The sequence below is a fragment of the Mustela lutreola genome, chromosome 4 (genome assembly GCF_030435805.1).
Source record: "Mustela lutreola isolate mMusLut2 chromosome 4, mMusLut2.pri, whole genome shotgun sequence".
In the NCBI taxonomy this organism is placed as follows: domain Eukaryota; kingdom Metazoa; phylum Chordata; class Mammalia; order Carnivora; family Mustelidae; genus Mustela; species Mustela lutreola.
Window position 1 is genome coordinate 47,739,128 of NC_081293.1, and position 65,568 is coordinate 47,804,695.

General features: G+C 51.2%; 1 protein-coding gene across 3 annotated transcripts; it reads right to left on the reverse strand.

Moving 5' to 3' along the window:
* Positions 1-222: 222 nt before the first annotated feature.
* On the reverse strand, positions 223-36,978 carry ANXA11 (annexin A11). Of its 3 annotated transcripts, none has more exons than XM_059169768.1 (15): positions 36,839-36,978; positions 16,787-16,849; positions 14,834-14,946; positions 13,501-13,893; positions 12,115-12,202; positions 11,778-11,872; positions 10,931-11,044; positions 8,891-8,981; positions 8,421-8,500; positions 8,245-8,301; positions 5,852-5,945; positions 3,990-4,085; positions 2,968-3,026; positions 2,644-2,766; positions 223-1,059 (listed from the first exon to the last, which is right to left on the reverse strand). In XM_059169768.1, exons 2-15 carry the CDS (start codon positions 16,839-16,841, stop codon positions 1,000-1,002), a joined length of 1,518 nt encoding a protein of 505 aa, XP_059025751.1. In that variant the 5' UTR covers positions 16,842-16,849; positions 36,839-36,978; the 3' UTR covers positions 223-999. The 3 variants fall into 3 exon arrangements, with proteins under 3 accessions (XP_059025751.1, XP_059025752.1, XP_059025753.1); XM_059169769.1 differs by lacking the exon at positions 36,839-36,978 and adding an exon at positions 36,571-36,687; XM_059169770.1 differs by lacking the exon at positions 36,839-36,978 and adding an exon at positions 36,366-36,430.
* Between the last annotated feature and the right edge of the window lie 28,590 nt (positions 36,979-65,568).

A 65,568-nucleotide genomic window follows, 5' to 3' on the forward strand; every position in this document is an offset into this window, starting at 1 on the left:
GGATTACACCACACCCACGTCTGATCACCACACACCTCTGGGCCCCGAGCAGGGATTTCAGGAACCTCCCTTCTCATTACTTACAACCCGGGCCTCCGTAAATTACCTATGCTCACAGTTTCCTGAGCATAAGTTTCTACTTAAAGTTGTATAAATTTTCACTGGCTATTAAGGCCAGAACCCTGAGCTACAGGCAGAATCATGAGGCAGAAGACGACAAGCTGGCACCAGGGAAACATTTCCAAAATGTTCCAGAGCTGGCTGACTTTAATTTAGAAAGTTTTTGGCTATTAACATTCAGGTTTAAGGCACATTCCAAATTACAAGAAACCCTGTCACTGGCCGGGAACTGGCTTTGTTCTCCTGGTTTTGCATGGAAGGATGAACAGATGACTTTCTGGCCTTTTTCTTCTTTTTTTCTCTTTCCTAAGAAAACTCTACGGAGTGAGTTTGGCAATAACAAAGCTGGTGACACATTCTCACCAGATGCTAAGATTACTGTTAAAGGTCTTCCCTTTTACTCCTTGCTGCGGACACAGCGCTCCCCGCAGCCTTTCACTCAAAATGTGTATGCAGCAGAGACTTGTATGCATCTGCCTGGCAAGGACTAATAAAAAAAAAAAAAAAGGTGTCTCCAAATAAAAATATAAAATTACATGACTAATAGGAAGCCAAGAGTCTCAGCCACAAGCTAAAGGGACTGACTGCATGGGTCAAGAAATAAAACGTCTACTTTCGCAGCAAGCGGCCGTGAAGGCTGGGGACGAAAAGGCGCCCTGAGAGAGGGACCCAGGTCCTACAGCACGAGCATGATACACGGAGCAGGAGAGGAGGGCGGAGGTGGAGGACGGGCCAAGGATCTAACGATGGACGGGCTGCCCTGGTACACCTGGGGGGCTCCTTTGTGGATTTGTTAGAAACAGATGGACATTCTTTTGACCTTTTCCTAGCATTGCTATCACTGGCAGGTGGACAGAAGTGGGAGCCACTGGTTACAGCTCAGTCATTGCCTCCACAGATCTTCAGCAGAATCTTCTGGTAATCCCCCGAAGTGTCTCCCTGGTCACAGAAACAAGGACAACATTAGCGAGCTGTGGCCAGTTCTGGCCTCCTAGCTCCTGATTTTCTTCTGCCCAAAGTGCTGCTGCAGGGACTCCCCCCATATCCCACTCCGTAGCCCGTGCTGGTCCCGGGGTGGGAGAGGCTCACGCACGCAGCCTTGCGGCGGCCTAAAGCTAATGCAGAGCATGGGGTTTGGCCTCCCCAAGCCCCTGCTGAGAAAAGACAGGTGCACTCACCCGATGATCAAAGTCAGAATTTGAAAAATAAACATGCAAAATTTAAAACAGCCCACCCAAACCCCTCACTTGGGGCTAACTCTTGGTGACCTTTCCCCAGCATCTTCACTGCACTGGACTGAGGCTCTAGGTGACATGGTACTTACTACACGTGCCCTGGAGCATGACATAGGGCACACCACTGTCACCTGGGCGTCCCAGCACCCACCGACCTCTCTTCCACCTCACACTGCTGCACTCCCATTAGAAGAAGCGCAGAACGCACTTAGCTAACTTCTTTTTAAAAAATTATTTTAAATATTAATTTTATTTTTTACTTACTTATTTTTAAAGTAAGCTCCGTGCCCAACATGGGCTTAAACTCATGACCCCAAGATCAAGAGTCGCACACTCTATCGACTCGGCCAACCAGGCACCCTGCATCTGGCTAACGTCTGACCATTTCCTTCCACCATGTCCCTCCCCAAAGGTGAGGCCTATGGCTCCTTCCAGGAGCCCATGGGCACACGGTAGCCACTTTGTGCATAATTAAGGATCCTCTACTTTCCAAAGCAGCAGGTTATAGCCAGAAAAATGGAGATGGGCTGTTCTTGGTGACAGGCCCAACATCAGATCTGAGGGAGCCTGAAGTCACAAGCTGGTTGTGGTGGCTCTGGATTCAAGAACTTAATGGTCAGAAGGAATTTACTGTCAGGCTGGCTCCGGCGCATGGTTACAAAAGCATAACACATGTCACACCAGGTGCCTGACAGGACCCTCTCCTCCTTCAGACTTCCTGAACTGCTATCCCTATCTTGGGGATGATGGAACTGGGGTTCGGGAAGGATGGTCAGGCCACACAGCAAGTAAGAAGAGCCAGACTGGACCCCAGGCCGCATGACCCCAGAGCCCTAGTGCTCTCATGCTCCCAGGGCTGTCTCTGCCGTGTGACCAGGTGACAGAAGACTTGTCACCTCAGGATGGGAGTCCTCACCAGTGGGTCACAGACTCACAGGGTGACTGAGTACCAATGTGGGGAGGCCCGGCATTTTCTCCAAGGCTGGTGTAGGGACTCCCCCCCCAGTTCTGTTTACTGAGCAGCAGGAGTGGGGGTGCTGGAGAGGTAGGGCAGGGGCACCAGCGGGGTTAACACCCAGCCTGCTCTCAGGAGCTTCTAAGAATCTGGGGGCAACTGGACAAACCAGGAGTTTGGAGAGAGCAAGCGCAAAGCCCACAGGCAGGATGCCTGCGCACACCAGGGGCCAAGGCGGGTGGCCAGGGTTCCGAGCAGGCAGGTACGAGGGGACAAAGGGGAGGCCAGGGAGGTCCACAGGAGGCAGCCCGCTCGTCCCCGTGAGGGCCATACCGAGATGTCGTGATACAGCGACTTGCCGTACAGCCGCTTATACTCCATTCTGATGTCCAGGAGGTCGATCTCACTGCGAGACACCATGATGCGAATCAGGGTCCGGTCCTTCGTTCCCATTCCCTGAAGAGAGTCCACCAAGGGCGTAAGCCATGAGCTTCCTTACTGTGCCACCTTCCTGCCTGGGGGACCTCTCTGTCCTCTTGGCTGAGGGCTGGCTCTCCTCGTGCCTTCTGCCCTAAGCAAGGTCCCGGTCATGGGGAGGAAGGTGAGACACCCCCCTCCCTTCCTCCGCCCAGACCCCTGCATGTGGGAGACACGTACCCTCATGGCCTTGTTGAGCCTTTCAGCAAAGAAGGCTGGAGTATTCTTGAGACATTTCACTAGAACAGAGAAACAGAGCGTCACTCCATCTGCAGAAACTCTCCGTCCAAGGTGCCAGGGAGAGAACAGGTGTCCTTGTGCGAGGCCGCGGGGGACACCTTCACCTTCCGCTTCTCATTCTCCTCCAGGCTCAGTTGTCTGTGCTCCTGGTTCTGGCTCTTTGGAATAGAAACATAGAGCCCAGACCCGAACCTCTACCTCCTTCCAGGCAACAGTGTGGTGAAGAGAGCCGAGTAGGGATACTGACACGTGAGGCAACCTAGGGGCTGGGACCCTCACGGAGGAAGGATGGGCAAGTGGCACGAATGTCCCCGGCCACAATCCCGGTGTCATGGTGGACACACAAGGAAATGGGGAGGGCTCGCCATCTGCCCCGGCCAGAAGGCTCCAAGGAAAGCACAGCTAAAGACAGGCAGATTGTGACAGCCCCCCAGGGCATGGAGAGGCTGCGAGGCCTGGGCAGGTGGGTGGCCATGGAATGGGTTGGACCCCGCTGCACTGGGCGCGGGCACGGCAAGGGGCACTCTGCGGTTCTGGGAGCCAAGCCAGCTTTCCTGAGCAAGGGCCTGTTCTGCTGTTGCAAGTAAAAATCTTTCCACGTGTTTCCATCACAAACATCTGACAAATGCCTGCAGGGATGTATTTTTAGAGGAAACTTGGCAGGATGTGAGTCATCTTCCTCCGGGAGAGCAGCTGGCTGCTGTCCCACTGGTGCCCACATAGCAGCTCCCTTCCCCAGAGCTGCGCCTGAAATATAAACAGGACTGTCCCGGGCTGTGGGAGGTATGGCCATGCTGTGAGCCGGGAAGCAGGCTGCTTTCCCACCGCTTCAGCCCAGAGTTTAGCAATCGTGGATCATGTGTTCGCTCACCTTGCAGTCAGAGAAGGGGGAGCGCCCTGCAAACAGACAACGCACAACAGCCCTGGGGGGGCCAGCGGCAAGGCGGGCCTGGGACACCTACCCACAGCCAGCATGCCCTGCTCCAGGTCCCCAGACATCTCCCGGCAGATGCTCTTCTCGATGTCTCGGCCGGTCATCCGCTGATACTCGTTGAAGACTAGTGGAAAGAGAGAAGGGACAAGTGACAGACTGAATTCTGTCCCCCCAGAGTCATGGGGCGACGTCCTAACCCCCACACTACACCTCAGAATGTACCTACACCCTTTAAAGAGGTGGTTAAGTTACAATGAGGCCCTTTGCATGGGCCCTAATCCAATCCGACCAGTGTCCTTAGAAGAAGAGACCTGGACACACAAGGAAACATCAAGGATGCAAACACGGGGGAGAGAGCGTTTCAGAACACAGCAAGACGCCAGCCGTCTGCAGGCCAAGGAGAGGCCTCAGAAGAAACCCCCCTCTGCCCCCCGACACCTTGGTCTTGGAATTCCAGCCCCCAGGACAGTGAGAAAATGAGCATCTATTGCGTAAGTCACTCGGTCTGTGCTACTTTGTTTTGGCTACCCGAGAACACACACACAGGCATGCGGTGAGGAGCCTCCTGGCCTTACGAGACCCACTTCTCCCCTCAGCTTGCAGTACCCTAGGTGGCCCCACTGACCAGCACCCCCCCGCCAGCTCTCAAGTCAGGCAGGCTCTTCATCCCATGACACGCACGCACCCCACTCCTGTCAGCTCCCGGCTCACCTGAGTCGTCCCTTACCACCCCACGAGCACCCCTCCACACACACCGACAGAAATCTCACTCTCTTCTCAAATCCCTTCACTTCCCGTCCATGCCCACGTTCCTTCCCCGTCATTCCATGTATCTGTCTTAGCTCTCAGTCAGACTATGAGCTAACACCCGTCTGGCCCCCAGAGCCTACCCAAGGACAAGTTAAGCACCCCTGTCAGTGGGACTCCAGGCTCCTAGAGAGGCAGATATAGCCCAGTGGAGACCCGTGTGCTAACTCTAGCTCTGGCCTTAGTCTGTGCACAGAACAGGGGGCTGGGTGTTCACTCAGGCCCCCACCAGGCTGCTATGTGTGGCTGTAAATCTCAGTCCCACCACCCCTGCCCCAGGGCCTTTGCACATGTTTTTAACTCAAATGTTATGACCTCAGCAAGAACCACCCCAAGCACCATCCCTGACCCCCGCACCACCCCGACCCCCACACCATTCCCTATCTCTGTTAAGAACAATGTCAACCTGAGGAGAGCAGCGATTCCAGAATGCAGTGCCCTGCTGCTTTCCCACACCCACTCCAGGACCTGGCCTGTGGCAAGAGCTTGGCTTAAAGGTTCCAAATGAATGAGTAAACAATGTACTTTTGTACAATGCACAATCAATTGTTATGCTGATTTTTGTATACCACGCTTGCATTGCATCAGGTGCCCTATAAGACTCTCTCAACTCTAATTTCCACACTGTGGTGTATAAAGACACCAGCCAGCAGGAGACTGCACTTCTCTCACCTCTTCCTCTGCTTCCCTCCAGAACCATAAGTGCACAGAAGTCTGGAAACCCACTGGTAAGACCCTTCATGTCACCACCAGGGGGCTCTTTTTTTCCTAAGATTTTTTATTTACTTTATGACAGACAGACAGAGAGAAAGAGGGAACACAAGCAGGGAAAATGGGGAAGGGAGAAACAGGCCTTCCGCCAAGCAGAGAACCCAATGCAGGACTCGATCCCAGGACCCTGGGGTCATGACCTGAGCCAAAGGCAGCAGCTTAACGACTGAGCCACCCAGTCCCACCAGGGGGCTCTTTTAGGGAGAAGTAAGCCCCATGCAGTGGGCTTGCCAAGTGTTCCCGCTAGCTGTCTCCCCTTTATACCTTGTTTGCCCTCATCTATCGGGCCCTTGGGACCTGGGACCGCCTTACCTGCCACCAGGTGGGCCCGGCTCCGAGAGCACAGAATTGCATTGAACTTGGACTCATCTGTTCCCAGGCGGTTCTCCCCAGCTGCATACAGCTCCTGCACAGAGGGAAAGGCAGATATGCAATGCAGGCCTCACCCCAGAGACCAGGCCCAGGTTACCTAGGGCAGCCATGCAGGCCCACCGGGGAAGGAAATGGATGCCAGGCTCTGGCTGTGCTCCATGCACAGTACAGAACAAGACACCATCCACACATCATCTCGCCAGGCAACACAGGCTTCTGAGGCGGGAGTGGGGGGGGAGGACATTCAGGTCCAGGAGAACTGAGATCGGCTGAGGCCGGGACAGACAAGGGACAGCTTTAACCCCCAGCAAGGGAGCAGCAGCACAAGAGGGACAACAGAACGAGGGCTGGGCTGGAGTCCCAGCTCTGCTGCCAACTTGCTGGGGGGCTCTGGTATTCCAGCAATCCTCCTGGAGCCTCACTTTCTCACCTCTGAAATGCAAAGTTCAGATTAGATTCAGGATCACGAACTTGAAAGCCCAAAGGTTGTCTGGGTAACTTAAATGAGGGAAGCAGGCCAGTTGTAAGGCTGGTGGGTGGGGTGGGGACGAAGGCTAAGCACGCAGAAGGCCGACTGCTTCTTAGCACCTGCTGGAGACTTTTTTTTTAAAGAATTAATTAATTAATTAATTAATTAATTTATCTGACAGACAAAGATCACAAGTAGGCAGAGAGGCAGGCAGAGAGGGAGGAGGAAGCAGGCTCCCCACTGAGCAGAGAGCCCGATGTGGGACTCAATCCCAGGACCCTGCAATCATGACCTGAGCCGAAGGCAGAGGCTTTAACCCGCTGAGCCACCGAGGCGCTTCTGCTGGAGACTTTATTATAATAGAGGAGCACAGACCCACAGTTGCCAGAAATCCAGATTTCTATATAAAATTCCCAATCTTTATAAGAAGCTTCCCTATCTATAAGAGGAACAATGAATAATAGGACAATGAGTAGAATGCAACTGTGGGTGTGGGTATGCTTGTGGCAGCCACTTTCCCTGTGTGTCCCTAGGTGTCCCTGCACATACCATAATAATGTTTGCAAACGGGCAGAATCTGCACTTGCCTGTTACATTTTTGCAAGTTTGCATCCAAATATTTGTCGATTCACAACCCCTCATGCCAGATGGCCCAGAAGTGCTCTAGAGGCCTCAGGTAGAGGCTCTGGGAACTCAAGGCACCAATGTCCAGGGGAGGAGGGGCTCAGAGATCCCACAAGTCAAGGTGAGGCAGGAAAAGGTCCGTAACTAAGAAGATAGAGAAGTGGGCACAAAACCTTGAAAGTGAGGCAGCTTCTGTGTCGGCCAGGGAATGGCCAGGCCTATCTAGCAGACAGGAGAGCAGAAGAGGAAAATTTCCACTGGGGCAAGGGCTAGAGCTGGGAGCCTGGAGATGCCCAGCCCTGAGTCCAGAAATGTGAGCACATGTCTCAAGCTAGGGGAGATGTTAAGGCAGACCCTGAAGGAGGGGATCTGGGGTGAGGCCAGGACACATGGACAAGCCAGGAGTCTGGGCCCTTGTCCAGTCCCTGCTTCCAGGTTCCTCCAGGCACAAGGGTCAGCCTCTCTGAGCCTCGGTTTCCCCATGTGGAAAGGAAATGGACCAGACTAGAGAGCAGCTGTTTTCCAGCCCTAAAAATAGAGCCCTCCACAAAGGTCCTCTTCAGTCTGACAGATAGCAGAGATAAAGAGACCACTGGCAGCTCCTGGTGAATGCCGGGCTGGGGCTGGCAGGGGCGACAAAGGGGGAGAGAGGGCTGGCCAGCTCCATCCCACCAGAAGCTGTGACTTTACTCTAGCCACAACTGCTGTGGTCCAATTCATCAGTGGGAAACCCAAGCTCCTCTAGAGAGACACTCAGACGACCTGACAGAGGGGACTGGAGAGCCCTTTGCCTTTAAGCTGAGGTCATGACCGGCTGCAGACACCAGCAGAATTCTAAGGCTGCACAATTAATGAGACAGCTGGTTCCTAGGCTCTGACCTTCAAAAGCTACGAGGCAAGTGTAAAGTCTGCCTGTCTGCAAACACAATGACATGCAACCGAACACAGGAAGAAAACCAGGTCACATGAAACCTGCCACGCTCACCATGACCTACCAACTCCTGTCACAGCTATCTCCCAGGTTCGCGCTGAAGTGGGTCTCAGAAGCCGACCGAGGCGAGGGGACACCCAAGGTCTCACAGGTGATACGCAGCAGAGCCCACCTGAGACTGACAGCATCTGAGACCCACTCCTGATCAGTTGCTCTTTCCACCCCAGAGCCCCTCCCTCAGGGAGCAAGAAAGCAGGGGTGTGCCCTGATGCGGGAAGCTGAGCTGGGGCACCGGGCCATGACACCCACCTGGGCATCTCTCTGGACCACCGTCATGTCCACGTTGGTGCTTTCATCACGGTTTCCCTGAAAGGAAGCAGGAGGCATGGTCAAGGCTGCTCCTTGCAGCTGCGTGCCTCCCCCCTCCCCGAGCCTTTTCCGCCTCTCTCTGCTCTGAGCCCCAAGCTCTGTCATGGGAAAGGCACCTGAGAAAGAGAGATGAGGAGCCGCTGGAAGTGCCCGGACGTGTCGCTTCGGATGGCCTCCTCCAGGCTCTTTTTGAATTCTGAAAGGGAGACACAGGGAAGGCATGCCCTGCAGCCAATCAGCAGCAGACGCTGGCAAGAGGAGGGCCCGGGAGTCCTGGGTGCGAGGAGGTGCACGCCGCCCTCCAAGGGACAAGGGGACTGTGACCTCCAGGCTGACCCCGCCTCTGTCAGGCTCAGCCCAAACCACACCCAAGAGGTCCTCCAACTAGTGCTGTTACCTTAGCTACCTGCCCCCTGTGCAAACAGCAGGCAGGGCTGGGTCTCGGATCAAAGCCCCACGTGTTGGGGGTGGCAGGAGATGAGGTGATAAGAAGGCCAGGAAGGTCTAAGAGGCCAAGGGAGAGGGTGTAGCCAAGGCCCAGAAAGCAGGAGTCTGTGGAGCACTGAGGGGAGGGCACCAGCCTAACCTGTTTTGTAGGCTCTGCTTAATTCCTGGATGTGCTCGTTGCTGCGGGAGGCGAAGATCTCGATCAGGCAGGCTTCATCAGTGCCAGCCCCCTGAGGTGGCAGAGAACACAAACCACAAGCTTGTTAGAGCTCCCTCACCCGCACACAGGGAAGACAGCAGGTGCCCTATGCCCCACAGCACAAACCCCAACAGCCACTGCGGCCAGCACCGGCCCACGCCCCCCGTGGGGCTGCTGCTGCTGTCGGGCCTGAGGCAGCCGAGCTCCCCGCCACTGCCCCAGTCCCACAAAAATACCAGAGTATGACAGGGACATGGTGATGCCCAGAGGTCACGTGAAGGACCATGCTCATTCCCCCACAAGGAAACGGAGTATCAGAAAGGTGTAGTGACTTATCCAAGGCCACACAATAAATGGTGGGTTGAAATGTGGACCCAGATCTGTCTTATTCCAAGTTCAGCTCATGAATGAGACAAGACAGAACTGAAAAATGGGTATAAAGCCAGAGCAGAGGTGTGGACAGAGGAGAGTCCTGGACTGGACTGTGGAGCATCTGAAGACAGCTAGAAGAGGCAGCCCCGACGAGGCCAGGAGAGTGGAGCACGTCAGGAGTGGGGAGAAGGCAGAGGACATAGGAAGCCTGGCTGCTGGGCGGGCTTGGATAGTAAGCCTGCTGCTCATTAGCTGTGTGACATCAGGTGCCTCTGACCACCTCTCTGTGCCTTAGGTTCCTTGTGCATTAAATGGGAGCAGCTAACACCTACCTCCTTCCGAGCTCTGAGGGTTAAATGTTAGGCATGAGAAGCACTTAGAACAGTGCCAGTCACGTAGGAAGCAGAGTACGGGGGAAGCTATTTTCAGGATGAGCACAACTTCGATGCCTCAGAGCTTGCAAAGGGCTTCTGCTGGCCACCGTGCTCATCACTCACCACATGCCTCAGGTCTGCAGTCCCATTTTACACATGCTTAAGGACACACCGCTCATCAGTGACAGGTGACCCCAGCCCTGTGTGGTTTCCCATACTCCACAACCACCACCACCCCATGAAGCCAGCTAGTGGCGGCGGCTGGGCCCAGTACAGGTCTGGGGGCCGCTCCCTGGGTGCTGTCCCCACCTGCCTCCTGACCCCTCCCTAGAAGAGGGCATGTCTGAGGATCTCAGCAGGCACCTCTCCCCCGCCAGGCTCCATACTGAATTCTCTGCCTCTCCTCTGGGGGGCAGGAAGAGTCATGGTACCTATCAAGCCTCTGAAAAATGATGGATTCCTTCAGGAACACCTGCTCAGTTCACAGGGATTTCCCCCCGCTGTGGGAGTTGCCCCTGCCCCATCCACAGGATACCTGCTATGGGGCTTAGGAGCCACAGGACTGTATGGCCACAAGGGACTGGCCTGGGCGACAGACTGTAAACCCTAAGCAGGCCTGTCAGAGTCGGCCTCTAGTGGAATTTGGACTGAGGGATAGCTTGTTGTTTCTGTGGCTGAAACAGAGTTAAACAGAGTGGGGTCCCTAGGGATCCTCTAACCCCCAGCAGATGGAAGAACGAAGCGGGCACTCGGGAAGCAGCTGAGACAAGAGAAATCCCGCTTGGGTCCCTGTCCTGGCTCAAGCCAGGCCACTTACCTCTATCCTCATAACCAATTCTATACCTCTGTCTCCCTTAAACCCCTCGAGAGTGTCTCTGCTTTTTGCTAAGGCAGAGTCCTAAATGAAGGAGGATGGTCCTACCTACGGCCTCATATGCCTGCTCCCATCTCTGTGTCACCACCAGCTCGACCACCCAGCTGTTACTGTGCTTCTGAGATGGGCAGACACAGATGCTCCCTGATGATGAATGACACCTGTGTTGCCTCTTAGGGAAGTCACCAAAAGTCACCCTTTCTACAGCACTTGGGATTCTAACCTGAGAGGCTCCAGGAACCTCACCGACAACAGCAGCTAATAAATGGGCTCAGCCCCACTGTGCAGTCCAGGCCTTTCCCTGGCCTGTGTGTCCACGTAAGCAAATAATCACACACACAAACACAAACATGTACATACCTTGATGGCTTCCTTTATCTCATAGACATCGAAGAGAACCGGGGTCTTCATGAGAGCCAGGATTGTCTTCTCAAAGTTTCCTGACAGTTCAGACTTCAGATCTTTGATCAAATCCTGATCGAATATTCAAAGAGACAAACAAACCTATTTTGAGAATCCACAGGCAGTGACTAAGAGGGACAGTATCACAGATCTGAGGCCCAGCAGCGCCTGCCTCAGCCAGGGCCTGGCAGAACAGCCCAACCTCAGCCAGCCTGGACCTGCAGAGCTGGAGCCTGCAATTCAATCCACTTCCCCGGGGACCCGTGGCTCATTCAGGCTGGAGAAGCACTGGGCTAGATAGAACACCAGACCTGGTGTTTACCTAAGGTTAAAAAGCCCAGAAGTTCAAAATATGTTCCCATGCATTTGTGCTGAACTGCAAGCCTTTTCCTTCAAAGCTCCCCTCCCAGCTACCCCTCCCAGGGTAGTCATGAAGAGGACTGGGATTAGCAGCCTGGTCCCCAGAAGGAAAATCCGGCCCAGTGGGAACCGAAGGGAAATACTGTCCATGGTCTCCATGAGTCATGGCAGAGCCAGGGCCAGAGCCCAGATCTCTCTCATCAAACCTTAGTGCCCTGTGTACTTCTGGATTTCCTTCAGAGCATCCTTCTGTTGTACAAAGATGCCATAACCCGAGAGGGCCCTGCTAGGTGGGCAGCAGAAAATGCCCTAATGGGCCTTACTGCCCACCCAGGAGACCTAGGCTCACCTGCGGCCGAAGAAAAGCAGGGGTGAGTGGGGTTGTGCTAGAGGATATGCCTCAGTTCAGTGGGGACCCGCCCCACCACTGCCTTCCCCCACTCACCTTCCCATAAGCAGTCTTGAAGGACAGGAGGATCTGCTGGCGCTGTTTGTTGGAGCGACTTCCCAGGCAGTCAATGATGGCCTGCTCATCGGTCCCTAGGACGAGAAGAGGCGGATGTGGGCAGGGCTGGGGTCGTGGGCATGCTCTGCAGCTGGAAGCTTCCCCGGTCTAGGCCCTCCCGTTCTCCTGGGCATCCCCACCACACCCCCACATCGACCTCCTCTTCCACCACCACCACTGGGACTGGGTTAGCTCCTCCCAGCATCCCCACATCACCCCAGAGCCACCTAGCAAGTCAGTGGGTCTGTCAGGACCCGAGCCACCCAGGGTCACTCACCAAAGCCTTTCATAGCTTTCCGTAGGACCTCGGCATCTCGCAAGGGGTCAAAGCCAGGAGCATCTGTGATGGTGCCTCGGTTTCCAAACTGCTCAGACAAACAGACTCACAGAAGATGTCGTATCCCCCAAATGCAAGACTTCCCTGCCCAGACTCTGAAAGCGACCTTTCTGGGTACCTGAAGGAGCCTGCAGTCAGTCACTGAGGGAGCCTACTGTGACCATTAGATACCCTCCAGTTCAGGTACTGAGACTTCTGCCTGGCTCCCATGCTAGAGGCCCGTCTCTAGCTGAGTCCTGATGCTGAACATCTGCCCTATTCCCAGGTCCTCCGGCTTCCCAGTGGGGCAGGTGTTACCTGCGAACCTCGCTGCCACAGCACATGGGAGCACATTTCAGGGCCCTCCTACCATGGTCTGGGTAGGCCATGGAGCAGCTCGGTGCAAATAAGGAAAAGGTATTCCCTCCAGAAATGCTGGCGTCCGGACTTTACCACAGTACTCCCTGCCTCACTATGTCCTGGCCTCTGCTGTTGCGGGCACTGTTCTCCAGGCTCTCAGCCCCGCTTGCCTGCCGGGCTCCTTCCTGACACTGACGGCTGCCCTCCCCAGCAAACGCATTTTCCTGCCTAAGTGGTCTCCTGGTGGCTTGCCTTCCGGGCCTACTGCACCACTGGTTTTAACAGGTTAAAAAGAGAAGCTTGGAGAAGGGATGGGGGGGTGGGTGGGCAGAGGAAGATGGAGAGCAGGGCAGGGGTAGGGGACTGTGGGGGCAGGGAGGAGAGGGACCCTCCGTCTAATAATAGTAGACGAGCACATACCACTAGCCCCGTGCTTGGCTGGTTTGGCCATGTAACCATGACAATGAATTCTAAGCACTGCAAACATGAAATGGTCTCCAAAATGAGCCAAGAGCAAGCCCTGAGGAACTGCCAGCAAGCTTGCCCAGCCAAAGGAGGTTTTAAGAACCCTCTAAGACCAGTCTGAGAGGCACCGCAGGAGACTGAAGACTAAGCCTCACTGGGCACATGGCTTGAGGCCTGGGGCCCGGGCAGTTCCTACAAAGCACTGAGCCCAGGCAGTAAATGACACAGGAGGAATGATGAGTACCCTGGGGATGTTCAGATCTAACTCGCACATGGAAATCTAACCAAACTTCTGAGAAAATAGGGCAGCTCCCTAAGGTCTTTAAGAATATAAACTGGGGTGTGTGTGTGTGTGTGTAAGAAAGCAATAGTCTGGTAAAACAAGAAGTTATAGATGGAGGACAGAGCCCTTCTCCATAAGCTGTGCCCTCCCTAGCCCTGCTGTTAGAGGACACTGGGCCACGAGTTTCAGGCCTTTGGGGCCCAAGCCTGGACAAAGGGTGACGCGGGGCGGGCACTCACCTGGGATGGAGGCACAGCGGGGGTGACACTCCCAGACCCCAGGTATCCCGGGTAGCTTGGCACTGGCTGCTGCTGCTGCCCAGGAGGTGGCATGGGCGGCTGCCCAGGGTAGGTCATCGGCGGCTGTCCGGGGTAGGGCCCCGGGGGCTGCTGGCCAGGGGGCGGCATGGGCTGGCCTGGCACAGGAGCCCCTGGATAGGGGGGATAGGAAGGCATCCCGGAGGGCGGGTTTCCTCCAGGGGGCGGATACATTCCATATGGAGGAACAGCCTGCTGGGCGGAAGGCGGCTGCCCAAAACCCCCCGGGGGGATGGGAGGATAACCACCCCCAGGGGCCCCAGGGTACAGGTTTGGCACGTTGGCTCCTCCGAATGTCCCAGACATGTTGGATGCCTGAAAGTCCACAAAGCAAGCCTAAGATGAATGCCCCCACCCCATGTCCCCGCTGCTCACCCAAGAGCATGGCCACAGCCTGACCATCCGTCCTTCCCTGATCTGAGCCCTCCAACACTGAGAGCTCAGAGGCCAACACCCCTGGCTTCTCAGCAAGGCCCAGCCTGACCACCCAGCTTGAAAACTACTGCCCCCTTCCCCTGTACCTGTACTCCTGAGCCCTGTATCTGCTCTTATGCCCAAGGCACCCATATCTGCTCTAACGCCCCACAGTTTACTTATGGCAACTGGCTGTCTCCCCAGGAGCTTCAGGGCTCAGATTTTTGTTTGTTGTATCCACATACTCCTGGTGCCTAGAGCAAGCCAGGCACAAATGAGACTTGCATACGGGCTGCATGGTTGACACCGAGCAAGCATTTGTTTTTAGATTATAAAAACATATTTTTATAAGCCAATTAACAAATAAAAGTAGCTTATGCTACCAGGCACCCGGGCCTGAGCAGAACAGTCATCCACATGTACACACACATGCGCGCGCACACGTGCCCGTGTACATTGGCACTCGCATACCTACGCTCTCCTCTCTCCTGACCCTACGCAGTGCTCCTACAAAGGTGTTCCACACATACTCTGTGAAGGCACTGCCCCATCCACTTCAGGGAGGAAAGAAACCCGAGAGACCAGGCAACCCAGTGCATGCCTCTTCCCCCCAGTTTACAAATGGGACATCGTGAGCAGGGAGAGGCCTGAAGAAAACTCTTCGTTCTAAGATGCAGTCCAATACTTGGTGCCCACAGGCAGGCGCACACACAGATACCTCTGAAGGCACACAAGCCTGCAGCCTTTATCCCTCTGGCCATGCAGGTGTAAACCCCACACCCCCACCTGCCCACCCACGCCCCCCGCCGAGGGGCAGCCCCAGCAGGAGGGCTGCACTCACCATTCCTGAGAGGTAGTCCTGGTTGAACTGCCCTGCATAGTTGGCCATGTTATCCAGCCCGATCGGGGGCATGCTGGGTGGGGGGTAGCCAGCACCTCCCCAGGCACCACCACCTAGAAGCAACACCAAGTCCTTCAGCAGCCTGGCAGCAGCACCCCCAGCGGGGAAAGGCAGAGCAGCAAGCTCTCAGATCGTCAGAAGGGGAGACCAAAGCAGGGCCTTGAGGACAGCACTACAGACCCCACAGAAAACACTCAGGCAAGAAAGTTGAATGAAGCCCGCTGCCAAAAGAAAAGAGGGAACTTGCCCCTCCTTCCAGGGAGGAAGGTCGGGATCAGCAAACCCTCCCAAGACCTCTATGGGACTAAAGAGGTAGGAGGACCAAGGACAGAACTGCCCCCCTGGGCTCTCCATCACGGAAAGGGAATACAGACATAAAAGCAGGTCATTTGGGGTCACTGTGCTCAGCCCGTGACAGCGGTGAGCTCAGAGAGCACCGAGAACCCACGATGAAGGGAAAGCACGGCAGGGAAGGGTGGGTGTCCTGCTGACTGGGTTGTGGGCAGTGACAAGTCTGTGAAAGAAGGGAGAGCAGGACGACAGGGCAGCAGCAGACAGGGCTGGGTGTCACGCAACACAGACACCATCCCTACGGGGCGGTGGAGGGAGGGGTGGTGGCAGTTGGGGAACAGCTGTAAAAAGTCCTGAACCCAGAGGGACCCAGTGTGTGCCTTGGGGCGAGGCGCTCAGCCCCTCTAGCTCAGCTTCCTCAGCTGACACACGGGGATGATCATTAGTTTGCCTCAAACTGCCCGGATGAGGACGGAGACATGATGCCTGTGCGGGGCTCCCGTGCCATGGCTGGCAGCTGTTGTGTGGCCCCCTGGCTTGTTAGATGCCTTTCTGACCAGGGCAGTGAACAGGTCCCAAGGGCCTCAAGTTCAGCTTTTCTAGGGCTCCAGGCCCCAGAGGATGGAGCCTGCCAGGAATCTCCGGCCTGCCCTCTTTTCGCCACTCAGCGTGGCAGGGGTGGCGGTCATAGGATACCATGGCGGCATCCCTAGTGGCCGAGGACCAAACATGAGGCCAGCGCTGGCACCCCTGGGCTGTGCCTTGTTTAGAGAGAAACGGCCCTGCTCAACCCAGTATGCCACGTGATGGTGGCCACGCCACCTCCCCGCTCCAGACCTGTTCTTCGCCTGCTGAAAGGGCAGGGTGGGCACAGATGGCCGGCAGGGTCATGGGTGCTCAGACTCCAGGGCCTCTGCTCTGGGGAAATGAACTTGCCCGCTGGTCTTGTGGGGTGAGAGCAGCTCAGGTTACCAGTCTGGAATGATGCCCTCATCTCCTCCCCTACCATGGGGACCCAATATCATTTCAGGAGGAACCTGGGAGAGGCTAGGGCCAGAGAAGCTGATTTCTGAGTGTGAAGAGACATGCTTTGGTGGGGCCGGGCTTTGGCCGCCTGACTGCAGGTACAGCCCCAGTGCAATCCGCCGGTAGCTTCTAGAGCTGCAGCACAGACAGCTGATCCATAGCAACAGCCTCCACTTCCTCCCCTGGCAGAAGGACCCTGCGGTTGATCACAGGGTGCCAGGGGCTTTACCTGGCTATCTCACTAGTCTCAGGTGCAATCCAGTAAAAGAGAGATACGTGAAACCATTTGCAAAGGAGAGAAAAAGGGTCCCAGAGAGAAGAAGAGATCTGCCTGCTGCTACCAGCTAATAAAGCAAGAAACTGGGTCTTGGCCTCGTCTTGGCTTTCCAGAAGTGTTTCAAGTCCAGGCCTTTCTGGGTCCTTGGGTCCAGGATTTTCTCCAACCCCTCCCCATCCTGGCTGCCCCCTTGGGTTAGAGAGGAGATGACTGGAAAGCACTGTTCCTCTCTCCCTGTCCGCTCCCGCACACTGAGCAGAGAGGGCATTCCCTCCCCTGCCCGCCCCAGACCTTCTTACCTGGTGCAGCTGGTGGGTAGCCGCCTGCAGGAGGGGGATAACCTGGGTAGCTCATGGTTCAATCTGCAAGGCAAGAGGGAAGCATGTTCAGGTTCTGTGGGGAGCTCCCACCAGTCTTGCCGAATCCCCCAAGAGGCACAGGCCAGGCCCCTGCACGAGCAGAGGCTGCGTCAGGCCTGACTTGGGCCAGCCCAATGTACCTTCCAACTACGGGGCACCCAGCTAGAAACGGCGACTAGGGGCAGACTCGCGCCCGTGCCCACACGCAACGCTGCAGGGCTGGCTCACCACACGTAAGTGGCTGCGATTCTCTGCAGACCCCTCCCCCCCATGTTCACTCCCACCTCTGCTGACACGCGTGTGGAGCTGCTCTCTAATCCCCGAGGCGAGCACTGTCTCATTCTCAGGGGCCCGCTCTATTGGTCTTTATTTTCCCATCTCTTCATCATCATCCAGCCAGAGCCCCTGTCCCCTGGGCCCGGCCTAGAGACCCCAAGCTGTCCACGGTGGCCTCCTACGTCCTACGAGCTCAGAAAGTTAAGTGACTTGCAGATCAGGAGTAGAGAAGGAGAAAGACCTGGAACCTAGGTCTCTTGCCTGCTGGTGCTGGGTGGGACAGCTGCTCTCACAAAGTCCCTCTGTATATGGATCCCTCTGCCATGTCCCATGCCAGCTAAACTGCCCAGGAGGGGCACAGCCACTCAGACTGTCATGCAACCTACTTCCCGTTGCTAGTCAGTGGTTCAGTGGCTGCTAAAGTCCACAGCGGTGTCCAGGGACAGGTAAGGGTGTCAGGGGATCTGCAGGCCCCCTCAACCATTACTCCTGCTGACCCCAGGTGACCTGCTTCCCCCTGGACACTGGGCCCCAACCTAGCTCTCAAACTGCAATGTATGCATCAGAACAACCCCAAAGGGCTTGTTAAACACACACAGCTGGGCTCCATGCAGTTTGAGTCTGCAGAACCAGAATCTGCATTTCGAACTAATTCCCAGGTGATGCTGCTGGTGTGGGGACCCCACTTTGAGAACCACTGCTCTAGACACCATCATTCACCTACAGGATTCTGGGTGCCCTCCACAGCTACACTGGAGATCTGCACATGGTGTCTGCAAGGAGGCTGAAGGGCTTCCTTAGGTGCCACTGGTCCCCATGGGGCCCACAGGGATGATGGATGTGGGGATGTTTTGGTCAGTGTGTCTAGAGGTGACTGTACCAAAGGTCTTTGGGTACCAAAGACCCCTTGCCACCCTTCTCTACTCCCAGAAGAATGAAGCCAAAAGGCCCCATCCACAGCTGGGGGCGGGGGTGGGGGGGAGACAGGCCAAAAGCTGGGTACCACCCTGTTCCCTACACCAAAACTAATCTCAGCCAGACCAGAGATTTAAATGTAAGAAGTGGCCCCGAAACCCAAAGACATAAAATTAAAGTTCTGCACAATAGGAAACAAATAAGGAAACCAACAGAAAGACAAGAGAAATAACAAACTTAAGAAAAATGTTTTGCAATTAAACAAAACAAAACAAAAAAACCCAGTTACCAGTACAGAAACACAAATGATGTAAACAGGCAATTCCAGAAAAGGATCAGAAGGCTTTATGCACACTAAGAGGCGAGAACCGCCGATTATAAACACAGAGATGTCAACATGTAAAATGACCTGGTCTGAACCAGAAACTCCCCTTCTAGAAATTTATTTCCCGGGGAACACTTACACATGTGTGAAGTGACAGGGACAGGGAGTGTGCTGGGGCCTTCTGGGATAACAGCCCCCAAGCTAGCCATCTGCAGCGGCTGGTGCGGGGAATCAGAACAGATCTGCACAACGAACACTCATAGCTATTTTACAGTTAGCCGGTTCTGTAACTGGGAATATGAAATGATCGCCATTCTTGATCAAGGTGTAAGCCGTGTGTTTACTAAGCTAACATTTTGTAAAAAAAAAGATGTAAAACAGACACACTCGGTGGTTGTGAGCGCGCGTGCGCGCGCACACACACACACACACACACACACCCATTCCTGGAACGATAAACAAGAAGCTTGGTGACACTGGCTGCCTTTGGAAGGGACAGACATGAAGGTTACTGTTCATATTTGCATTTTGTTGGCTACATGCGTGTACTGCCTGTTAAAAAAACAACTTGAAAAAAAAGGCCCCATTCAGGTGGCGATTTCTGAGCTCCCTTGAGGCCACGGCTGTTCTTCCAAGATCTGAATACCTCACACAGGCTCTATTCAGGCCCAGGCAGCCCGGCTCAGCGGCTGAGGTTAGCAGCCCTACAGAAACGCACCCTGGGACCCAGACCCAGAGGGTCCACCCATATTTCCCCGCCTGGGACAGGACCACAGGGCAGGCTGCTCCCAGGGTGATGGCATGCATTCCCAGGAGGGCTTCGCAGACTTCCCAGCAAGAGTCAAAAGCTGTCCTTTGGCAGTGAGCCGGGTCTGACCATACGTCCGAGCAGCAAGCCTTCATCCCTGGGTCTTGCCGTCCTCTAAAGACCACCTCCAGACTGGCCCTCCTCCAAGAGCAGCTTCATCTCTCCACCATCTCCTGTGTGCAGTACCATTCCCTTCCCTGTCTCGGAGCTCTCTTCAGAACCCAAGGCCCCAGCTGTGGTCCCTGAAGAGCACAGGGCAGGGCTGGATCATCGCCTCCCTCCTCCCTGGGTTGGGACACAGAGTGTTATGGCCAAGAAGCCTTGATGCAGATCCTGTCCGGCTCCTCCTGTGCCTTCTGCATGCTGCTCAGCCCGCCGAAGGGACCAGCCAGACATTCCAACGTCCAACATCTTAGTGCTCAGCTTTGTTCAGTAAGCATGACATTTGCTTTCTTCCAAGTAACTGGTAGGAAAGGGGCCAAGGACAACACTCCAGAACCATCAAGGCCGACCACGCCCCAGCCCAAGAGCAGCAGGTCCCGCCATGCAAGCAGTACTCCTGTCCCTAACTCTTACCACAACGATGCTACACATTCCCCCACAACTTCACAATGGTGTCAAGAGGGCCCGCATCCGATTAGGATTCGAACATACAGCCCATGCCCAGAGCCCCCACGGTTTACCTGCCTGATAACCACCAGGAGAAGAGCCCCGGCAGCTGGATGACCCGTGGCACCCTCAGGGTGCACGTCCCCACCCCCAGTGCCTACCCAACCTGGGGGCTGCGGGCACTCAGCTCTCCGACTCACAATGTCTACCTGCTTTCCCCTTCCTCAACATGAAGAAATCCGCTCATCCTCCAGTCGTTGGGTAACTTCCACCACCAGCAGGGCCCGCTGTACCACGTGAAATCATTCCCGGCACCATCCCCACTCGCAGGTGAGCTCAAGTGGGGCTTCTAAGAGGGGCTCCGCACCTTCCTCTCCCTGCGCCTGCCCGTCCAGCACTTGCTCTCCACCACAGGGAACACAGCTGAGTTATAGTCCACTAGATCGGCTCTCTCTTCGGTGTCCACAGGTATCATCACACCTTCTGCACTGACCAAGGCTCTCCTCCTCCTGACCGTCAGCAGCTCTGGCAGGCTGGGCAGATGCCCCATTATGTGGTGGTTCTGGTCTCCGGTCAGGACACTGACACGGGGTCTCACTGGAGGGAGCGTGTGCCACATGGCAGGCAGCTGGCCTGACTTCCAGCACATAAAAGGGAAGGAAGGGTGGGTGGTAGCAGTTGTTGTGGCACCCGGATACAAAAGTGTCCTCCCCAGAAGGCCGGCGAGGGACCTGGGTGGGGACAGAGCGTGCAGCAGGCTGAGGCCTGGTAGCACCATGCGAGACCTCCCAACCCTCTGTGCCCAGCAGCAAACCAAGCAGGCCCAGGACTAGGGTGGAAGCTGTTGTGGGATGGCCCCTCCACTGGCCTTCCCCAGCCTAGGGGCTGGAACAGTCTTCTGTATATTCATCTTTTAATATGAAATCCTCAATCTGTTTTGATATAAGAATTTAAATACAGAGTTTAAGTCATGTAGCTCAGATGATTCTCTGCTGATACTTTTTTAAAAATAAAAAGAAGCCAAGCCACCAACTGGGAGAAAAAGTTGACGAAAGACACATCTGATAAAGGACTGTTATCCAAAAAAGAACTCTTAAAAACTGATCAGTAAGAAAACAATCTAATTTAAAAAATAGGCAAAAGACCTGGACACCTCCCCGAAGAAAACACATGGATGGCTTCCGAGCACGTGAAAAGATGCTCCCCATCAGACATCGTTAGAGGAACTGCAAATAAATAATGAGAGACCACTGCACACTCATCAGAATGCTCAAAGTCCCTACCAGTGACACCACCAACTGCTGGTGAGGGCACGGAGCAACTGGAACTCTCGTTCATTGCTGCTGGGAATGCAGCATGGTACTGGCCCTCGGGAACACAGTCCGGCGGCCTCTTACAAGACTAAACACATTCTTACCATATGCTCCAGCAGCCCTTGGTATTAACCTCGGTGAGCTGAAAACTGTCCACGCAAAACGTGCACACAGATGTGTATAAGAGCCTTTATTCATAATGGTCAAAATGCGAAAGCAACTAAGAAGTCCTTAGGCAGGTGAATGGACAAATGCCGGGATGATGAGCTATTACTCAGTATTAGAAAGAAATGCGCTGTCAATCCAGAAAAAAGACATGCAGGGAGCTGGAGTGCAAATGAGAAAAGACTGCGTACTGCCTGCTTCCAACTCTCAACAGTCTGGAACAGGTAAAACCAGTGGTAAAAAGATCAGTGGTTTCCAGGAATTATGGAGGAGGGAGGGACGAATGGGCAAAGCACAGAGGATTTTTTTTTTTGGCCAGTGAAACTATTCTGTATGATATTAAAATGGTGGGTGCATTAGTCAAAACCCACGGAACACACAACACCAGACGTGAACCTAAGGTGAACTATGTACTCTGGATGCGTCCACGCAGGTTCATCAATCACAACACACTCACACCCCTACGGCAGGGGTGTTGACAATGGATACTGATGGTGTTGATAATAATGTACTTTCCATACCATTTTGCTGTGACCCTAAAACTGCTCTAAAAAAATAAAAAAATAAAATTAAAGAATAAAATAAAAACACGAGAACACACTGCAGGAAAATTCACACACAACCAGAAAGGCACCAAAAAGTGAAAAGCAAAGGTCTAACCAAAGGCAGTTTCTAATGTGTAATTCAAGACCCCGCGCCACCAAAACACACACACATAAATGCACTTGCATGTGTGTGAATATATATGATTTATGTTTGTGCATGTGTGTATATAGCCTTTTTAAAGCAAGAGATTATTTGCTTATCTGCAAACTCTCCTCGCTCCAGTACCAGGCTAGGTTTGGGCAGACTGGGGGTCATTAATGGGACACATTACTACCTGGCATTGCTCGCCCTCAGCCAGTCTGAGCAGCTCCTGGCCTCCATACACCGCCCTGGGAGTGCTGGGCATTCCTCCCCGGGTCACTGGGCTGGACAAAAGGAGGCAATGACCCAGATGGGGTGTGAATGAGACCCAAAGCAAGACAGAAACATCTACTTAAAGTAATCCACTTCCTTGGGGCACCTAGGTGGCTGAGAGGTTAAACGTCCAACTCTTGATTTCAGCTCAGGTCAGGACCTCAGGGTCATGAGATAGAGCTCCGAGTCCGGCTCCACACTGAGCACCAGCCTGTTTAAAATTCTCTCCCCCTCTGCCCCTCCCCCACCTCTCATGCATCTTTTCTCTCTCTCTCAAAAAAAGCAATCCTCTTCTAAGAATCTCATGTGGAAAAGGATCCCAAACCAATGACCCAGTGCTGGGTCCAGTTCTCCACAGACCTTGCTATCCCATGGGTGTGAAGGGAGGCTTTGCCCGGGGGGTTGGGGGGGGTTCCCCCTCTCAGGGCTCGTCCTTCCTTTTGTATTTTAGGACTCTGAAAGGGGACACCCCTTTAGGTTTTTACCCCAATCTCAGGTTTACAGACTACCCAAATGTTCCCACTGGAAGGGACCTCAAAGGCTGTCTAATTTCCAACCCCCTTAGTTTTGCAGCTAAAATACACCAGGGACACGGTTTACTCAAACCATACACACACTAGGGAAAGCATCCATGGTAGAACTCTACTCGCTGCCTGCTTTCTCCTAACAGAGCCACGCTGCTACACCTGGGGCTGCTTCCATCTGAGCTAGGCTGGCTTATCTGGTGCTCCCAGCCATTCTTGCCACAGGGGACCTACTGTAGGACCCCTCCTCCCCGGGCAGAAGTGAGTGCCTGGGGAGGAGGGGGCACTCACTTCTGCTCACTCACTTTGAACTAGGGTTTGCCAAGGCCATTCCTCATGGTCAGGAGGTTCCAGGGATCCTCAGGTGCCTAGGCTGGCACCTGTTCCCTCTCCCCACACCTACAGGGGAGGAGGGAAGCCAGACACAGACAGAACTTTGCCACATAACAGTCACTCAGAGCTGGCTCAGCAATAACCTGGGCCTCCAGCCCCAGCTCAGTACAAACAGGCAGCTTGATTTACAGCTCAGAGCTTTCTGAACTATGTTCTTGGACACCAGCTTAGTATCTTCCAAGTTGAGAACTCAGTGGGATGCAACTTAAAAGGAGAGAGAGATTAGTTGTCCAAAACTTTGGAAAAAGTTGCCTACTGCATCTCCTTCCCAAAGTGCCCATTCATAATAGCACGGTAAAAGGCTCTGAGAAGTCCTGTAACAAAGGAGACTGCTTAACTTTATCCCCAAATTTCTCCAGCTAATTAGGAAATCATAACAGTTAACATTTACTAACTACTTTAATAGGTGCTAGGCACTCTATTAAGTGCTTTACATGGAATTCAACTTTACAACAACTTTACAAAACAAACACTGAGATTATGATCCCCTATTAAGAGATAAGGAAACTGAGGTACGGAGAGATTATAGAACTCACCAGTTACAGGTAGTGAATGACTGAGCCAAGACTCACACCCAGGCAACCAGGTTCCAAAGCCCCAGACTTTTACCCCCATGCTATACTCTACTTCCTCCTGGAGCTCACCCGCCCCAGAAACCAGTATCTCAGAAACTGAAAGCGCCAGTTAAGGGACTAGCCTGGGATTAGGAATCAGGATCTCAGGTCTCACTGGGACCCCGGGTACTTCATCAACGGCAGAATAGGCTGGTGGGAAGAACATGAACTCGGAAGCCAGACCGCACAGGTTCAAATCCCTGTCCTGCTCTTTACTAGGTGTGTGACCTTGGGCAGGTTACCTAAGCTTTCTGGGCCTCGGTTTTCCACATGTGTAAAATGGGGATAGCAACAGTTTAATATCAAATATATTCTAATTTCACTTAACCTTTCATGATACCAGTTTCTCCAGTACAAAATAGCAAACAGGAGGACTAGAAGCCCACTTGATAATACTCGGGCTAAGAAACTTGGAGGCAGTGTGGGGAGAGGATGGAGAACTGGGGAGTAATGCTAGCGGTGGGGGCAGAGCACGTGATAAGTAGAATCCTGCTGGCCAGTTCCTTCTCCCACACCAAACCCAGTTCTGGAAGAGCAGGTCCTGGGAATGGCTGTGTTGGATATTCCTGTCTCCCCAAGGGGGAATTCACCAACAGGAAACTGGCAAAGCTTTCTTTCTTTCCCTTCTGCGTGCCTGGGTGCCCAGTCCATGCCCCAGGAATGGCAGGGGCCAGAGGAGCAGCGGCGAGAAGCAGACAGGGCAGGGGGAGGCCAGGTGCGGGGAGAGAAGCACCTCTGAAAAGGCCTCTTGGAGAAGATTCTGCCTGTGAGGAGGGACCCAGGGAAGCAGCTCCTGCGCCCCTGCACCTGCTGTCAGTACTCTGACCCCAGGTCCTCACTCTGATGGAAATCATGTTCCTTCCTCCCAGCTGCCTTTCTAGACCCGGTCCTTGGGTATTGAGAAGGGGAGCAGCGAGGCAGCAGTGACCACTTTCACACACCAGCTTGTGGTCTCCCTCCCACCCCTCCACAGCATAGCTCTCTCACAAACCTGGCTCCTTCCTGTTCATGGGAGCTTCCCTCTGACACCCCACCAAATGGGCTTCCGGAAGGGCCGACGCTTAGTCACAGGCCAATCCCAATTTGGGATCTCTGAGCAATGGAAAATGAAGGTGAACCCATACATGGTGTCAACACTGGCTCACACCCAAGCCCAGAACGTGAGGAGGCCTTGGGGCTCGGTCCTGGCAGATGCCAAGGTTCTTGTGACAGACAGAGTGGCAGTGACAAGTCCAAGTTGTGGTCAGGTCCTAAGGAAACACCCCCCCCACACACACACAAAAAGAGGAAACTGTGGTTGTGTTTCCAAGTGCAGTGCAGGCTGAGGAGACACAGGTCTGTGTCTCCCTGAGACACCCCTCCACCTGGGGGTGACGACTCCTGGCGACACCACCTTTGCAGAGGGGCTGCTCCCAGGACGGCCCGTAAGCCAAGAAGGCGGATGTCAACCAGGCACTGGGGGTGCCTGAGCCCTGCTGGGGGCGCTTGCTTTGGCCGCCCAAAGGAACGATAAACAAAACGCGATATAGAACACAGAACAGAATACTATTCGGCCTTAAAAAGGAAGGAGATTGCAACAGGTGCTTCGGCAGGGCTGAACACAGGATGTTATGCTGAGAACTCAGCCCATCATGGACAGAAAAACACCGTGTGAGTCCACTGTCGGGAGATGCCTGGAGCAGCCCAATGCAGACAGAGAGGACTGTAGTAGCCAGGGGCAGGGAGGACGGGGGGGAGCCTGGGGAGCCGCTGCTGGCCACACGACAGTCTCAACATCCTTAGTGCCTTGGAACTACACGCTTTTTAAAAAATGCTAAAATGGTAAATTTTATGTGTATATTTTAAAGATTTTATTTATTTATTTATCAGAGAGAGAGCGCAGCAGCAGGGGAGCAGCAGGCACAGGATCCTAGGACCCCAGGATCATGACCTGAGCTGAAGGCAGACGCTGAACCAGGTGAGCCACCCAGGTGTCCCATGTTATGTTATTTTACCACCAAAATAAGTTGTGTGATTCTAAGCCACTAAGTCTGTTGTAATTTGTTATGGCAACAATACAAAACTTAACACAGACAATAATCTCCTTTCTTCCAAATCCTTCTATGGTGTTCCCTTTGAAAAAGCCTCTGCTCTCCTTGTGTAAAAAGACCCAGGCACAAGTCTATGTAACTCAGGAGGCTTTCCCTGACAAGGGAAGAGGAAGGAATAAATTGACTATTCCAACCGAAAAAGGAAGGACCAGGTGCTCACCATTTCTGCAGGTCTGGGAATAAAACCTCCATAAAGCTTTGCTCCCTGGTATTTTATCAGTCAACAAGAATCACCATGGTGAGGCTCAGGGCTGTGAGTGGTTCTGTGTGGCCGGGCCAGACACACCCCGCCAGCAATGCAAACGCTCTGGGGAGGGAAAAGGTTGGCAGTGTGCTCCACCCCGGCGGGACCATCGCACCCCAACCTGCCAGGATCGCACAGCTGGGGGCCCGGAGCTCACTCAGCCCTAGCCATGACTCAGTTCATTCCTACCCACGCCACCTCGGCTCTCATTTCAGATGGGGAAACTGACAACCAGAGAGGAGGAAGTGATGTGCCCAGGTGACAGAGCAAGATCCTAAGAGGGCTGGCCCAGGACCCCAATCTCCTGCCCCCCACCCAAATAAGAGGTCAATCCAAAAGACAGGATGCCAGCCAGTCACTGCATCTACAGGGGTCGGTCCCGGTTTTATGGGGCTTGAAGCTCATATGATTTTGGGGGTCTTCTTCCAGAAAATGAATACACATCATTGCTAGGACCCCTCCCTGGCAAATAAGGTGCAGGGAGGGGAGGGTCTCCTGAAGTGGAAACTTACATTCCATTATCTTCATAGTAATTCCATCTCTGGGCTCAGAGAGGAACCCAGGGCTGGGCTAGGCTACCTAGGAAAGGAGGAGGAAAAAACCAAAGTCCTGGCCTGCCCCAGGCTTTCCCTCTGCCTGGTGACATAAACACAACAGAGCAGTTGCAGGAAGTTATCCACAAGGGGTTTAAGAGCCATTCCTAGGAAGAATGGAGACTATGGCAGAGAATCAGGAAATGCATCCTCTGGGAGAGGAAGGAGGGAGAAGAGTGTAGAGAACTGGCTCCTCTGATGGGTCTTGACCAACCTAAGGCTCTTCTGGGCATCTTTCTCCCTCACTTATTAAATGGGTGAGCCTATGAGGGGTGTGTGGTTCTGGGCTTGTGCTGCCCAGAACCTGGGGCTCCACGAGGGTTCTGTAGTTCACATTTATTTCCTGGGGGGGAAGGCAAGCGGCTATAAAAGAGCTGGGCCTGACTTTTTAAAAAAATTTTTTAATAGAAAAATAGGAGATCTGGCAACACAGGTCCTCTATTTCCTTGCGGTAGCACACAGCTAGGGAGGCAGCGACCACCCCTTCAGCCAGGTGCCTACTGCAGCAGCCCACTGTCCCAAGCTGGGCTATCCTTGCAGGTACCTGCATGTGTAGTCAAAGGCACAGGTGATGTCACCCAGGGCCCTTCCAGTTAAGAGGCAATGAGCCCTATGAAGCCAACAGCCCATCACAGATCCTCTCACAGTGAACTGGGGGAAGGGGGTGGCAGGGAGGGCTAGAACGGAAGGCAGCAGGGAGCGCCTGTTCAAATGGCTTTGGAGAAGCTCAGTCCCTTCGAACCCAGATACATGAGAGCCCCCCCCCCCCCCACCTCACCTAGAAGCCCCAAGAAACCTCTCCTTCAAATAACACTTACCAGCACCTTTCTGTCTAAGGTTGACAAAGTTCCCGGCCAACCTTGCGCTGCTGAAGTGGAAAGAGATCCCCATCAGAGCCTACAGTTCCCAGTAGAGAAGATTCTCTTTCGGATCTCGATCTCAGGCATGGGCGGACCCCTGTGCAGGGGGGATCCTAGGCTCTGCCAAAGGGCCCTGGGCCAAGAGTTACACTAGGCCACAGCAAGCTGACGGCAGGTTCCCAGACAGGACTGCGGTTCACAGCCAGGATGTTATCCTGGCACTTTCTATCTTCAGGACTTTTGTTCAGTTGGTTCCTTCTAACCAGTCTGCCCTCCTTGGCTCCTTTACGCCTTCCTTAAGCCTATGTCAATTTTGGCCTTCCTTTAGCCAAGACAGAGCCCCACCTCCTTCAGGAAGCCCACCCTGATCTCTCTACCCTAATGACTGCTCTTCCTGGAACTTATCAGCACTTGGCCTAATATCCTCTAGTAAATGAATGTTACTCTCCTTTTCCCAGTACCTATGGTCGAGACACGGATTACCTCATTATATATTGCCTCATTCATCTTCACAGTGTTCCTACAAGACAGATAAGATCCCCTCAAGGGAACAGGGCTCAGAGATGATTCTTGGCAAGCCAGGGTCACACCAACTGACGCCAGAGCCAGAATTACTATTTCTTAGGCCTCTCGGTACAAGAGGCAGAGCCTAGGCTGTAGGACAGGTCTCTCCTCCACCTGCCACTGGCTAGCAGAGGGCTGGGAACCACGACGTGACACCAGTGGACCCTGATTCATTTCTTCCACATCCTGGGTGGCACCTGTTCTGATGGCCTCTTTGGTCAGACCTTCTGGTGCAGAGACTCCAGGAATTCTGGGGGCAGAGAGGAAGACACTTCAAGGACATTCTCTCCTTCCCTCTCACTCCAAGGCAGGATTTCAAGTGTTTTGAGGGTGTACGAACATCCCTAACTCTGCAAGGTAAGTGGCCCTACTCTCTACAGGGATGCAGAGTCCCAGTGTCCCGCACTCATGGGGATCTGCCTCTCTTGGGCGTGGGCACAGTGCCACAGAAACAAGCCAGAGCGCCCCAGGCAGACCCCCACCAATCCTGACTGTATTTTCCCTCTCACTGAACAAAAAGCCTGCACAAGGTGCTGTTAAACATTGAACTCCCCACCCACAGGCCGTGAACAAAGGCTTGCTGGAGCCTAAGTCAATCATTAGCCAGTCTGTACCTCAGACTGCCCCAGGGCTGGCACTGGGGCTAAACAGCCGAGAGATGCTCCAAACAAGGCAGGCTAGGCTGGGGAAGTAGCAATGGGGTAGTGTTTAAGCCTTACTGGAAGGCTGAACTTGAGCAAGCCAGTTCTGAAAGACACGTCCTAGAAATAAAAAGTCAATTTCCAGTGCCCTGGCATTGGATTACACAGGAATCCTAGAATACTGGACCTGGCAGTGGCCTTCATGAAATCATCGGCTTCAACCAGCCTATTTTACTAAGGTGGGGAGTGGAGGCCCAGAGAGCAGAAAGAATCTGCCTGATGTCCCAGGACGGGTTGGAGGCAGAACACAGACCAGAAGCATGTCTCTCGGCTTCTGGGCTGACGCACTCACAGCCCACACCATCTCCCCTCCACTCAGCTCCCTTCTGGGTGCCAACCCCCTCGCCCCCAGGGCTGGATGGAGCTTCGGAAATGTTAAGACAAAATGAGGAAGGGACCCGACTCCTGGGGGCAGCCTAGAAGGAGCGAGAATCCTCAGTTCATCAGCGAGCAGCAGCAGCAGCTGCTGGCCTTCTGTGTACCCGCCATGGGGTTGGAGGTGGCCATGCCCTGCACTGCCTATGCGCTCGCCACTGTCACCATCACGACATACTATTCTGGTCGTGACAGGCCATTCCCGCTTCCTTTTTTTTTTTTTTTAAAGATTTTATTTATTTGACATACAGAGATCACAAGTAGGCAGAGAGGCAGGCAGAGAGAGAGAGAGAGAGAGAGAGGGAAGCAGGCTCCCTGCGGAGCAGAGAGAGCCCGATGTGGGGCTCGATCTCAGGACCCTGAGATCATGACCTGAGCCGAAGGCAGCAGCTTAACCCACTGAGCCACGAGCCACCCCCCCCCCCCCCCAGCTTCCTAACCAAGGATTACCAGCTTGGCCGATGGCAAGACTGGAGTTTCAAATTAAACACAGCAGTGGGTGGTGTCCCAGGAACTTCTGGTTGTCCCCTACGACCATCTGCCCCCTCTTACTTGTGGCACAGAACAACAACTGTTGCCTGGCACATGGTAGCCTCCAATAAGGACTAGTTTCCAAGCCTCCCTGGCAACCAGGCAGGGCATGGCCCTGCAAGCCAGCTGCCCTGCACCACACGGGTTAAGGGAAGGCCCTGGAGGTCCTTCCCTCCGGGAGGGTCCCCACGCGGATGCAACAGCAGGGGTGGCTGTCAAAAATGAGGATGTCCAGGCCTCACCCCAGACCTCCTAAATCAGAGCCCTTAAGGGCGGAGGGAGTAGAAATCTGTGTTTTAACAAACTTTCCCAGTTAGTCTTAGATACGCTTATATTCAGAAACCACAGCCCTAGAGAGTGCTGGGGGCAACTCCACACCAGCAGCCTGGTGCCAGGACGACCTCAATGAGCAGACATGGACCCCGGCCTCCAATTTCTGAGGAGAGAGGGGGTTCCTCTCCTAATCCACAGCCAACACTGAATCGTAATGCAGACAGGCAAGGGAAGAGGGATGATGAGAAACCTCCCCAGGTCAGCAGAAATCAGGACAGAAGTAACACCCAGGTAGAGAAAATAATAAACAGAAAATAAGATCCAAGGAATAAAATCAAAACGGTCTGGTATGTGAACAGTCTGAATTTGCTATCAAAGACAGAAACCCCCAAATTCGGTTTGCTGTTGCCACTGCCTTCTGCCATCCTCCCACACCCTGGTCATGTGCTGAGCACAAAAGACATATTTAAAAAAAAAAAAAAAAAATCCTTTTTTTAAAAAGGATTTATTTATTTGAGAGAGAGTGAACATGGAGCAGGAGAGGGAGACAGAGAATCTCAAGCAGGCTCCACGCTCACACTCAGTGTGGAGCCTGATGTGGGGCTCAATCCCATGACCTGAGATCATGACCTGAGCTGAAATCAAGAGTTGGAAGCTCAACCAACTGAGCCACCCAGGCCGTGGCCTAAGTTGGCCTTGGGACTTTTTTGCGTACTGACTGTTTTGTCATATCCTTTGTGGAACAGAGAAAGGCTGTGTGCTGTCACAAACCAGGAAGGAAACAGTGTAACTGCCAGTCAGAGCTGTCCCTGTCTTTGGACACAAAGGAAGGGACAAGAACCACAAAAGAAGAGAGGCAGTGTGGGCCCTGTCCCTGGAGCTTGCAGGCAAATCTTATTTTATCCATCCCTCCTAAGAAGCTGGCTATCCTGGTGACCACTGGGACCGGATTATTTCATGACAATTGGGGTGCTGAGAAGCAGGTCCAGGAGACCAGAGGACCACATACTGACATACTGCGCATAAGCCCGAACTAAAACAGGTCCTGGTGTAAAGCCCCGGGCCTCTGCCTGCCTCTGCGTTTCTGAGCCTTTCATTTACTATCTTTTTATTTATTTTTGGTCTCTGAAGAAGAAAGGATTCTCCCAGACCTTTGGTAATATGGTCTCCCAATATATAGATAATGTGGCAATGAAGGCCAAAGGCCAAAAGCATTAAAATAAGCAACAAATGATGCGAAGTACTATCTGCACAGATCAGCCTCATAAACCTGTACACATTAAGCATGGATGTCTAGTCCCTGCATCGAGAACGAAGGTAAGTACTGCCTGACTTAACTGGAGATTATAGCGAGAATTTTGGGGACCTCTTGCAGAATTTGACCGACCAATATGCAAGGAAAGGCAAGCAAGCTCAAGTTAACAGATACATCTTACAGTCTGTGACCCACCGGGAATATGTAACCTTTCCTGGCCGTGAGAGCTTCTAGTATGGATCATGTACTTGCCACAGAGAAAATCTGGATATGGCCCAGCGAGAACAAATTTTGCTGATCACATTCACTAAACATAACCCAATAAAACCAGCAGTCGACATTAAAATGTAATCATACTCCCCACAAAACCGGTTACTGGTTAAATTCAGGATCCTGTCTTCTAAAACATCCTTGGATCAAGAGAGATCTACATGGCAGGGCAGCTGGCCAGAAGAACGTGAGACTGTTGACCTCAGGGTCATGAGTCTGAGCCCTGTGTTGGGTGCAGAGACTACTTAAATAAATAAATAAACTTAAAGAAATAAAAAAAATCCCTGATCTCTGTGGCGGCCATAAAGGAATGGAAAGGCGAGCCTTTCGAAGGCCAAACAGCTAGGGTTGTTACACACAAATGTTGAACTTTACATGTTTTTTAAGTTAAAAAACTAAAAAAATAAGTGAACTAATTTAGAGATTAAAAGTAGAGCAACAAAATAAGCCAAAAGTAAAAAAGAATGAATAATGATAAAGGCTGGAATTAATGGCCAAGAAGCAGGAAAAAAAAGTGGAAAGGATACAAAAGATTATTATCCGGCTAGCAAATCCAGTTAGAATCCCATTCATAATATCTACTAAAGATGTATTACAAGGCCTGTAATCTGTCCCTGATTTGCAAAAGTTAGTATTATAAAAATGTCAACTCTTCCTTATAAATGAATACATTCGATGCCATCCCTAATCAGGGCCCTACTCGTTGCTCATTCCAGCACTAGTTCAAATTATAAAAATAGTCAATGGTCCCCATACCCATCAATTAAGGGAAGACTGTATAAACCACAGTCCCCCTGCACTATAGATCATTCCACAGTGGCTACCGACCCAGAACACGGCTCACTCAGGGTTACTGCCCCTGATCCACTAATCAAAACCACCAACTGCGGAATAAGGGGTGCAGCACGAAACCATTCTGTGAGAGAAGCCAACCTTTACAGGGGCACCCGCGGGGCTCAGTTGGTTAAGCGTCTACCTTTGGCTCAGGTCATGATCCCAGGGTCCTGGGACAGATGGAGTCTCTCATCAGGCTTCTTGCTCAGCAGAGAGACTACTTCGCCCTCTTCCTCTGCCCCTCTCCCTGCTCGCTTGCTCTCTTAAATGCATAAAGAAAATCCTTAAAAAAACAGCAGCAGCAAACCTTTACAGGTGCCTGTGTCCATACGACACAGGAATTGGCAGGGCCGGACTGACGGCCATCCACACTGCTGATTTCTCAGGGTGGAATGGGAGGATGATCTGAGAAACAAAAACAAACACCCCCTCGGTGTCGGCCTCCTCCTGCATCACCCAACGCCTCTCCTTCCCTTCAAAGCTTGTCTATACTCAGCACAGCCGATCCGCACTCCTGCAAATCCTCCGCCCATTCATTCCCATCTGGCTTCTCCACCAGCCTCCCAGCAAAACAGCCACAGCTAACGTGCTGCGTATCCTCCTTATCACTTCCCACAGCAACAGTGGGCACCCGTGGTCACTCCCTCCAGCTGAAGTGGACTCACCCTGGCTTCTATGATCTGACACTGTCCTGCTTTTCCTCTCCCCTCATGGACTGCTGTTTTTCTAGCTCCTTCCTGGGCTCAGGCTCCTTTACTCAGCTATTCAAGGTGAGTTCCTCAATCTCATCGTGCCCTTTATAGCAGATAAATCTAGACAAAAATGTCTCTCTAGCCCAGAGTCCTCCTAAGCTCCAGACACACCTGACTCCTTGGTACCCCAAAGGCATCTCAAGACGCTCCATGTCCAAAACTGAATTCACGATCATGATCTTGGCCACCTTCCAGACCTGGTTCTCATCCAGTATGCCACATCTCTGGGGAATCCAGGCAGACAACCTAGGGTGGGTGGGGTGGACTGTGCTTTTATGCACACAGCGCAGGGCTGGGCAAACAGTGGGTACTCACAATGTTGGTTCAACAGAAACATGCCTTGTCACCCACTTCCTAAAAATAGCCATGACCTTTTAGGTGGCCACAGCAAGCTCACATCTGCTACTGCCAGCTGACCCCCCCCCCCCCACATAAACATACTTTTCCCCCTAGAGAGCCAGTCCCAGGCTTAATCTGCCACATGCTCGCCCCCCCCCCCAGCCCCCCAGCTAACCCCCTCTGGGTTTCTCCTTTCCACCTTCATTCACATTCCTCTCAGCTCATGGTCCTCCCAGCCAGCCTACCCCCAAGCTCCAGGTGACAAAGGCTGGGGACACCAGACTTCCCTTGCAATTTCACCAACAATTCTTCCCTTCTTTTCTGCTGAGTCCGTGGGACTTTCAGGAGCACAACCCCTGGAAGACCAGTCACTGAGGGATCAGAGAGTCAGGGGCCAACAGTCTGCACACTCCATCCTGTCTCAAGTGTCCTTGCAGTAAAGCACCCAAGAGATCAACACCATCATGATCAAGCCCTGGCTGATCTTAAACCCCCTCCACAAGCATCTTCTCACCAGAATCTGCAAACAACCACATGAGGCAGGCATTTTACCATCTAGAACACTGGGACCTTGTGTGGCTCCACAACTTGTCCCAGTGACCCAAAACGGAGAACTCTGTCTCCTGACTCCTCCATTGTTGCCCTCACCCACTACTTTCTTCTAACAGCGTACTGGAGCCTCTGTTTGGGCCCTATGTACTGTTAGAATCCTCCAGAATACAAGCCACCAGGTAACATCAGACCTCTATTTTATTGGGGGGGAGTTGAGGGGAAGGGGGGTAAGTGGGCCTACTGTGCTATAGTTTCAGCATTACTAGAAAGCTTCACTGAATTTCAACAACTCCTTTTTAAAATGCAAATTCCCAACAAAGAAACTTCAGTTTCTTCACCTTTACAGGTGCCTAAGGGCTGAAAGCCTAAGGGCTTTCCTATCTAGGATCACTCAAATTCCTGAGGCACCAGGGGACAATGGCATCAGAATGTGCTGTAGAGAGAAGTCCAGTAGACCGGAGTTGGCCTGCTTGGCTGTGACTGTGAAGCACACCAGCGCACAGTCTTCCCTGAGTGACCCACCACGGGATCAAGCACCAGGCACTGCCTCAGGCTTAGGGAGAGAGGAAAGGAGGAGGTGAATCCAAGAGGAAGGAGGGTGAACTCCAAAAAGGCCCTGGGTCCTCGGCACAGGTCCCCAGCACTCGACACAGATTTCCTTTCTACATTCACCTCCTGCCTACACCGACTTTGCCTCTCTGTTCTGCAATGAATTCCCAAGAGCCCACACTAACCTATTCTGGCTGGATTCTTACTCCCGTCACTCCAGAGAACCCATCCTCCACGGAATCTTGGCCTTCTAGGTAAGCAATCCAAGACAGGTATCTGTCAGCCTTGCCCTAGCTCTATCTCAGGCTCTCTTTCGTTGCCTACCCAAACTGAGCCTTCAAGGTCTAAGATCAAGGTAAACCTTACTTCCCTGGCCTGCCTCTCACACTCAGCGAAATTCTGCTAGGACATATATTAGGCAGAGCCCATCCTGGGTGCTGTGCAACCAAGGCACAAGTAAGAAACATGAGTAAGCCCCGCCTTCCAAAGACAAAGGACGGGGCAGGGATAAGACATGGGGCCACACAAATACTAAGCAAGGCGACTATGGAGAAGGGATGCCAAAGGAGTGGAGGAGGAGGGCAGCGTGGGCTCAGAGTATGTCTTGTCCCTTCCAGCTCGGAGTAAGCTCCTGGAGGGTTCCCAGAAGGGTGGGGAATCATGGGCAGAGATGGGGAAGGAGGACATTCCAGGAGGGCAGAACAACATGAACTAAAACAGGGACTGGCAGGAGAGCAATTCGATTTGAATGGACTTCCAGCTACATGAAAGAAACAACAGCTATTATTACTGTATTATTATTGCTGACACTTGTGTCCTAGGCCCTTCCCCCATGTAGGTGACATCCACCTAGAGCACAGGCTTTACCCCATGTAGGTGACATCCACCTAGAGCACACAGGTATGGTCAAAGAGTCACCAGCTCAGCGCTGTGCCTGGGCGGTATGGTTGTCACGTATTAACTCATTTAACCCTTACAATGCCCCCGTGAGGTAGGTATTATCATCCCCACTTTACAGATGAGGAACCCAAGGCACGGAGACTTATAAGAGACAAGACGGAGGGATGTAGGACCCGGAGGTACCGAGCAACCCAGGGTAACAGATTTCCCTAGCACCTGTCTTGCCAGGGACCACCTCGAAGCACAGGACGGTGCCATGAGGGAAGGAGAACTATTAATCCTCCTGGAATCCCCAACAATGGACTGAAGCTAGGAAGGAATGAAGGAACATAATGAGAGCCATTTAGGAGTGAAGAAAGAGAACACACCCTGAGCCTCCACCTCCAGGACTCAGCCCTGCCCTCCCCTGCAAGTTTTTGTTCCTATTGTGGGAGCAGCGAAGAGCCGCGCCAGCGCCACTTCACGCTCAGGTCAAGGCAGCCAGAAGCAAAACGTGGGGTCGGGAGAGAGAGCGGCGTCGCTGTCTACCTTGGATACCCAAAGCAAAGCAAGGTCACTGATGGGGGAAGTTGAGAGAAATGTCGCGGGGGTGGGGGCGGGGCGGCAACTGTAACCTGCTTGGGCTAGAACTGGCCAGCTTAACTTCTCTCCTCGGAAGGGGAACTTCCCAACTGTCCTTTAAACCAATAAAACGGGTTTCTGCCATTTTAAGCCTTCCACAGGTTACGCAGAGCTCAAGGGGAAAGGCAGAAAGGGTATACACACAGGTGAACACAGCGCCGGGGTAGTTCCGCATTTTCTCAAAGGGGCCTTAACAAACAATCTCCAACACCAACAGCTCCCAGGATTTGCATCTTCCCAGTTCAGGAGGAAAGTTCCTGAAGCCAGCCTCCTCTACGGGCCCTCCTTAGCACACGCCCCGGAAGGGCACCTACACTCTTGAGAACTCCGCTGGGTCAGAGGGGCCCGGACCATCGGCCACCCCCATACCAGTCAGTCGCCTTCTGGTCGCAGGTTCATCCGGTCCCAAGTTCACCCAGTCGTCCCACGCCCACCCAGGAGCGGGTGAGGCCCCGACCCCAGCCGCGCAGCACAGTCACGTGGCCCTGGGCACAGGGGGCCGGCCTGCGCACCGCCTACCTCAAAGAGGGCAGCCTCTCGCGGCCGACCAAGCCGGGCAACCTGAACGACGACCCGTCGGGGGCCAGCCCGACAACCCGACACCAACCCCCCCCAACTCCCCCAACCGCCGTGCTGAGCAACCAGGAAGCCGCAGGGCAGGACCGGGACGGGAGCGGACGCAGGGCAGTCTGGGGCTCACCGGCCCGGCCGCGGCGCTCTGCCGCCACCCCGTCCCTTGCCGCCGCCCCGCCCCGTGCCTCCGGAGGGCCAGGGAGCCCTCACTTACCCGGCCGCTGGCCACTGATCACAAGGGTGGGGGCCGCGAGGGGCCCCGGGCAGCGGCGGCTGTCTCCGCGGGCGTCCCGGCCGCGGCGCCTCTATCGGCCTGGAGCTCTGTCCTACTCCGGCTTTCGGGGCACTCGGGGCTCTCGGGGCACTCTGGGCACTCGGGAACCGCAACCGTCAGGGCGGGGCCGGAGGAGGAGTGCGCGAGGCGGAAAACCCGGCGGTGGCCAACGCGCCCCGGGGCGGAGCAGCTCGCGCAGGGGACGGGGCGGGACTAGGGGTGGGGTCGGAGCGCGTCCCCGCCCCCAGGTGATAGCCGGGAGGGCTAACGGGCGGAGAGCTTCCTCCTGGGGCGGGGGGAGAAAATCGCCGGCCTTCCGGCTCTTTTGGGCTGGCAGGGGATCCTGCCGGCGCCAGGAGGTTGGTGAGGGGCTTCCCCGCTCCGCCCGCCGCCTCTGTCGGTCGTGCCTGAGCTACGATCTCGGGGACGGCGTTCTCCAAGCCTCCTCCGGCCCTATGTACCTTTGTTAGCGACTCTCCTTCAGGTAAAGAACACTTTTCACGTTAAAAAGTTCACCCAACAGTATGGAAATAGAGGTGGGGGTGGGGAGAGTAGATTTACGGTGGAGAAACCCGACAAATTACCTTAGGCAGGTGATCAAGGTCAACATGGAGAGAGAGAAATTTTCAGTGATAGCATGTGCCCATGTTGGTCTTCCTCTCAAGAATACAGCCACGAAATGCCTAAGGAGATTTGAAAATAATGTAGCGTGGCATCCTGAAGGGGATCCTGGTAAAAGGACATTAGGAAAAAAACTAAGGAAATTTAAATAAACTATGGACGTCAGTTAATAATGAAGTACTGGCTCATTCATTGTAGCAAAAGCTCCATGCTAATAGGAAATGCTAATAACAGGAGAAACCAAGTGTTAACTTCTCGTTTTTTCTGTACATATAAAACTACTCTAAAAGATCTTATTTTTGGGAAAAAAATGTTCGCACAGGTAATAAATGAATGTATGATCATTTAAAAGCAATTTTTAGAAACTGAGATTCACTCTTTACTCCTCCAGCCCGCTTTTAGGTGTGTCTTTCCAGATCTTTCTCTCTGCAACCTCGATGTGTTATATATTCGCCTAGATGCACTGTTTAAGACGGTGTTGCCGTGTTTTCTGCGACATGCATTTTTACTCACTACATCTTGACGGGTCTTTCCACGCAAGCACACTTTGATCTCCTTGGTTTTTCCCAAGGACCCAAGGGATGCGCCAACGTGCGTGTCACCTAGGTTCTTAGAGAAAGACATTTAGATTGCTGCCGGTTTGGGGCTGTAGCAAAGTGCGCTGCTGGTCCTATTTCCATTTTCTGAGCGCAGAGAGGGCGGGACTGGGCGCTGTAGGTCGAAGGGGAGATTCTGGCCTCTGCCTGCCGGGTAGGGTCGCGGGTGCCGTGCGGAAGCCGCGCCCGACTACAAACCCCGCGGACCTAGTCATTTTACGCGGCCTCTGCAACACCCTTCACCCCGCAAAGGCGCGGCCTTTTTTCGGGGCTGAACTGCATTTTTTAGCGATGAGAGGCGGGTGAGAGTGAAACTCGGGCCAAAGGCTCCAGTGCGACTCGGAGGAAACGCCCCGCCCCCACCCTCAGCGGAAGACGAGCAGAGGGTCAGTGGCACCAGGAGGCTCTGCCAGGCCCGGTTATTACCGCGGTGGGGGTGCCTGCGGCTACCCAGGAGCGCGCGTCGGGGCGAAGCCCCCACCGAGCCCGCGGCCTTCCGAGGGAGCGTCTGTCGCCTGGCGTGCCCTCGGCTGGGGACTTCATCGGGGGAAGGTCACACCTGGCGCCCACCCAAGCCTCCGGCTGGACGGCCTGCGTCGGCGCCGCGCTTGCCCCGGCTCCGGGCGGCCTCAAAGGCAAGCTTCTCTGAATGGCTCACTTTTTTCGTAGATGAGCTACTGCTTCCTTAAATACCACCTTTAAAAACATAAATCAAAGCGGAATTCTTCTGCGTGTAACACACACTTTCCTACGTCAGGCCTGAGCTCTTCAAGGCCAGGGCGGTGAATAGCTACCCCTGTGGTCACCCTTCTGTGACTTTGAACCATTTATTTTACTTTATTTTTTTTTAAGATTTTATCTATTTATTTGACAGACAGATATCATAAGTAGGAAGAGAGGCAGGCCGAGAGAGAGGAGGAAGCAGGATCCCTGCCGAGCAGAGAGTCCGATACGGGACTCGATCCCAGGACTCTGAGATCGTGACCTGAGGTGAAGGCAGAGGCCTAACCCACTGAGCCACTCAGGCGTCCTGAACCGTTTATTTTTAACAAACGTCCTGTTGGGCTCGGACTCCGTGGGGACACTTGTGTCGGGGAAAAGACTCTGGGTTTGGTGTGCCAACACCTGGGGCCTGTCGCTTTGGAAGTGATCCGTTCTTTGAGCCTCGGTGTTCTCGCTTAGCAAATCTTCAAAATGGTCTATGAAAATATGCAAAGTAACCCCTGGTTCATCGCCGCGAGAGTCTGACACAAACATGAGCTGAGCTAAGGGGGAGTGAACCCCTTGTAAACCGGTCAGGTGCTGCACGGCTCTGAATAGAGCAGGAGCCTTGAGTCATTGCACAGACAGGGTTTGAGTACAGCCAAGGTATGCCACACAAAGAGGGACTATAGAACACTCTATTGCTGCAAACACAGCTCTTCTCCAGTGGGGAAACAAACAAATCGCAAATACCTCACAAAACACAGGCTTGTACAGAGGATCCTTAGGGTCAAGGATGGGAGAGGAAAGTGTAGAGGATGGGATCCGGAAAGGCTGCTTCTGATCAGTCTGGCCAGACTTTACAATCCCCTTTTTATTAAAAAAAAAAAAAAAAATCTTTTAAAGATTTAATGTATTTGTCAGAGAGAGAAAAAGAGCACAAGCAGGGGGAGCAGCAGAGAGAGGGAGAAGCAGGCCCCTGCTGAGCAGGGAACCCCACAAGGGACTTGATCCCAGGACTCCGGGATGGTGACCTGAGCTGAAGGCAGACACTTAACCAACTGAGCCACCCAGGCGTCCCTAATTTTTTTATAAATTATATTCATTCTTTTAAAAATATTATCTACTGCTTCCATTTCTGTTTTTATCTTTGTAGTTCTGTTCCTTCTTTCCTTGGATTTGCCCTGGTAATCTTTTTCTGGTATCTAGAGTTGAACATTTGGGTCATTTTCCAAATCTCTCTCTTGTTGTTCTCTGATAAATGTAACTAAGATGATAAATCTCCCTGAACATCCTGCTTTAACTACATATCACAAGTTTTAACATGCCATGCTTTTGTTATCTCTCAGTTCTAAATATTTTGTTTTTTTAAAATTAGAATTTTATCCTTAATTCATGTATTATTTAGAAGCGTGTTTCTGTAGCTTTTTAAAAAACATTTTGGGGGTGCCTGGGTGGCTCAGCAGGGAGCCTGCTTCCTCCTCTCTCTCTCTGCCTGCTGCTCTGCCTACTTGTGATCTCTGTCTGTCAAATAAACAAATAAAATCTTTAACAACAACAACAAAAAATTTGTCATGAATTTCTAATTTTAATGCTTAGAGATGAGAAAAGGTGCTCTTTTTGGAATTTGTGACTTCTCTGTGGCCTGACAGACGGATTTTTCTTTTTTTTAATGTTCCAGTTTTTGTGAATGCACAGGCTTCTTTCTATGTGTTTTTCCCTCCAGTGTGCTACTTAGATTGTTTATACCCCAGGTTTTTTCTGTTCCAGCCGTTGATTTCCAAGAAGGCTGATTTAAAGTTTCCTACCTTTATTATACTTTGCCAATTTCCCCCTATAATTTGTTCTCATTTTGCCTTATAATTTTGTGAACAAATTATTAGCTTTACACAAGTTCATAATTGGTTTATCTTTTGGTGACTTACTTTCTTTTATCATTTTTCTCCTTAAAAAATTATTAGGCCTGCTTTCAGTATTGCTAAGATAGTATTTGTCTGGTGTGTTTTTCCTCTCTTGTTTTCAGGCTTTCCTGTTCTTTAGGTTCATCTCCTGGAAATGATGCCTTTTTTTTTTTTTTTTTTAATTTATTTGACAGAGAGAGATCACAAGTAGGCAGAGACACAGCCAGAGAGAGAGAGGAGGAAGCAGGCCCCCTGCCGAGCAGAGAGCCCCATGCGGGACTCGATCCCAGGACCCCGAGATCACGACCCGAGCCAAAGGCAGTGGCTCAACCCACTGAGCCACCCAGGCGCCCGCCTTTTTTTTTTTTTTTTTTTTTAACAAATTTTTAAAAATCCAGTTGGGTACCTGCCTTTAATTGATGAGTTTAGTTTGTATTAATAATGATTACAGAAATATTTGGACTTATTTCTGCCCCTTTTTTGGAGATGCACACACACATACTCAGGGCTGCTATTCACCTAAAACACATTGGTAAATGCTGTAAATTGTAAAAAGGCAAAGTTCTTTCATCCTGCTTGGTAAATAGCTGTTGCCTTGAGACCTCATAGTACCTCCACCCTTAATTTTCCCCTGATCTAGCAACAAAAGGGGCAGTGATTATCCCAGGGCTATTCAGCACCTTTTCCAAGTCTCTAATTGGTTAGGAAAGGGGCCAGGTAGGTGGATTCATATTTTGAATATCATGTGAAATATGCTTTCTCTTTGTATCTTTTTTTCTCTTTTCCTACTTCCCTTTGCAATGTTTGAATTTTCTTTATTTAATAAGGAGGTGCTGCAAGAATTAAAAACACATGAGTAGATAGCTGCTTCCTAGACACCTTTACCAAAATATCCCTCCTAAAACCCAACTTTATATGTCAAAAAGTGAACTAATCATCTTTCCTGCTCAACCTGCTTTTTCTCTCGGCTTCTGTATCTCAGCTGAGGGAGCACTACAGGGTGCCTCACCTCCGTGAGCTCCTCATGGGAGAGGCTTAGCAAACCTTTCTATGGTCCAATGTTTTTGTAGAGTTTGCAGAAATAAGCTATTTTAAATACAAGCAATTAAGACATCTGGTTCTTTCTACCCTGAGTTCTCCAAAAACCCCTCACATCAGAGGAGCCATAGGCATTTTTGGGATTTAGCTAAAAAAAGGCAAGCTGAAGATTCTCTTAGTTAGAGTTTAATAAGATATGTTCGTGCCATTTCCAGTCACTTCTGTGTGTGGTTACATTACTGCTCATCTTTCAGGGTGGGAATGGTTTCTAGGAACACGGCTCTGATTCAGCCAGGAGAGCCGGAGACGGTTCAATAATAAACATGTCCTCTCGCACCTGTTTTCAGAAAAATGTAGGCAGTGAAGGAGAAACAAGATTTGATACGTTTGGAACCAGAAATTAGTCTATGGAAAACTCTTCCAAACATTGTATGTATGAAGTTTTAAGCATGAAAGTTTATCCTCATTCGTGCCCATTTATTTTTTGTTTTATTTTTAAAAGATTTTATTTATTTATTTGAGAGAGAGAGAGAGCATGCCAGTGAGAGGAGGAGCAGAGGGAGAGGGAGAAGCAGCTTCTGTGCTGAGCGTGGAGCCCGAAGTGAGGTTCTGTCTCATGACCCTGAGGTCATGACGTGAGCCATGAAATCAGGAGTGCGTAGCTTAACTGATGAGCCCCCCGGGGCACCCCTCGTCCACGCCCATTTAAAATGGAAGTTCTCTTGTAGGAAATATACTTGATAAGGCAACATATGCAATGACTACATATAAACATATAGAAATAAATATTTTAAAAAACAATTTCAGGAAATGTATTTTGCTGAAATTCTGTGTAATAAGGCTCTCGGACTTCCTCCTTCATGATAGTGGATAGAACACGTGCTGTAGTCTATCTCTTCAGTCCCAAACTCCGGAAATGTCAGGAAAGAAAAAAACTGGTATTTAAAAAAAAAAAAAAAAAAAGCTGACAAGTAATGTTCAGGGAATTAGAAGCACTGAAGATTTTCTGGGAAATCTGATTTGGGTCTTTCTTTTTTTTTTTTTTTTTAAGTTTTATTTATTTATTTTAGAGAGCACGAGTGGGAGGGACAGAGAGAGAATCTCAAGCAGACTCCATGCTCCGCGTAGCAAAGCCCGACAGGGGGCTCAGTCCCACCACAGCGAGATCAGGATCTGAGCAGAAACTGAGAATTAGATGCTTAACAGACTGCGCCCCCCCAGGCACCCACAGAATGGTCTTAATAGACAATCACTACTACTCTCTTATTACCTCCAGAAACAAGGGTTACCAATTCTGGATCCCCAACAATCATTTTAAGAGCTATCCTCCAACTTTAGGGGATTTGGAGAAAACAGTTATGTGCAGAAAAGCTACCCTGTTTAGTTACTTAGGGAGTGCATTTCACAGCCGGTTTGACTAGCAGGTATTGCTGTTTGGCCTGAGTGGGGCTGCAGGTATCTGCCTGTGTGTTCGGAAAGGATCTGTGCTTCCACACCTGCTGTCCTGTTTCCCAGGCTGACTTTTATTCACATTGCACAGTCCCAGGTGGAACTGTGGGGTCTCAGTTACCACCCCCCCACCCCCCCCCCACCCCGCTGTGGTGTTCTTAGAGAACTCTGGAAGTTTCTCCTAAAGCAATTCTTGGCTCCACCAGCAGGGGTTCTCTTGACGCACGTTGGAGGGGATGTGTTTTGGCCTTTGCTTTAGGAACATGCGTTTGCTGGTGCCCCAGTTTTCCTCAGAGGATTGAACTGAAGTCCCAGATTAGTTTATTATTAATGCGTGTGGCTCCTTTCATAAGTGGCAACGGAAAGTACAAGCATTCCGAGTCGAATCTCAGCCTCAGAGCCACAATGTACTGTTTAAAAGTTTGGCTGAAAGAAATGCTGTCTGTGGACAAGTACCTATGAAGTATGTATTTTATTCAATCCCTAGACACATATTCTTTTTTACAGATTTTCTTTATTTGACAAAGAGAGATCACAAGTAGGCAGGGAGGCAGGCGGGGGTGGGGGGAAGCAGAATCCCCGCTGAGCAGAGAGCCCGATGCAGGACTTGATCCCAGGACCCTAAGATCATGACCTGAGCCAAAGGCAGAGGCTTAACCCACTGAGCCACCCAGGCACCCCAGACTCATATTCTTAAATACATATAATACCAGTTCAGCCAGAGCCGCAGAGTTCAGCGCCTGAGTGCTTCCTGTGTCTTTTTAAAGATTAACTTTTAGTGGATTGTGTTTTGATTGGAGGCCCTCAATCTATACTGAGCAACATGATGCAAAATACAGCTTTGAACATGGATCCCTCTCCTGTTGCAGAGATGTTGTAGAGCACGGGGCTTGTTATGTCCATAGCAACCTCTCCAAGAGGACAACTTATAGAAATGAATGTGTTATTTGGCCTCACTCTCTGGAATCTGCAAATACTCTTAGGTGCTACTTCCCTCTCTGTATCTGCTGCTAGGGTCTTAGGGCTAAGCTGATAAAGAAGCACGAAACTGTCCAAAGGGAACTAATCACTCAGGTTGGCACCATTGGTGAAATGGAATCAGACCTGGGTGTTGGCAAGGTGCTTGAGGGGCTGTGCCATCCGTCTTGAGTGTTGGGCAATCCCCTCCCTAGAAGAGGGCTGGAAACCAACACAGGTCTGTCTCCAAACTAGTCTTATAGAAATGCCTGCAGATGATCCCTCTCACATAGAGCTGAGGTTAGGACAGGTATAGTAGGGCGATGACACAGGGAGAGAAGCCTATCGACTCTTCTATCCTTCTCTCTCCCTAGCTTTTCATCTTTGATGCCACATGGCATGGTTGGAAATGCATGGACACCATATATGAAGTCAAGTGCCAGCCATGTCAAGTGTTTCCCAATGCTTCACCCAGCCCACTCTCTAGATCTACGTACATCCTGCCCCCAATGTTCACTTCTGTTACGGGAGTCAGGGAAGCAGCCATACTCTAGATGTTAAATGCATAGCTCTGGAGCCAGAGGGCCCATCTCTAATCCTGCCTCCGTGCTCACTAGCTGAGTAGCCTTGGGTAAGAAATGTAGTCTCTTGATCTGTGTGACAGGAACCAAAACACTGCGTGCCAAACCCAGTTGTTATGGAGACACATTATGTAACCTCTGTGACTCATCTAGCACAGGGCCGGACACAGCAATGGATCTTGGCCACGAAGAAATTCATCATGGTGGTTAAGCCTCTGGGCTCTGGGAGAGGCTATACAGGGTTCACATTCCAGCTCTGCCTGGGCCAGCTGTGAAATGCTGGGCAACATTCTAACTTCTTGAGTCCTTGGCCTTTTTTTTTTTTGTCTGCAAATGGGACGAATAATACACACAAAACTCTTGATCCACCGCTTCCTATAGGGGGTGTGCTCCACAAATGATAGCTCTACCTTCTCATTATGTTCCTGCCACCCCAGGGGAGATGCAGCTCAAGCTAAACAGGTAAGAGGAAATGCCTAAGGCCAATTCTCTGATTCTCCAGAGCCAACAACCCTTTGGTAGCAGGGGAAGTGACCTCTGCCTCAAACACAGAGTAGTAACAGAGCCACTTGGGTTTATAGTTTTCTGTGTGCTGAGCAATGAGCTGAGAGTTTTCTATTTTTGTTTTACCTGAGACTAGCTATGTAGATCCTTGGGGAGCTAAGCACTGTTCTCTGTCTAGGTTCAGTCAGAAACAGGAGACGGAAACAATGGGAGTTGTAAGCAGTTAAGCAGTGGGAGTTGACTCTAAAGAAAACTATGCTGTGATAAAAGAGTAACTGTAGGATGCAGAGAGAGCCCTAGAAGGCTACTCTCCCTGCAGCTGAGAAAGGGAACCCAAGGAGGGGGTACAGCCTCAGAAGGGGGCCACCTCTCAAGGCTGTGGACCAGACCTTGTTGGAGAAGGCATCATGGCAGCCCCTTGGATGGTGGAGGAATTAGCGTGTGTCTTGGCCAGAGCTGGCCTTCTGTGGCTAGACAGGATGAAGCAATCTGCCTGAGTGCAGGTGAGTCACAACCTGGTGGTGGGGTCTGTGGGCATCTAGAAGGGGTCAGATGGCAGTGTAGGTGGGCAGCAAGGAACACACAGTGTCCGTTTGGGGAGGGTCGTGGGAAGGTGATCACCAGGCTGGACAAGACGCTTAGGTCTCTGGGGGACCTCCCGGACACATGGGTGGGACAGAGAACCACAGGATGTCCTGTCCTGTACCAACAGCAGAAGTTTCGTCCTCCTGTGGAGTTCTCCCGGCACACTCTGCTAGAAGACTTACCAACACGCTCACTATAAAGGCAAGATGCTTGTGGGGGTCCTGACCATTAGCAGGAAGCAGCTATTTGTGGGTGAACTTGGAGCTGAAAAGTCATAAACTGATAACTAGCATAGACATGCTAGGGGCATTTGAAGAAAGCTGGATGCGCACAGGTGTGCATCCCTATAGTCACGCAGGGACTTATATGTATACTAATCCCCCCTGCTTGAGAGGGTACACTATTCCTAGAATGCTTGCAGAGCCCAAGTGAAGAACATGCTTCATGGTTCCCTCCTGGCCACAAGAAAGCCTCCATAAAGCACTGAACCCTCGGGGGGAGATGGGGCAAGTTGGCATGAAAGAACTCGCCACGAGACTTCTCAAATTCTTCCTCCTTTCTACTCCCTTCCACATTGCTCATGCACCCAAGGGAGACCTGAACCCTAGCAGAGCAAGCCCATTTCCTTTTTTAAAATAATTAATTTTATTTATTTACTTGAGAGAGAAAGAGAGAGGGAGGGAGGGAGAGAATGTGAGCCAGGGGAGGAGCAGAAGCAGAGGGACAAGCCGACTCCATATTGAGCACAGAGCCTGACACGGGGCTCAATACAAAGACCCTGAGATCATGACCTGAGCCAAAATCAAGAGTTGGATGCTAACTGACTGAGCCACCCAAGTCCATCTTATCTCTGCATGTTTATTTTCCCCAAAGCCTAGCTAACCTGTCTGTGAGCTTGGGCACACAGAGGGCACTACGCTGGAACAACAGACTTCCTGGCTTCCTATTGAACAGACTCCTGGAAAGTCATTTTCCTCCACCAACTAAACACCAAGCATCTTGTCGATAGTGACCAGCACGTTTCCATGCTTTCCACTGTTCATGGCATGGAGTTCCTCCCAGTGCCCTGCTGGGAGTTAGGGCCCAGAGGCTGAAAATTCACCTCCCACCCTGCTCCAGCCCCATCCACGGGGCGGTGGTCAAAGACCCCTGAAGAATGAAATCGATTCCGTTAGGTGCTCGTATATAGTATGAGGCATACACAGAACTCTGCCTCCATCCCACACCGGCCAGCGTCCGAGGGGGCCCAGGAGCCTGTGTATTCTGAAAGATCGCCTTTCCCGCAGCCACATCACCTTCGGCAGAGCAAAGAAGGCCTCCGGAATCCCTCATAACTGCTGGCAGGCCCCGCTCTTTCCTCCGCACACGGACTCCTCACCACCATTATTTGCCTTGAGGCCATCAGGATCTGCCTCCTTAGGGCTTTATGTCCATGTGCCTCAGTCACTCCAGAAAGCTCAGGCGCCCAGGCCATCCCTTATCTCCCAGGCCTGAGAACCCGTATAACTCGTCACGGCTTTCTCCAGTCTTTACTTTTCCCCACAGCACCTGACATATAGCGCACTTGTTAGACTCCCCCGACTGAGGGCGGGGTGTCTTGCCTCTTTTGTTAATAGCTATACTCCCAGCTTCTATAAGGTATCTGGCATACAGTAGGTGCTTAATAAATATATGTCAAAGGAATGCACGATCAAACAAAGCACCTCTGATGCCCCCTGTTCTCTGGGACTCGGTGTCCACTGAAGCCCCATTAGTCTCATTACTACCTTCCCAACAAGGGCCTAAACCGCAGCCCTTCTCCCGCACTGGCTTACACAACACTCTAGCAGTCTCCAGAGCCTGGGCTTGGGAGGCACACAGGCGTGGGGGTGCATCCTGGCTCTGCCACGGAAAGGTTTTTAGCACCTCTGTACCTCAGTTTCAGTTATTTGTAAACCTGAGATTTTGTTGTCCAGTGGATTGAATGGCAGGTGTGTGTAAATGATTCAGCGAGGCTCCTGGCCCCCCAGGGCATGAGCAATAAAGGACAGCAAGCAAGCAGGGAGGCCGCAGAGCAGGCCCGGGAGGAGCAAGCAGCCTTCATCTGCCGGGCCGCCTGTGATGGGCTGGAAGGGGATGCCCCGAGCCCTGTGCTAGAACGGATCCTGGGCAGGCCCAGTGCTCAGGGGGAAAGAGTCCAGCAATCGATTAATGATGACTACCATGGGCCCGGGTGCTGGATGGAGGGTGCAGAAGAATAAAGAAAGTTGCAGACCCAGGTCACACATTTGCCATCCTGATCTACAGTTTCCACCACGGCTCCTTGTCTTTTGTACATCTTGACTTTCAAGGGTAAGAGCTCCTCTCTTTCTAGGAGCTCTTCCCTGACCTCACAGGTCTTCACATACACACACCCCCACCCTGAAAATGGTAAGGTCTGCTCCTCTGAGCCCCCACTTCTTTCCTATGCTGTTCCCTTATTATTCACCATATAGCATTTTGAATTGTGTTTTAACTTTCAGATGTCCTGTCTGCACATATAGGTTGAAAAATGCCCTCAGGGCAGGTTTTGCCTTTGAGAATTAACTTGGCAAAACTCACAGGGTGCACTGGATTGGGAGTCAGAAAATCTGACCTTGCTGTGTGACTCTGAGCACATTGCCCTACCTCTCTGAGCCTGTTTCCCCGAAGGAAAATGGGAACCTTAAGCAAGCCACATTCTCTGCTCACTGTATCCCAGTGGGGGGGAATCAGTATTTCATAAGGCTTCATTCATGTGCTTGCTGCACATCCCCGTGCTCTCCTCCTTCAGTGTCTAACACTGGAGTTTCCGCAGATGCGAAGTAGGCTTTTCCCAGCAAAGGAGTAAGCAGATGCATGCTTTGAATGGGAGCAATAGGCCCTTGGGATATACTGACATCCGAGTTTGGAGAACAGAAGGGAAAAAAGCCAATTTTCCTCTTTACGCTTGCAATTGGGAAGAGTTAGGAGCCAGGAAAGGGAAATGCTACCATCTGCTGGTCATTTCCTGTGTAGCAGTATCAAAATAAGAGTTGTAAAGCTCTTGTTCAAAGCTCTTTTGCAAAGAGTTGCAAAAGTTGCAAAAGAAGAGTTGCAAACCCAAGATGGGCAGGGCTGCATTAACTGAGCACTTCCCGTTTATAGGGACCATCTTTGAGGATGCTATAGAGTAGAGATATGAATTAGCCTTGGATGCTGCCAGTAAAGACGGCCAGAGAGCTCGAGCCGCCTCCCCGTGCCTGTGTGCCTTGAGCACATCCTTCAACCTCTCTGAACTTTGGGCTTCTCACTGGGTGCATGGGCTAGGATGGTCTCCAAGCATCCGGAGGGAAGACCTTGAAAGATGAAGAGAATGTTATAGATGGGTACTGAGACGGGAAAGAGGACGGATCAAGAGAAGCCCTTGGAAAACCTGACACGTATCTTCTTCCTTTGTCTCCTTGTTTGTGACGCCATGGGTTAGGCTCCGGATCTCTAAACACCTGTCCTCCTCTGACTTCTTTCTGCTCAGGGGAAGGGACAAAGGAGTTGGAAAGACTTCCCGAAGGAACAATGGAACCAACACCTGTGTAGTCTCCACCAGTTTTAAGAAATGGAACCATACTATTGCCTCTGAAGTCATCTATTGTATGAATATATTTTAATTTATTTATACATGTTACTGTGGAGGGCATTTGAATTCTTTCCTGTTGTTTCCAGATTTTTGCTGCCTTGGACATCCATGTGGGTATATTTCTGTCAACTACATACCTAGGGAGTGTAATTGTTGGGTTATAGATCATGTGCATTTTCAACTTCAGAAATAATTACATTTCATTATCCCAGGAGGTTGCGCCAATGGAAACTCACATTAGGAGTGTGTGCAGGTTCCCATTACTCCATATTCACTGCAAGTACTTGATGCTGTCAGATTTTTTTACAATTTTGCTAATTTGGTGAGGGTGAAATGGTGCTTTACTGGGTTTTCATTTATTTTTCCCCAATTAATAATGAGCATGTTTCCATACATTCATTATTCTGCCTTCCTTCTGAGAAATGCCTGTTTATTATTTCCTTGTCTGTTTATTATTTCCTTTCTCTTGTTTTGTCTCCCCCCCGCCACCATTAATCTGTAGGCGTTATAAACTATATTTGAGATACAACTCTTTTATCATCTATGTATATTGATAAATTGTTATCTCTTTTCCTCCTTATGAATGTCTTTTGAAGACTTGAAGTTATGAATGATAATGTAGTTGTAGTAAGCAGAATGCTAAGATGTCCAGCACCAGAGTATAGACCAAACCTGCGAATATGACAGGTATCATTGGCGATTGTGTCATATTATATGGCAAAAGGAATTTTGCAGATGTGACTGTGGTAACTAACCAGTTGCATGTGAGTTCAAGTAGGAGATTAACCAGGTTGGCCTGACCAAGTCCTAAGGTCCTTTTAAACCTGTTCTAGAGATCAGAAACAGAAAGTCAGAGATTCAAAGCATGAAAGATGTGACATACATGGCTTTGAAGATGAGGGGGCCTCTGTGGCAATACAGATGATCTCTAGGAGCTGAGAACAGATCCTGATTGACAGTCAGCGAGGACCCAGGGACCTCAGGCCTACAACCTCAAGGAGTTAAATTTACCACAACCCTATGAGCTTGGAAGAGGACCCAGAATTCTAGATGAGATCACAGCCCAGCCAACTCCTTGGTGTTGGCCTGTAGGATCCTGAGCCCACCTGCCACGCCGTGCGTGGGCTTCTGGGCTGCTCATCAGTGAACCAACAGATGGTTCCTCTTTTTAACTCTGGTGAATTTGTTATGCAGCAGTAGAAGACAAATACAGTAGTGGTACTCATCAACATTTTCCTGTATTTATTTCACTTTTTGAGTTTAGAAACTAGAATGAGTGAGACTGTCCCCAGAGCTGCAAGGCTGCTGCCTCAACTCCAGAAGGTGCCATTAGGATTGTCACATGAGAGAGACCCAAACTAAGTAGCAGTGGCTCAGAGTTGCCAACCTGGGGCCCCCAGCTAAACTATTACAACGTTCTGTGGATTTTGAGAAGGACAGAGTCCCCATTTTCCAGGAAGCTTTAAGAGCTTTACTGTAGTTTTTTACAGTGTACCCCAGGACCTAGTCATGTTCTTGCCTAGGACACCCAGCCCTGCGACCGCTCAGAGCAACTATAACCTCACACAGAAAAGCTCTCTTGCAGTCCAGGTGGCCTTCCAGTGCTTTCTGCAAAGTAGGCTGGCATCAGCCCCAATCAAGGAAGGCAAACTAGGCCTGGTGACGCTGTAGCTCTCTGTCTCTCCTCCCCAGCTAGGCTCTCTGCCCTGCCTTGTTGCTCTTCCCATCCCTAGCTTCTCGGCCCGGGACAGCCCATCGGAGAATGGTTGTTGGCAAAAAGCACTTTCTGCTGGGTCCTGGGATGAGAAGAGGTGGCCCACGGTGGAGCGCCATCTCCATGTTCACGTGACTCCCTCAAGCCTCCTCCTGGAAGCAGCAGGGAGACAGAGGACAAGAAGACATGCTCTCCATCCACCCACCTGTGCTTCCTGCCTGGTTAAGCAACAAAGCCCATACAATTCGTCCAAATTACTGGTGATCCCATTTCGTATCGGCATGACTTCAAGGTTGCAAAGCCATTTCACAGGGAGTTTCACCCCCACTAAGAAGTTTGGAAAACGCGGTTTCCATTCCCATTTAGTGGATGAAGAAACTAAGGTTTCGAGGAGCGAAGTGTCTTTGCCCAGTGACATGCATGTAACCGGTAGCTGACAGGCTAGGGGTAAAACCTGGTTTCTGACATTTGTGCTGGAGAATCTTCCCCTTGTCCCAGAGAGCTCCACGAGATGGAAGAAAAAGTCCCTTCCTTGCTGGGCATTTTATGAAGCGACATAGAGACAGTTCTGACCTTCTCACTCCGAGCTGCGCTGGAACAGAGATAACGTGGTAGTCAGGCAGGGGGCACCTGGGCAGCTCCGTCGGAGAAGCCCCTGACTCTTGGTTTCCGCTCAGGACCCGAGTGGCATCGACGGGCTCCCGCTTAGTCTGCTTGAGATTCTCTCTCTCTGTCTCTTCCCTCACTCACTCTGCCCCCCTTTCTCAACCAACTAACTCACTAACTAAATCTTAAAGTGGTTGTCAGACGGATACCTTGTAGGGACCGGGTCAAGGAGTCAGAACTCGCCCAGCTACGTAAGCGACAGAGACGGTTTCGAGAGCTGTTGTAGCCGCGTCAGGCCTGCTCCTTAAGGGCGATAAAGTGCGGGGGCGTGCGGCCTGTGTGTGTATATGTGGTGGTGGGTGGACATACGATGTGTGTCTGTGAGGGCGTGTGTGCATGCGTGCATGTGAGATGGTCTGGGGCATACTGTGTATGTGTGTGTGGGGTGTGTATATGTGTTGTGGGTCTACGTCGCGTGGGGATCCGTCTGTGTGAGCGTGTGTGGTGGGGGGCGTCCTTCTGAGCTGGGTGTTGTGGTAGGTGTGTGTGTGTGTATATGTGGTGGCTACGTTCTCATCATGGGGACAGATGTGTGATGAGCAGTATGTGTGAGTGTGTGCGGTGCTGTGTGTGTGAGTGTGTGGGAGCACGTGCAGGGCTGGGACAAACACGCTGGGCTCTAGTGGCACTCGCGTCCTAGTTCATGGACCTCAGGCGCTGCCGGGCCCCAGCCCAGCTAGGACAGCACGCCCCGACGAGGCCTGTCTTCAGGGTGTTCACTGGAGTGTCTTTTGTTTTAAATAAGGCCCAAATGCTTGGTACGGATGGGGATTTCACTCTGGCCTGATCCCCACCACAGATCTCCCTGAGGCACACCAGCTGCCTTGAGCTCCAGGGGCAACTTCTGCCCCTAGACGAGCCTCCCCCTGACCAGGACACAGAGAAGCTGTCCACGAGCCTGACCCAGAATAGCCCTGCCAAACACTCTATGTCCTCCCACTCCTGAGAAAAGGCAAAACGAACACCAGATGCCAGCAACTGAAAACGTTAAATCCCTTGGCTGGGGAGAGGTCGGGGGCCTTGGCTGCCGTCGTCCCCAGGAAGCCTGTCCAGACCTCCCTCTTTCAAACTGCAGTGCCTCCTCGTCCCCCTCCACCCCACTGGCTCTCCTGGCCCCTTCAGAGAGGGGTCTTTCTTCTCTGTTTCCAGAGTAGCACTAGCCACCTTGTAACAGTGCTTAATTTACCCAGGAGGTCCCCTTTTTGAGCCCCTGGTAGCTCCTTGAGGGCAGGGACCCATTTTACCTGATGGAGAGGGCGCAACATTTAGAAGGGGCTGGAAAAGTATGTGTGGAAGCAACAGGGGAAGGCTGGGGGTACTTTGCCCCGACATGCCACCTGGGCTTTGGCCTGTGGTAAGGGTCTGGGGGCAACTCCCTTCCCCATGCTGTCCCCCCACTCACTCACCACCCAGGCACAGCCAGGGGTCAGAGGCAGCCCCTGGGGCTGTGGTTGGGGTTCCTATCAACTCTGTAGCCACCGCTCTGATGGAAGGAAGGCGCAGCTGCAGGCAGGAGGGGGCGGGAGGAAGATTGTATTCAGTTTATAGGAACAGAACTATGGCTTGGGATGCCCTTAATTTAGCCCATGTCTGGGGAGGTGGGCAGATGAAATCACCTTGTGTGTAGTTCTTTTCCAGGGCTGGGGGCCAGGCTTTGGTTCAACTGTCTTCCTAGCCCACAGAGCCCAGAGCGGGGTGAGGTAAGTACACACTTGGTCCAGTCCTTCCTCCAGCAGGACAGGACAGCCCGACCTCTCCTTCCCCGGGGGCCCCGATGCGCCAGAGACATTAGCAAGCTCCCCTTCCCTCGGGTTAGGGCTTTACAGCCTGCAACCCCCTTTCTCAGGTATGTTCTCATTTGACCCCGCAACTACCTGCCAGAGAACTGAAGTTCTCCATTTTGCAGAGGGAGAGGGAAGCTGCTAGGGCAGAAAAGGCTTGTGGGAGCCTTGGGGGGCAGCTGGAACCAGCACTGGTTCGTCCATCCCCACCCCACTGTATGGAAGGGGACTGGCCTCCTTGTTTCCTTCCATAGCTACGGAACGGGCCCAGGGGGAAGTAGGACACAGCCCCTGTAAGCCTGCACCCAGGCCCCACGCTGATGTCTAGAAGGCAAATCAAGCTCAAACTGAGAATCAGAAGATCCAGTTTCGATCCCTGGCTTGGCTCTCGACTGGGCAAGCCTCTGCTGCTTCCAGGGACTCAGTTTCCCCACCTGGACAGCCCACGTCCTATCCAGGTGATCATGTTCAGGAGGGCTCCGGTAAGACTCAGGCCCACACAATGAGGCTTTGTACACCATGGGCTCCACCCACTGGCCAGCAGCTGCGGAGGCTTCTTTGGGAGCTCATTCTCACCCCTTCCCTCCCTCCCACCTTCCGGTCTCTCCCCATCCTCTTCTCCTTCAGCCCCGGACCACAGGATCTGAATAAAGGCCAAAGCAAGTCAAGCTCTTCAGGACATACTGCCCAGCAGCTGCCCCAGCAAGCCCCCACGGCAGTCATAATGCTGTCCGGGCAGGACGGTGCCTGACGGGCTTGTCACACTCACTGTCCCCCTGCACTTTATGGGGATGACTCTGGCTGGGGCTTTGCTCACCCCAAGTGATGACAACAGGACTTTTGGCTTCCAAGGCTGGGTGCTCTCTGTCTTTCTTCACTTAGCCTAATACCTTCTAGATCCATCCACGTTGTTCCAAGTGGCAAGATTTCATTATTTTTTATGGCTGAGTAATATTCATATATATGAAAATATATGTATACATATATATACACACACACGAAGATATATATATAGATATCTATGTTTTTATATTTTATATTTTATGTTTATATTTATAATGTTATAAATAACATTGCAAAAAATATAGGGAAGCATATATCTTTTTAAATGAGTATTTTTGTACTCGTTGGGTAAATACCCACTAATGGATCATATAGTATTTCTATTTTTAATTTTTTTATTTCTTTTTTGAAAAGTTTTTTTTTAAGATTTTATTTATTTATTTGACAGAGATCACAAGCAGGCAGAGAGGCAGGCAGAGAGGGAGGAGGAAGCAGGCTCCCTGCCGAGCAGAGAGCCCGACGAGGGACTCAATCCCAGGACCCTGGGATCATGACCTGAGCCAAAGGCAGAGGCCTTAACCCACTGAGCCACCTAGGCGCCCCTAATTTTTTTATTTCTAATTTTTGAAGGAACCTCCATACTGTTTTCTGGAGTGACTGCACCAGTTTTGCATTCCCACCAGCAGTGCAGGAGGGCTCCTTTTTCTCCACATGCTCGCCAACACTTGGTGTTGCTTGTCGTTTGGTTCTGGCCATTCTGACATGTGTCAGGTGATAGCTCATGGTGGTTTTGATTTGCATTTCCTTGATGATGAGTGATGTCGCACTTCCTTTCATGTGTCCGCTGGCCATCTGGATGTCTTCTTTGGAGAAATGTCTATGCAGGTCCTCTGCTCAGTTTTTCATCAGATTGCTTGGGGTTTTTTGGTGTTGAGTTGTATGTTAAGGACTTGATTTTCAGCTTGGCTCATGATAAACACCCAACACATGGTCACTGCTGGAATTATTGTTATTATTTTAGGCACTCTTTCAAAATGTCAAAGCGAAGGCTCAGAGAGTTGAGGTGACCTGTCCAAGGTCACCAGCTGGTGTTGAAGGGCAACTGGGCCCATGACTATTTCAAGCCCAAATGTAGACTTTTGAAACAGAGGGGAAAAGACAGGGGGCAATTCTTCAGGGAATTAGGGGCACCTAGTTGATTATGGTCGGGGGAGGTTCTGAGCAGACCTGACCCTGAGGCTTTGCAAAGGGGCAGGCCTGGGAGCACAGTGCCAGGACATGGGAGCTTCACAACAGAGAGACAGAGGAAGGATGGAGGTATTGGAAAGGAGATGGGTGGGGGGAAGGCCCTATGGGCAACAGGTGTCTCTCTCACCTGGAAAATGAGGTGATGATACCGTGTCTGGAAGCAGATCTAGAAGCCATCCCTGAACCAGAAGCAACCACCAGAAGTGGGCAGAGGCTGCTGGAAGCCTCAGTCAAGATACAATAAGTCTTAGAGTCCGTGCCGCTCCCTGGGCTAGGGTTTGGAGCCCTCCCCATTCCAGATGCAGTCCCCAAGGGCCCCCAGTGCCTCAGCAGAATTACTTGTCCAACAACCTCATCTGACAGTTGCGGAATGTGGGGCCCATGTGGATCGTAAGTGACCCGCCCGGGGTCTCTTGCAGAGCCATGTTGGAGCCCAGATCCCATTCTCTGTCCAGCAGTGTGCCTTGCCCCACACTGAAAACCTAGATGGGGAAGGGCAACAGGGAACTCTGGGGATCTCAAAGGGAGACCAAGGTCCCTGGAAGCCCCAGGTCTCCAGTCTTTCCCCAGATTTCTCTCCAGTCCTGGGATCTCATCATCAGAGGCAATTTCCCTGCGAGTAAGGGACAACTGTTCATGCTTGGACTTAGTTTGTAATCACAGGCAGAGACCATGTAGCATCAAAGTCACCCTTGGAAATATCTCAGGAGACACCTGGTGGACCCCTCCACGTGATCCTTCAACAAACCCATGAGGGCAGGTATTCCCCTTGCCTTGGCTCAAACCTGATTTCTTTGGTGGATGCTGGCTTGTATTTAAGGTCACTCATGAGAAGTACCCTTATGTTCACCTGGAATTACTCCCAACCTGAAGAGGAACAGTCCAGTGGCAGAGCCTGGGGACCCAGCCGAGGGCAACAGATTCTGCCGTCCTGTCCCGTGCTTCACCCCAGCACGCTGGGATGGTGGGGATCTCCCTTCCCCCGGCTATATCAGGCTGTCCTCCGTGTCATTCCTGAGACACATTCAGCTACAGGGGCACCTACATCTGTGGCTCAGGTGGGGCTCTATATCGAGTGGAGGTAAATCACGTAGCTGTCCCACATGCTCCCGCGCAGAGGACTAGTCCTTACCAGACTCCATGGTTGGCTGGAGAGGGGACATGGGTGCAGAAGTCATCAGAGCATCAAAACTGGGGTCACATCCTGGCTTTGTCATTTCCTATTTCTGTGAACAAGTCAAGATTCTCACCCTCTCTTCTTGTCTATTTCCGTGTTTGTCAAAGAGAAGCAGCAAGAATGTGGAGGATAAAATAACACAAGCTTTTCCTGTAACAAACATTCAGAAAATGGTAGTGAGTACACACCCACAGGCACGTGCGCACACACGCACCCCCCTCTGCGGGGGGGGTGGTGACAATGGCGACATGGGAAGAGAGGCAGTTAGGAGAGGCGGGTAGAGACCTGGGTGGGGAGGGAGGAGACTGGGGAGGCTTGTCGGTGAGGTTGCTGCTGAGTCCCACCCCAGGTCCAGTCCTGCCCCACCACCCTGGTTAGAGGGTATCTTGAAAAGTGCGGCCAGCCAGGGAGCAGAGGGGCAGGCAAAAGTGCAAGCATCAAAGCTGGACCCGAGACTTTCTGCCAAAAGAAGAGCAGCAAGAAACATGTCTCCAAGTTGAAAGGCCCAAGAGACCCCATGGCTCTGAGCTCCTTGAGGCTTCGGAGAACTGGTTTGCGTGGCCGGGAGACACCTGGATTCCGTCCAGACCCTGGGTTAGCACTGCTCCCCTGTCCGTTTAACTCATGTGGAGAGAAGAGAGGAGAGAGATCGGAGGCAGGGAGGGGCAGCCACGCAGCTGTTCCCGAGCTGGGGGCCTCGGGAATTCGAGCCGAGCCACAGGCAGCCGGCAGGCAGGAGAGGGCCTCTTGGAAGCCTACTTCTGAGACTCTGGCCCAGCCTTGCCAGCAGCCCCGGGATTAGCCTAGCAGCCTTCTCTGAGCACTGAACATCTGCAGCCCGGAGTCCACTTCCCTCTTCCCCACCCCCATGGGACAGCCCCCCTGGAATGGGGGCTGGGGGAGCAGACAGCTGCAACCTGCAAGGGAGGGCAGGAGGCCCCCCCTCCAACTGGTCTAAGACTGAGGCTTAGGGCCCAGCAACAGTACAAGAGTCGCCTGGGGCCTCATTCCAGAAATGCCTTCCCCCTTCCCCATCTTGGGAGCCTGGAGGAGATGGAGTGGGGGGACAGGAAGAGAAGTAGCATCTGCACAGAGCTTCTAGCCCTTAGGGAGCAGCTGGGTGCTTCACCTGACACGGACCACTATCTCAAGGTCGGTCTTATTATATCCATCCTTCATTTGAGAATAAGGCTCAGAGAGGTTAAGTAACTTGCCCACAGTGACCCAGTTAAGTTAGTAGTAGAGGCCCAAAGAATTAGAGCCAGGCCGGTCAGAATGGAATCTTGGGGGTTGGGGTGGAGCTGGCCTTGCTGTCCTGGTGAAGGCCAGTGAAATCATGGGCTGCATCCCTAGGGTAGGGCACGGAGGAGGAGGGAAGAGGCAACAGGCTTTGCTGAATGTTGTGTCCAGTTCTCATGTTGTAATGTATCCTGAAGAGAAGAGCAGGGAAGAAGTCAGCTAACTAAGTCGTGGGAGGCTTGGCTAAAAAATTGGGACTAGGTAGCTTAGAGGAGATTTGGGGGAGTCTGGATTGTTGCTGGCCCTGAGCAGACTGACTTGCTCTGTGGCCCATTTAGCCAGGCTAGGCTCGGTATTGCTGCAGTAACATACGATCCCCAAATCTCAGTGGCTTACCCAGGCAAGCCTTACTTCCTGCTCACATCACCACACAGATCAGAAGGGAGGCTCCGCTCGTCCTCATCACTCAGGAGTCCACGCCGAGGAGGGTTTCCTCCAGACGTGAGCCTCCCAAACACTGTAGCATCGGAAGCAGGGAACTGGACAATGGCCTATAAAGTGTCTGTTCCCACTTCCTTGGCCAGAGGAAGGCATATAGGAATACCTAAGTCCTGGCGACCAGGAAGTACAATCCTCCCCAGTGCCCAGGAGCAGGCGGTAATGTTTGCTGGGCAACACTGACTCAGGGCCCAGAGGTTGTGACTGAGTGTGGGTGCGTGTATTCAGAAATCAACTTTAAGTTCATTTAAGCATGACCTTCCTGGAAAAAACGTGAGTACCCGCCAACAGGAGTGTGCAAACCAAGGCAGGATGGGTGCACTGCAGGAAGGGGAGGAGACTCTGCTGTCATTGGCCCTTGTGGCTCTGAAGAGCAGTGCTGGTTAAGGCCCAGGGCTCTGAAGCCAAAGGTGCCTGTGTTCGAATCCCATCCTCTCTTACCAGCTGTGTTACTTTGTGCAGATTACCTAACATCTCTGGGCTCTGGTCCCCTCCTTTGTTACATGGGGTGTAGTAAAACTCCGTAAGATTGTCGTGAAGATCAAATGAGATAATACCTGTGAAGCCCAACGCACACCATACCCGGCACAGGGGAAGCTCTAATCAGTTGCTCTTACTGTTGATCTCATTTCCTACCCCAGATGCTGTGACCTGCTGTGCATGGAATCCTTGGCAGCATACTTTCTGGGCCTCTCGCATCCCAGTGACATTCATCAGTGGCCAGGGCAGGGCGGGGAGGGCTCTGTGTGCTGGCTGAGTAGGCTAATCTTTCTCCACTACTGCCACGTGGTTTCTGGAGGTAGGGTGTGCTCTGGGACCTTCTCTAACCCACCCCTGCTCTGCCGTGTGGTTCCCCCTCCTCCTGCCTTCAAGCATGATTGCAAAGCAATTGTCGTCTTCAGCTCATCCCCAGATCTTCCCTGATAACCACGAGCTAATTTATGTCTCCGCGATTTTGCCTTTTCCACAGTGTCCTATAGATGAGGCTGACAATGGGTAGCCTTTCCGCTATCTCTTGATTGATCTATGTTATTGAAGTTGGATCATATTGGAAGGGAGAGTTCTCTTTCTCCCCTCCCCTTTCTCCCTTCAGCTATATCCCTGGCATTTGCTCCTTGGTTGCAATCTTTGTAACTCTAATTAATATCCGTAGACCTTCAGCTGTCAACAGTATCCCTAAGGCTCCCCACTTAATGAGATAAAACTATCAGTGTTTGCATAAGCTCGAAAATGACTGTTTTAGAGACCTTAGGGGGAGGTGTAGCAAAGTGAGGTGGTGTGTTTCAGAGATGAGCGCTGCAGGAGCAGAGAGAGGCAGAGGAAGTTTGGAGAGGCTTCCTGGAAGAAGCAAGGTTTGAGCTGATCCTTGGCCCCTTTCCCTGGGGCAGCAGCTGGTCAGCCTGCCCTCTGGGTCTGCAGTACCTGACCTCAGACGCCAGGGGGAAGACAAGTGGCTTTGCTGGGCCCTTCTCTGCCCCACAGCGGTATAGGCCCCTCGGCTCTCCCCACCCCCATCCCCTACAGCAGTGGGGCGGACCTGACCAGAGTCTCTGGGCTCCCAAGCGCGCCCCTCCCCTCCCCCGCAGAGGCTTGAATCTGTGACTGCCTTCTGAAGCGTAGTTTCCAGGCCTTTGGATGGTTGATACTGTCTCCCGGTTCTCAAAGTGCAGTGGCTAGAACCCTTGCATGGGCACCAGCTTGCTAGGCACAATGATTCCTGGGCTCTGCCCCGGAGCTCTTATTGTGGGGGGAGGTGAGTGTGGGGGGGGGTGGGGCCCGGGAATCTGCACGGTTAGTACTCAGCCCACTTGGGCCCCTTCCCAGTTGACCATCTCCTCAATCAAGGCTGCCACATGTGGGTCCCCACTGCCACTTCCCCGGGCCAGGCCTCCAGAGCAGCAAGGTAACAGCCTGTGCCTGGACTGGACCTAAAGTCATTGCAGCGAAAGTCAGAGACCACCTGGATTTCCATTCTCCGCCCTTTTATTTAGCCCAGTGGTTCCTGGATTTTGGATTTCATGGGCCTATAAGCAAACCCTCCCCACACTCCCAATGTAGGAAACCAAATGACGTTCCCAACTTTTAATACTTCCAAGAAACCCATTATAATATTATCTCATCTTGGCCTGCCTGGGTGTTCAGTTGGCTAAGCATGAGACTCTTGATTTCGGCTCAGGTCATGATCTCAGGGTCATGAGAAGGAGTCCTGTGTCACCTCTGAGATGAGCAGGGAGCCTGCTTAAGGTTCTCTCCCTCTCCCTCTGCCCCTCCCCTCTCCCTGCTCATGTATAAGTGCCTTCCCTTCCACTCAAAAATAAATACTAAAAAAATATATATATATATCTGATCTGCATTTCAATTTTCCCAAAATGTTCCTGGAGCTTTTAAATGGGAACCACTCATCCTTTTAAAAAATAATCAAATACAAATTTTAAGGTCTATATTTTTTATTTTATGATCAAAACAAGGAAGAGGAATAGGTTGTCCCAATAAAGAAAAGTCCTTTAAATTAATAAATTTAACTTTACAAAATATTTCCCTATGATGTCCTCAATTTTTCTATTTCTCATAAACAAGTGAAAAACCATAAACCTGTTCTTATGTTTGGCCTGGGTTTCAGGCACAAACCAATACAAGCAACTTCATGCTGGGGTCTGTGTTGTGGTTGCAAATATTAAGGCAGTGTCAGTCCTGGGCTTTCAGTACATATTTTGTGTCATATCAAGACCTGACATTTTATTTTTTTAAAAGATTTATTTATTTATTTGACAGACAGAGATCACAATTAGGCAGAGAGGCAAGCAGAGAGAGAGAGAGAGGAGGAAGCAGGCTCCCCGCTGAGCAGAGATCCCGATGCGGGGCTCGATCCCAGGACCCTGGGATCATGAACTGAGCTGAAGGCAGAGGCTTTAATCCACTGAGCCACCCAGGGGCCCCAAGACCTGACATTTTAAACTAAAGACAGGTAATGTTGCCACTGTTTTCTATATTTGGTCTTCATGCTGTTCCCAGGATTAAGAGCTTAAGAAAATTTAAGAAAATGATATCCATTTGCACGCCTACTGTTTACTGTGAGTGTTGAAATGGGTCTCGAGTCTGTGGGCAGTTGTAGGCACTGCTGTCTGGGCAGCATGGTCAGGTGGTGAGGGATGGGAACCTGCATGGTGGGTGGAAGGAGGGAGGACCTACAGCACTTCTTATGACAAACAGACCCAAGAAAGTTCAAGAGGCAGCCATGCTATTTCTAAATGCCTGACCCAGGAAGCAGGAAGCTGCCTGATGCTCTGAGACCCTAGAAAGAAGAGCTAGGCCCACTGGCAAGAAATTACAGGGAAGCAATTTTAAGCTTAAAAGAGGAAAGAAGGTTCTCGGAATCAGAGATGCCCAAATTTAGGAAGCGAGCTTCTCATTACTGCATACAGATGTTGAATAATCATTAGTCCGGGAGGTGATGGAGAGGATTCCTATTTGAATAAAAATAATAAATAATAAATAATAATAGAGATAATGGAAATAATTCTATGTTTACAATACTTGACATTTAGTAAGTTGTTTTGAAGGGGAGCCATGCTGGCTCAGTCAGAAGAGTATGTGACTCTTGAACTCAAGGGTCATGAGTCTGAGCCACATGTTAGGTGTAGAGATTGCTTAAATAAATAAATAAACTTTTAAAAAGTCAAGATAAAAAAATAAAGTTGTTTTGGCACAACTGAGTGTTTTTTTTTTTTTAAGATTTTATTTATTTATTTGACAGATAGAGATCACAAGTAGGCAGAGAGGCAGGCAGAGAAAGAAGAGGAAACAGGCTCCCCACTGAGCAGATAGCCCGATGCAGAGCTCAATCCCAGAACCCTGGGATCATGACCTGAGCCGAAGGCAGAGGCTTTAACCCACGAGCCACCCAGGTGCCCCCACAACTGAGTTTTTAAATAGTCTTGGAAGTTACATAAAAATTATTCTGACTTCAGGTTCAAGATAGCAGACTGAGGATACACAGCAGTGAACAAAACATAAAAATGCCTGCCTAGTGGAGCTTACAATTTAGAATTTCCATAGATTTTATATTATCCTTGTGACCCTGGAATAACTTAGGGATAGGACAAAAATAAGACAATGCAATGAAAAAAGAAAGGCAGTTATCAACTCCAAAAAAAATAAAGCAAGAGAAAAAATAAAGGCAATGTAATCATAGCATACTATTAATTTCATAGTAAATAATATTAATGTATAAGAATGTAAATACTGTTTTTATTTTTATTTAAAAACTTTTTAATTTCAATTTTTAATTTAAATTCTAGTTAACATCTATAGTAAAATTGGCTCCAGGTGTAGAATTTAGTGATTCACCATGTTTTTTATTTTCAAATAACTTGCAAAGAAAGTGTAGAAACTTAGTGATGATTAAGGACAGAATGGCAGTGTTAATGACCTTGATAATATAAAAATACACGTATAATCAATGGAATACTTAAGTTTGGGGGGACAATGAAATAAAAAGTGGAGGAGTTAAGAGCCTAGTTTTCAAACAGGTTGTTGAAATATTGAATAGAGTTGAGAAAACGAGAAATAGAGCTATAAGTACATTGTTTAAAAGTCTTTAAATGTAATGAATAAAACACAGAGTTAGATGATGATAGATAGATAAGTAAAAAGAAAGAAAGGACAGAGAAGAAGAGACAATGAAGGGAGTTCATGTGAACTAAATTCTTGTTTTTCATTGACTATGAAGTCAATAGACTAGTTAAAGTCAGTAAATCAAGAAACAGTTCCATGAATATTTTATTCAGAGTTTCAGAGACTAAGGACCTCAATAAACAAAAACATAAATGATTTAAAAAGTTTGCTTGGGGACGTAAGTCAGAGGTAGGGAGCACTGGACCAAGAAACTTGTTTTTCACCACACACATGTATATAACTTATCTTGGGTTTTCTTTTTTTTAAGAATACAGTGTAATATATTATTTTCATGTTATTTGAAAAAATTCAAATCTACATTCCCTATTAAACAGATAAAGAAACCGAGGCCCTGAGTGAGAATAGAGGTGACTTTCCTCTGGTCATACCACTAGCTAGAGGAAGGACCAGGAATGGAGGCCCTGTCGCATGATACCAGCTCCTCTGAACTATATGGGACTGCTCCAAGCAACCCTAGAGTTCTTTCTCACCCTGCTTCTATGATTAACTATCCTTCCAAGCCACTGTGCCTTTGCACCTGCTCTTTTCTCTGCCTGGGCTGGGCCTCCTAGCTTCTTTCCCTGGCATGTGCCTGTTCATTTTTCATAACCCAGCCCCATGTCAATGCCTTCAAGACTGTGACTCTTGTCCTCCTCCTATACCGTCCCTGCCTCTACTATAATGTTACTTGCAGGTCCCACTGGATCCTAAATATTTGGATACCCAGCTGTCTGCCCATTTTACCGTCTTATTTGCTAAACTATAAATCCCTCCAGGCAGATGTTTAAGTCTGATTCCACACTGTACCCGAGCTCCCACCCCAAAGCCTGCCCCTGGGCATTCAAAAGTGTTTGGGGAATTTGTGAATGGGTGGAGCACATGAATCTCAGCCTCTAAGATTCTGGGCTGCTGGCTCAAGGCCCAACCCTTGGCCATAGGCCTGACAGCTGTGCAGGGGGTTCTCCATCAGGTTCAGACTCATCCCTGAATGAGCCCCCAACCCCAACCTTCCTATGCTGTCACCCTCCTGTTTTCTTGTTCTCCTCTCACATCTCAAGGTTTATCTGCAAATCTCAGCACTCTCAAAGGGCGCGCTTTAAGAGCCAAGTAGAGCCTTCCACCTGGCTCGAATTAAACCACTGACAGTGTTATGACCCCAACTCAGCAGGGGTTGGAGGAAGGCTTTGGGGAAGGGACCAGACCTTTGCTCCTTAGAGGAACTAACTCAGAAGAAAACTAATGTGTTGGTAAGAGCTGCCCAAAGGGGTTGGAAGAGAGAGATGGACAGATTGAGCCCCTCTTGCTGGCTGTGCGTCCCTAGGCAGGGTCTTGATGTTTGTGGGCCTCTTTTCTCACCGACATCACAGGGGAGGGGAGGTAAGCTTGTGGTCGGGGGCAGGGAGAATCAGGTGAGGAAAAGCACAAGGACGTGTCTGGAATAGTCCTGGCTCAGTGCGCTGCTCAGTCTCCGTGTGACTTTTCCTTCCTCTCCAGCTCTTTTTCTCTTTTTCTTTTTTTTTGTTGTTGTTTTTATTTTTATTACAGTTATCCATGGACATAGTCAAAGAGGCAAATTGTTCTTTTGTTTCAACAAAAACTCCTTTTTCACCCTGTCCTCACTATTTTTCTCCAGAAACAACTACTTCCAACTCTTTTAAATAATTCTGCTGGTATTTACTTCCCTATTTTGGAATAACTTGTTTGTATGGATACTTTTTTTTTTTTTAAGATTTTATTTATTTATCAGAGGGAGAGAGAGCGAGCACAAGCAGACAGAATGGCAGGCAGAGGCAGAGGGAGAAGCAGGCTCCCTGCTGAGCAAGGAGCCCGATGTGGGACTCGATCCCAGGATGCTGGGATCATGACCTGAGCCGAAGGCAGCTGCTTAACCAACTGAGCCACCCAGGCGTCCCTGGATACTTTTTGACTGCACCTACTGAAGAACATCTTGGTTGCTTCTAGCTTGGGGGCAATTAGGAATACAGTTGCTATAAACATTCATGTGCAGGGTTTTTTGTGGACAAAGGTTTTCAACTCATTTGGGTGAACACTAAGTAGCTGGATTGTAAGGTAGGCTATGGTTAGCTTTTCAAGAAACTTCCAGACCGCATTCTGAAGTGGATGTACCACTTTGCATTCCCACCAGCAATGAAGGAGAATTCCTGTTGCTCCACATGTTCACCAGCATTTGGTGTTGTCAGTGTTTTGGATTTTAGCCATTCTAATGAGTATGTATGGTGTCTCGCTATTTTTAATTTATAATTCCTAGTGATATACGATGTGGAGCAAATTGTATGTTTACTTGCCATCTGTATTATCTTCTTTGAGGAGGAATCTGTTCAG

What these genes read in the sequence shown, in the direction of transcription:
- ANXA11 (XM_059169768.1), bottom strand. Translation starts at nt 16,841, where the DNA reads ATGAGCTACCCAGGTTATCCCCCTCCTGCAGGCGGCTACCCACCAGCT. An exon ending in TCAAGACTGCTTATGGGAAG is followed by an intron (nt 11,045 to 11,777) that starts GTGAGTGGGGGA and finishes ATATTCGATCAG; the next exon opens with GATTTGATCAAAGATCTGAA. An exon ending in TCCTCATCTCTCTTTCTCAG is followed by an intron (nt 8,302 to 8,420) that starts GTGCCTTTCCCA and finishes GCTTCCTTTCAG; the next exon opens with GGAAACCGTGATGAAAGCAC.